Source organism: Mercenaria mercenaria, chromosome 5 (genome assembly GCF_021730395.1).
Source record: "Mercenaria mercenaria strain notata chromosome 5, MADL_Memer_1, whole genome shotgun sequence".
Taxonomy (NCBI): Eukaryota; Metazoa; Mollusca; class Bivalvia; order Venerida; family Veneridae; genus Mercenaria; species Mercenaria mercenaria.
This window is the reverse complement of record NC_069365.1, coordinates 9007323-9071353: the sequence shown is the minus strand read 5'-3', so window position 1 is coordinate 9071353 and position 64031 is coordinate 9007323. Positions and strand designations below refer to the sequence as shown.

The following is a 64031-nucleotide window of genomic DNA, read 5'->3' as shown; positions in this document are numbered from 1 at the left end:
CAATAATCCTAGGAAGTTTCAACATTCTGGGTCAAGTGGTCCTCAAGTTATTGATCGGAAATAGTTTTCCATGTTAGGCCCCAGGGACCTTGATCTGTGTTCCAGTGATGCCACAGCTATGAAGTTTGAAGGTTCTTGGTCAAATGATTCTCAAGTTATTGATCGGAAACCGTTTTCCATGTTCAGGTCCCTGGGACCTTGACTTTTGATCAAGTTATACAAAAATCAATAGGGGTCATCTACTTTACATGCCCAATCATCCTATGAAGCTTCAACGTTCTGGGTCAAGTGGTTCTCAAGTTACTGATCAAAAACGGTTTTCATTATTCAGGCCCCTGTGACCTTGACCTTCGAGCTAGTAATATAAAAATATTAGCGGTCATCTACTCTGTAAGCGCTATCACCATATGAAGTTTAAAGGTTTTAGGTCAAAAGGTTTTTCAGTTACTGATCGAAAATGAAGTATGTCAGACGGATGGACCCTGTGACCTTGACCTTTGATTTAGTGACCCCAAAAACTATAGAGGCCATCTACTATGTAAGTCCTATCACCTTATGAAGTTTGAAGGTTCTAGGTCAAATGGTTCTCAAATAACTCATCGAAAATGGATTTCCATGTTCTTGACCCTGTGACCTTGACCTTTAATAGAGTGATAGTTTATAGCTTATACAGAATTTATTTTAGGTCGATTGTGAAAGAAGTTCTACAACTCAATCCTGATGGAATCCATCGCCACGAGGGTATGAGAGAAGAGGCCAGTTTCCCTTTTAATGCTGAGCGCCAAGCAAGGGTGCTACTGGTACCATTTTTCACGTCTTTGGTATGACGCGGCCGGGGATCGAACCCACGACCTCCCGCACTAGAAGCGGACGCTCTACCACTAGGCAATCGAGGCGGTTGAATAGAGTGATATCAAAATCAATAGAAGTCATCAACTCTGCATTTCCAGTCATCCTATGAAGTTTCAATATTCTGGTCAATTGGTTCTCAAGTTATTGATCGGAAATGGTTTTCCATGTTCAGCCTCCAATGGCCTTGACTTTTAAAAGTGTGACCCTAAAACCAGTAGGAGTCATTTACTCTGCATGTCCAATCATCCTGTGAAGTTTCAACATTCTGGGTGAAGTGGTTCTTAAGTTAATGATCGGAAATGTTTTTCATATTCAAGCCCCTGTGACCTTGACCTTTCATGGAGTGACCCCAAAAACAATAGGGATCGTCTTCTCCGTAAGCCCTGTCACCCTCTAAAGTTTGAAGGTTTTAGGTCAAATGGTTCTCTAGTTACTGGTCGGAAATAAAGTGTGATGGACGAACGGACAGGGCAAAAACAATATGCTTTCCCATGAGGGAGTGGAAAGACATAATTATACAGTATCTTATCATTCTACCTTCTCTTGCTGAAAGATTCCAGCCAAGATCCTAAGTACTTTCTTACTTACATGATAGAAGAAGATACACTGATTGTAATTTTGAGACACTGGATTAAAGTGTGTACTTTCAATGCAGTTTTGATACTGTATTATTTAACAGTTATCACGCGATTATCACGACATTACAATTATATGATATTATGAAAATAAAAGTGTTTAACAGAACGTATCACTGTAATTCTGCTGAAGCTGGTAAAAGAGAGAGGGGTTCGGGACGTTGCACTTTTCAATACCTTTCATGAATAGAATAAAATCTGGAAAGTAGATCCCTCGGAAGCACCGAGAACAAGGCAAACAGTGAAAGTTGCAGACTCGGTTTGATTGAGTCTGTTCATGAGCAGTAATGGAAAATGCAACACTGCCCACGCCCCCTAGCACCGGCTTAAGCAGTATTCAATCTTCAAATCTGAATGAGTTGAAATCAATGATCCCGAAGGACCAGAAAATATAACAACACTGAGATGAAGTCGGGGCGACTTTTTACGGCCGCCACACAGCACTTAACACCCGCTGTTGTGAAGTAAATAAAATCTGGAAAGTAGATCCCTCGGAAGCACCGAGGTCAAACCGAGTCTGTAAATATTTGCATTGTTGCATTTTGAGCTTTTTAGCTTCCAAAGGATTTCATTATTGTATATCATAAGATTTTGACACTGATTGTAGGTATAGATCTTGAGGGTAACTGCCAGTGTCATGCGCGTAGCGTGGCATACTCGGTTACTCACCTGAGTATCTTTAAGATCCAAAAATAAAAATAAAAAGGCGAAAAACTCCATAGAAGCAATAAAACACTGATCAGGAGGAGGTATGGAAGTAGGGACAATGTCATAGCATATGAGTATGCTGTTGTCTTGGTCCTTGACTTCGATATAATTTTTTGTGACGGCAGACTGCTGTTGCTCTTTTATCAAAATTTCTAAATTTTGTTGTTTCTTGCTCCGCTTGCACTTGTTATTGTAAATATATTTAAAATTCTAAATACACATATGATTTCAGATGCATATATACTATAGCTGCTATTGATCATAAGAACAATTTGCTTAATAGCAATTGTCCATCACTAGTAAAATTTAGAAGAATAAACAACTGTGTCTGTAACAACTATGAATTCCCAAGCATTCTAACATGGCTCGATTTGATTTCCAGTTAAACAAAGAAGGAAATGTTGTGATTTATCGTCTAATTTACCACGGTTCAGATGCATCAGTATTTAACCACTCTGGCTAACGCCCTCGTGGTTCAATTCCTACGCATCTGAACTCTGAGCCGTGGTAAAATAGACGATAAACCACTCGAAGGCTTTGATTATTTGATGATTAGTTCCTAAATCGCTACGCTCAAACAAAAATAAATTATCTATCCCATAGTCAAAGAGTCAATGGGAGCAAAAAGAACAAAGTCATAAATTAACATTTAGGCTTTGTTATCCGCATTGCCATAGTATAACACTCAACATCAGTCATATAAACTGTCAATTCATTAATTTCTACGTTATGAATATACTTTCCGGGTCATTATGCTGCGAAGCACCTACCCAACTCTACTTCACTCCGTCGTAGGAATGGGGAGTATAGAGAAACCAAGTTTTATTGCCGAAAAAATACATCAATAAAAATTATTTAACGCATGAAATAGTTATACATCCTACACTTCAATACCTTTGAAATACGGTAATACCTCGATTTCTTTAAACCTAGGATACACATATGAAATAAACACTTTTAACCAACATTTACGGTAAATTCTCTTTTAAATATTGCAGTTAAAGAAAAATGTTGTAAGCATTATATTGATTTCTAGACCAAGGTTATTTTAGCCATCTGTTGCATGTTTAAAAGTTGTATGTTTACAAGTTGTATGTTGCATGTTGCTTTAATATAACAATCGTCATTGCCATGAACATTGATTTTCAAAACTTACAATTTCCGTGAAATGTATCTCTACATCCTTGGAAATCAAGTAAATAATGATACAGAGACAAAAGTCTTGTGACAGATGTTTAGGTTGAAATATAAAATCTAAGTTCACGAAACGATAATAAAGGCAATGTGTGAATATTGTGTTCAAAAGTAGGAAGCATAGTTTTGATGAGAAAAGTCACCAGAAGCCACCCTTTCTCTTGATCTTGACGGGGGAGGCTCCCCGGACCCCGCCGGAGGAGGGGATTCCTCTCCCCACACTCCTCCCTTGCGTAACATCTAAACTGATCACGCTGCGCCCCTGAGTGTAGTGCAAGGTTCTCTCGAGTAACAATGTAGACAGTTTCCTGACAGCATGATATTCCCAAGCGCTCCTACAAACAGTGATAAAATCGTTTTATATTTTTTAATTGAATTTTATCACTACTGATTTAAAGTAAATAGCTTTTATATTATTTTTGTAAGAAAGCGTGTAATGAATGAATATGATATGGGTAGATTTAATTAGAAAATCAAACAAAAGCATTTATAGCTTACAAAACCTAATATATAACACTATGTAACGTGTTTGGATATGTATATGTGTCGAACAACACTTCCGGGTTTCCTGTTAATGTAATTCATGTATCTTTGTGTGTGGTTTTGCTCGAGTTGTGCAACATAATGGTAATAACATATGTATACAAAATCGGCATTACCTTTAACTGAATATTGAAGTTGAAATATGGCACACAGATTCTCTGGATATTCGACCACTTCTGGTGGTTTTAGATTGGGTAGTGCAGTTCTACTTGTAGGTGCTACAGCTCATGTTGCAGGAGTTTCGGTAGCAAGAGGGGCTTCCGCTTATATTTCCAGAGATTAATCAACGTTACTAACAGTAGTTGGGTCATTCTTTATGTTGGGCTATGGCAGCGTTGTGTTTGTGAACCAAACAGTGACATGGAAATATGTACATGTTTACCCAGAAGTGGTGATCCAGGTATTTATCTTTATAATATGTGTGAAGATAGCTTGTTTCTGACTGAATTCTAGAAGGTCGTACATCTGATCATAGTACGTAAGAAAAGCAGTGTTGCATATAACATCAATGATTTATTATTCATTAAAATGAAACGTCTCTTTAATATTGAAAATAACTAGGTATTGAAAAATATTTCAATGCATGTATCCTAATTATGATAAGTTTTATAATTGTTGTTGTTGTTGTTGTTGTTGTTAATTTCTACTCTATTTCATATTTAAATCATTTTCCGAAGTATTGCATTTGTGCAGGGGTAATATTTACTCCCTTGATTAATGATAGTATTATTACCGAACAGTAAATAAACCTTTTTCACATAGTGTCACCTTGTCCTCTGGGTATTGCGCATGGCACGTTGTCTAATTACGCGTAACATTTGTGCCAAGTCGAGTTACTATGGGGAATATGGAGTTATGGACTAGACGGGACAACAACTACAACAAATATTGCAACTTGACCTCCAAGTGTTACATTGACCTTTAAGCTAGGAATCTTGGTTTTGTGCACGACATACTGTCTCGGCACAGGGAATATTTCTTTCAAGGATAAATAAATCAAAAGAAAAACCTGGGGAGTAGGGGAGTTGTGGAAAGTACAAGAAATTGTGGACGAACGGAATGACGGTGGTAAAACCGCAATCGTTTTGTCCCCGAAACTGGTTAGGATAAGATACTGATTAAGCATACTGAAACCAAGAAAAAACAAACAAAGCAACACAATTATACATTGACTTGGAACAGTCAGTGGCAAAAAATAAGGAGTTCAGTTCAGAAGCCTAACTCTTGCTCCACTGGCATGTTCATGTTAAATGTATCCTCCACAGGTGAATCCCAACACATGAAATGGTAATAAAAGTCATGATATCTAAAATACAAAAAGAACTCGAATATATCAAAATAAAAATAAACTATAAAGTTAACTGTATATGCATCAACGTTGAAAAGACAAGATTACTTAGTCAGTTTGCAAAATATAGTACAAAACAAAAGGGTTGTGTTAACAGTCGTTTAAAAAAGTGAGTGTCTTCAGATCAAGACATCATTCCATACATAAAATCTTAGTCTACATTTTGTATCCGCAAGGGATATCATCATAAAATAGTCAGAAAAGGCGGCCAGAATAATTTCAGTTGTTTAATATGCAAGTTCTTGTTACATTGAAAATCAATGGCACTGAATAACAGGGTTTGTATTATAACAATAAAGGCGTAAGTAGCTCTCAGTAAATGACTCTAGTACCTATACCTTAACGAACGAAGTGTCACTTTTGATAATCATTTCCTCAAGTTAAATTAAAATGTTAAATTGTTAAATGTTATTAAAGTTATGCATGACTAAACGGTTTTTGCTTGAAAGATATTTTGTTGCAATATCTTTTCATTTACAAATATAAACACACTGATGTTTGGTTGCTTTTAATGAGGTTGTGCTCTTAAAATATTGCCATTTCTCTACCAGTATCCACAAAATACATTTATGTGATTAATTATTGAAAGATGATACACTGTCAAAATGCCATCTTGAATTAAAATACATTATAAATTTAAGTCTTCACTTATGGCTCGGTCAAAAAAAATCGTACAAGTCCACCAACTTTAGAATCCTTATGGTCTCTGTACTATCGTAGCGTCTGATCGTGGTACCTACGGGCCCCGTACGATCTTAAGAGGATTCAGTCATATGATATTCTTACGGACATCGCAGACAAGTCGTGCGGAGCTCGCAAGGAGCCCGGCCTTACCTCGTTCGGTACTCGTTGGTTCGTACATCGCTTGCACGGCAATCGTACGGAGTCCGTAGTTACTGTGTTGTAATACCAAATTGAATTACCAAGGAAGTCGTACGGAGCCCGTACGGCGATCGTAACGCCATGCAGCCCCGTTCGGACATCGCACATTTTCTGCAAGGTATCCTCAATATCGTACGTTGAACGTGCGAGTCCCCTGCGATCGGAAGGCCTCGCGGTTTTTCAAATCCGCACGGACATCGTGCGATGCCCGTACGAAATCTTCAAGGGCTCGTGCGGTTCCTGGATGGGGCTCTTGGGAGCTGCTCCCGAATTCGAAAATCTCTGCGACCTCATAGAGAACTCAAGAGCCCGGTGAACCAATTCTACCGAGTTCCCGAATCCTCTTTGAGCTCAAAAAATACGTACGACGCTCATACGAGTCAACGATATCCGTACGGACGCCGTACGTGTTTGCTGAAAATCAGCTGAAAACATACTTGTACGGAGCTTGTAGCGTTCTACTGACCGGTGAAATCGATTCAGAGAGAAAGCATATACAACAATTACGTTAAAACCTTAATTGTGCTTTATGAAGTGACAGATATCGAATTACTTACGAGAGAGAGGAACGAATGCAAATTGAATTAGAAATGAAAAAGTTTGAACTAGCGAGTAGAAGAACTGAACCGTCTTCAAGTTCTTCTCACGTTGATGTCACCAAACACATTTGGTTAGTTCCACTTCTTCAAGAAAAAGAATTTGATAATTAGTTCAAACATTTTGAAAAAGGTAGTGGAAAATCTTCAATGACCCCAGGGAAATTGGAGACTAGTACAAAGTGTTCTCATCGGAAAAGCACTTGAACTTTATACACAGCTGTCTGTAGAACACAGCTCAAATTATGATGTTGCAAAGAATTAATCTTTAAAGGTTATGTGCATATGCCTGAGGCGCCCCCATGTGGTTCTGGGACGATCTGTGTATGAAAAGAATTGGAACCACTGCCTTATCCTTGCATGATCGTAAGAGGCGACTAATAGGGTCTTAACACTTGATTTTGCAGTAACTGTGATTCCAGCAGGTATGCAAATTTTGATTCCATACCTCATGTTTTTATTTCGATGTAAATGAGATGTGGAACCAAAATTTGTAGTCCTGTTTTGCGCCATATAACCTATACTGTGTTGGTGCGCCGTAAAACCCAAATAAATAAATAAATTATGCCTGAGGCATACAGGCAAAGATACTGAAAATGTAGGAAGGGTTCAGACAAGAAACATGTTGAACTTGCCCGAGCAGTTATTTGATAGGTGGTGTACAACAAAGAAGACAGGAAACCTATGGTTGTCTTCAGTGACAAATCCCCTCAAATGAAAAATAAAAATCAGAGATTGTTGAGATGGAGTGTTTTACTCAAAGTGTGTAACTTGCATATTCAGCATATCAAGGGCAAAGATAACGTTACACCAGATTCCCTAACCAGGAACTGAATTATATTTAGTATAAGTATATTAATTGTACACATGATATATTAAAGTATTCAATTTCTTTTTCATATATATATATATTTCATTGGTATTGTGTAGTAAAATTGAAATTTCAAACTTTGGGGGATATAACTATGACTTAGCATACATTGTCCTTATCTTAAGCTTTTCGTAAAGATTTGACCTTATCCCCAAATCTCTATTGCTGATCTATAGACGGCCAAAAGCACAAGCTAAAGAACAGCGATTTCTAAATGCAGTCATTAATATTGTCTTCTATAGCATGTACTTTTATCAAACTGATGCATGAAAATTAATTCAACTACCATTCGGGTATCTAAAGTAGCTAAAGTTAAATACTTAGCGTCATTTCTCTGATTAAACGCCAAACGGAAAATAGATATCTACATTTGTTTCACAGTAATAGACATCTTTTATTATGCAAAACATTTTTTTTCTTTAATTAAAAAAAAATGCATACAATTAAATGTATGCAAACAGCGAGTATTTCTATATGTAGTGCAAATTTGAAAAAATAAAGGAACACCATGATGATGTCTTTTATGTCAGAACACGTTTCTCATTTGTTTTTGTTACCTTATTATTATTATAATCATTATTATCATTATCATTATTATTTCTACTCAGTCTTTGTAAATTTAGTTCTTACAGTCCGTAGGTATTGACCTGACACACATGAGTATTGTGTATGTTTGGGTAAATAAAATTTCAGTGTCCGAACTTAAATAGCGATATCAATACCAGATATACATTTCTTAATCAACACCTTCATGTCACATTTGCAGACATAGCTATGCAGACAAATAGTTTAGATGCCAGTCACAAGATTGTGATCTGACGATATCATGTTTTTGTTATTTCATCAGTAAACCTGGCATACAGGACAAATGTTTCATTTATCATGATTATAAAGAAATACACTAGTATTCAATATTTTTCAACGTTCATCTACAAAATGTTGACTTAAATCTTTTAAACATTATAGATCTAAAAATAACATTTCCAAATATTCATTCATTCAAAGGACAGTTCAAGCGACTTGTGTCAGTATGCGATAACACTGAAATGATGAAATAAATACTTGAAATAAGGAACGTAAAATAAATTTCAAAAACTAATGAAAGAATAAAAGCGAGACTCAAAACACTGAAATTGAAAGAAAAGGAATTACTGAACTGATTTCGAACCTATGATGTATGATGTATGGAAGTCGGAGATCTTACCACTACCCCAGTTGTCATAAGATTTTTATATAGGTTATATAGTTAATGTAGATATTTTTAGGATACAAATCTAGCGTACAATAACAAAAATGCTTGAAAATATTTGGGAAGGTTAATGAGTCCAAATGCTGAAAGATGTGCATGCACTAATGGCACATTGAAAGGAAAATGCAGCATTATAAGGTCTAAGCTTCAGAGTTACAATGATAATAAAGACAATTTGTTTACCTGTGCTGCGGTTGATACAGGTTTTGTACCAGTCTGGTTAACTGTTGCTGTAGCAATGGTTGTAGGATTCACGGACAATAAGTGATGTTAATATTATTATTCGATTTCTTCAGTATGGTTCAAAGTCATACAGGTGATGGAAACACTCGGATTGATAGGACTGATTTTTTCTTGGATTATTTCCTTGGTTCTTGTGTGTTACAGGCAAACAAAGACGATAACAATGGCCAACGCAGTCCTCATTTTCTCTTCAGGTAGTATGAAATATTCATTTTCTCATTTTTAAAATACGGGTTCAAGTGTCGGTGAAATACGCCTAAATTTGTCTCGTTACGTGAAATACTCCACCTCGCAGACCGATTCATTTGTGTGCTTATTATTTTCTCTATGACACAACAAAACGTTTACCATTAATTCGAATATGATAGTAGTAAGTTGCAAGTTTACTAAATAAGACATTTATGTAAACACAAAAATATGAAGTGCTCACTTGAAAAGAAGATAATAGGAACAGAAAAGAAAACGGATGGGAAAAAGCAAATATGTTGTGCAAAATATCCTCACGAGGACTCGAACTCATACAAAACGATTTGTTTTTCTTCTGGTATGTGCATTCTAATCGGCTGAGCAATATATTTTAGACATATTGGGTAGTCATAGAGAAAAAAATGATTGATATTTTAATTAAAAGTACATATAACATATGTTCAAACTTTATAACATTTCAGTTGCTGAAAACTTCAATATTTATGTTATAATAAGAAAGTTTATTAACTTATACATATTTTGAAGAGGCCTTTTAAATATCTGTGCAGATTTTTTAGATTATATGTGTATTGAAAACACATCAATATTTGATGTAAAGAAAATATTTACAATAGTAAACCATTTGTCTAAATATTAACTTTGTATTCTTTTCATGATGCTGCTATAAAACAAAACAAAATCTATTATTAAAGAAAAGATAGAATTCAAATTACTAAATAGTAAGTTCTATTTCAGGTGTTAGCATCCTGATTGGATTGGTAATATTTATGTCATATGGCGTTGAGAACAACAAAAATTCCAAAGATGTGTTCAGTATAGCCGCAAGAGCTGACACGATTAGTACTTCCTTTTTCCTGTGTGCTCTTGCCGCTTCGATTTGCTTCGGTGTTCTGTCTCTCTTTATGGTACGTTTAAGAGCCAACCAGCAAATGATTCCCGAATCAAAGGAAAGTCAAGTTAGAATTCCTTGTACTTGTCGAACACAGAATATTTGCAACGCAGGAAGCCAGCCATCAATTTGTTATAAATCCTCACATATGCATGAGCAGCATGGAAATCCACCGGCATATGAGCAATACGAAGCGCCACCGGCATATACATATGACAAATACGAAGCGCAGCCAGCATACACATTCGAACAACACAACACATCGCCGGTATACACATATGAACTAAATGAAGCGCCGACATATTCTCCACAAGATACGGACGGAACACCATGCAAAATTTAAATGATAATAAATCGAAAATCGCTTGCCACATTTATATGTAAAGCCGGAGAAAACACAATGGCAACATATACATTATGATATATTACTTCATTCTTCTATAAATTTAACCAGTTGAAAGCTTTTCTTTCTGTCACGGTACGATACGACAGAAACCAGTATTTGATTTAGAATGTATTTACGGTCATTTTAATTATCTATAACAATATCCGAAACATACAATCCAAAACGTTATATGGACTAGATTGGACTAGATTAGAGTCCTATATATTTTGGATGAGACATATATTCCTTAATATAAAGGGTCGTTCGAGATTACTAACCTTGCATAATGCATTTCGTATGTTGACACCGTTAAGGTATTTAAAAAAACTGCGATAACTTTCTTATTTCTCAACGAAACATAGAAGTATGGGCACTCAGTTTCTTATTTAGAATATTTTCTATCCGATGATCATGGTTTCGCTTAAAACTTTGATGACAATTTTTTTTCTGTTTTTGACGCGGTTAGTAAAGCATGAAAATACACTCATTTATATGGTTGCTGAAAAGCATTTGGAAATGTTTTCAATCGTCATTTAAAAATGATTGAATATTTCAATTTTTTGTAATTTCATTATTTATTTTGGCATGAAATAAAGAGGTTATTTAACAGTGTTGAGTACAATACTAAATTCAATTGGACTCGTACACAGCAGTTATAACACATATGTGGACTCGGCGAATATGAGTAATTACTGCTGTGTACTCGTCAAACAGATTGTACTCAGAACTGGTAAATTACCTCATAATATTTCGTAAAGCATAATACTAACCATAAATAATTTTTGTCATGTTAGTCCATAAACGATGTAGACAAAACACTAATCATGCACAGACATTTGTATTGAATCAAGGACTTTAAATAAATGCATGAACTATGTATTGAGACTCTGGTCCGTTCATCGACATCATTGATTGAACATTTCTAAAATGCAACTGATATGATATTTCCAATACATTCTTGGATTTTCTATCAATAGAGTACAACAAACTGTTACATAGTATATTTACATCCTCCACGAAACGGTTCCAGGGGCGTACCTGGGCATACGCCTATACGCCTCTGCGTACAATTCAATTTCGGCACCTTGAAAACAACGAAAATGCTTAAAATGCTAAAAATGTAATAAAATAACAAGCCTAAGGAGGTTAGATGGCTATTTAAAGTTCTTTATTTGAACAATATAATCTGAATGGGATTTTCAAATTCGTTTTCTAAGTGTTAAACCGATTGTGCTTTTTTAATAATCGGAATATAGAAAAACATAACAAAGTTAGTGTAGATTTCATGGAAGCATAGAGCAGAGAAAATACAGCAAGAGACACAGATCCAAAAAATAGAACCACGCACGCACGCACGCACAAGTACACACACTGACAGCGAGGACAAAACGAACGGATAAATGAACACATTGGGCACTGCCCAGGAAGAGCCAGTTGCAAGACATTCGAACGATACATCTACTTATATCTTTCTTCTTTATAAATCATATACTGCTTACAAAGAAGCAAATTTACAGATGAAATGGTCTTACTGACAGCGTTTTTTTCTCTGTATATCATACTTTAATTTTGCAGTTCTCATGATCATCAATTTTCATGAGTGGAATCAATATTATTGTAACCAATAGCGCAAAAGGTTTTGAACAAACCTCAAATAGTGAGTGCGGACATAACAACTGGTGTCGATAACATTTTATTAATTGTTTCAAATATCGTATATTTTTAATTGAACTTGTTAAGGGTTTCACAACCATGTCGTATGATGTGTATATTAGGCATCACTTGTTTTAAGCTTTCTGTAGAAGAAATTACGCATTAATAAGTCTCACAAGAATATACATGTATACTAATTGGATGTCTTAGATTTAGAGCACCACTTCAGAGGAATCATTTTGCCATAAACACCATACTATGTCAGAACAGAGATCTATTGTGCATATCATGTGAGGAAGCCATCGAGCTGGCTTACTGGGGGTCGGTGGTTTTACTTGGGTGGCCGCTCGATGTACTCAATTTGGGCATGTCGGAAAATTTCATTTGCACAAAACCGGAAACCCGTCTCACTCTGCTATTCGAGTTTCAAATGACATGTGTTTTATTGGTAAATCAAAAGCAGCAGGAGAACAAAAATGATCGGCCGATGTAAGAGAAAAAAGTTACGCTAAATATAACATTCTTCGAGATATATTAAATATCTTTTAATAGTTGCAATTGAATTTATCAATCTACATCCAAATCTGGATATCGAAATACCATTTAACAATATACAAGATACAAGATACAAGAATCTTTATTTTGAGTCGGATGTTTTAACAATATAACATTAGCATTAGTAATAAGCTATTTGCCGACTATTTAACAAAGACATAAGAAGCAAATAAATATAACAAACAGCCTGTAACTAAAAGATTAAGTTATGATTATAAAATACATATACATATATATTTAAAACATTACATATGGTTTAAAAAAACAAACAATGACAAGCAAAGTAAGGGTCCAAAGTAAGATAATATATTATTAAAATTAATCATTTTAGACACTATTTTCCATATACATATCTACACGTACACCCATACACATACATACGCATGCACATATATACATTTCATAACATACATATACATATTTATTTACGAGCATACATACATGTATGCACTTGCCCACACATATAATAAACATACACATATAATCTAAAAGCACATGAAATATAGCACATTTAAGCACATTTAAAAATTTAAAAAATCTGTGGGAGAGCTGCTGATCCTGACCAATGGCCTAAAAACTGCTATAAAACTACATGTAAATAAGAAACTGAAATTGCAAAACCAGCACAAAAGTGCGACAGGAAAGAAAAATATTCTTAAGAAATCAAATATCCCCTCAAATTAGATTTGTGAAGAACTGATCAGCAACTATCTCACAGAGAGTCAAGATACAGTATAGTCCAGCGGCATGCAAACTAGCTGACAAAAGCTGGAGCTAAAGACTGAATCATTGTGAAACAAGGTTAAAAATACATAGTCTATTGGCATGCTGACTAACTAACCAAAACTGGAACTGAAAATTGAAAAGATATAAAAAATAAATAGCAACAAGAGGACTAAAAAGCGAGCAAAAAGGAAGCATGCAATAGGGCATCAAGATGAAATGTAACTGAGGATGGGAAATACAGGGGTAAATAACTAGTGACACATTGAACATTTGCAGCTCGGGCCGACCCATGTCCGGATCAGCCTAACAAACTCCTTGTAGTTATCTGCTTGGCGTATGTTGTTTGGCAGACTGTTCCAGACCTGGGTCGCCTCAAACCGGAAAGATCTCTTACCGTAGGTAGTTTCTTACGTTTGGAATTTCGACTGTGTTGCTGTACCTACAAGAGTATTTAGAGTTTTTGAAAGTGACTAAATCATGTAGATATGGTGGTGAGAGGTTGTACAAACATTTAAAAGTTTCAATGGCTAAAGTTCTTAATCTGCCAAGGTGTAGTGTTGGCATATTCACTCTATTGAGGAGTACACTGTATGATGAGTCAAAATCATTATAGACGATCCTTAAGGCTCTATGCTGTAATTTTTCTAATTTATCTGTATTTGTTTTACTGCAGAAGTGCCAGATAACTGGACAATAGTTGAAAGTAGATCTTACATAAGATCTTATATAAGTAATTTGTATTCAAAGTTTAGGAATTTACTTAGTCTTAGTATAACATTTAATTGATTTGCGGCTTTTTGACACATTTTTTTTATCTGCTGATCAAAATTTAGGCTATAATCTAAATCAATACCTAGAAGTTTTACAGATTCTTCACATGTAATGTTGTTGCTTTCAATGGTAATAGTTGATAGTTTAGAATTTGTGTTTTTACCTATAGCTATGGCTTGGAATTATTCTGGATTTGCTTGCATTTGGTTAAATTCAAACCATTTTATTAATGGTTCACTGTCTTGTTCTAAAGTAGTTTTTAAAATTTCTAGGTTCGGATGGTTGAAAGAAAGGGTATTGTCATCGGCGTAATTATAAAGGTTTGATTTTTCCACAAAATAAAATATACCATTAATAAAAATGTTGAAGATTAGCGGTCCGAGTATCGAACCTTGGGGAACACCTTTAATGGTCTCGAGCCATGAACTGTGGGTTGGACCAATTTTTACTCTTTGTTTTCTGTTTTTAAGATGTCTATTTATTAGACTGCATGCATCTTTTGATAAGCCATATGCTTCCAGTTTTGCTATGATAAGGTCATGTGGGAGACAGTCGAAGGCCTTGAATAGATCCATCAGTACTGCTGCTACGTACTCGTTTCTATCCAGTGCCTCCTTCCAGTCTTCCACAAGTCGTAATAGAGTTGTCTGACAACCATATTTTCTTCGGAAGGCGCTAAGGAAGTCATGAAATATTTGTTCAAAATGTGCACTTAGTTGTTCATTAATAATTTTCTCAAAGATTTTGGACATAGTAGGAAGTATACTTACAGGACTGTAGTTTTTAAGAGTAAATGGGTCGTCTTTTTTGAAAATTGGTGCAACCTGGGCTGCCTTAAGACTATTTGGAAAATCATTTGTTTTTATCATGGTGTTAACTATATTACTGATGGGTTTTGAATTTGCATTAGCTGAGCATTTGAGTATTTTAGGTGGTATTGCATCATATCCTGTAGCCTTTTTTGGGTCGACAGATTTTAAGTGTTTTTCGATATTCTCAGGTTTTACTTCACCGAAATTAAAGTTGGACGGGTTTGGGATGTTATTGTGAATTTCCTGAATACTTCTATGGTTGTCATCTATTTTAAGGTTTGAATTTATACCAGTATTTTTTGCAATATTTACATAAAAATCATTGAATAATTCACATACTTTTGATTGATCTAATATAAGTGTGTCATTTTCTTTTATGATAATGTCATTACTGTTTTTATTATGGATTTCTTTGACAGGAAAGGTTTGACTGTAGGCCAGAAGTCCTTAGACTTTGGTCCACCGCCACACCTTTCCTCAAAGTATACTTTTATTGAGTCTCGCTTCATAGATGTTTTGCGGTTTCTTAATTTTCTGTAATTTTCCCAGTCTGTTGTACTTTTGGTTTTTAAATATCTATTGTGTGCTTGGCGTGTCTTGTAAATAATCTTTCTGTATTGTGAGTTCATGTATGTTGGTGGATCTTTTTTAGGGTATTTTGTTTTAATGGGTGCGTGTTCATTGAGGATGTCTACAAACATGGTGTTATGTGCCCAATATATATCATCTACGTCATCAAAAATGTGTGCTATGTGAAATGGAGTTTGAAGTAGGTCATTTTTAAATGCAGTTTCGTCAAAGTTTTTGTAACTACGGAAGATTACTTTTTGTTTAGGAACTGTTTTTACTTGTTCCTTGAGGCTAGTGAAAACCATACTATGGCAGTCACTTATACTTGAATTTATTATAGTAGTATTACAAAGTAAAGTTGGCGAGTTTGTTATAATAAGGTCTATAATTGACGGGTTTTCAGTATTGGAATAACAAGTTGGTGTTTTTATCATATTTTTTAAGTTAAAAGTGTCTAAAAGATTTTCTACTGGTTTGCCTTTATCTGATTTCATATCATAATTCATGTCTCCAATCGTGATAATATGATCAAAATTTATAAATAATTTATCCAGCATATTTGTCATTTCTGTATCAAAAATTACATTTGATTGTGATGGTGGTCTATAAACAAATAGAACCCCCCATTTTCTTTTTTGGAGATTAAATTCAAAGCATAAGCACTCCAAACCTTTACTTTCCATATCTGGTCTATGTTTTATAGGTAGATCTGCTCTTACAAAGACCATGAGCCCTCCACCTTTAGAGTTTCTGTCTCTTGTATGCAGTTTATATCCTGGCACTGAAAAGAGAGTATCACTAAAAGTAGTGTCAAGTTTGGTTTCAGCTATACAGAACATATCAACAAGTTTTTGGTCAAATAATGGTCTTATTTCTTGAAATTTATACCTAACACTGTTTATATTTAAGTGGCACAGCACAGGCCTATTTCTGTTAATATTTCTGAGGTTTTTTACCTCCTGAAAAATGTCATATGCAGTAGATTCGTTCGAAACAGTTGATGAGTTTATCGAATCACTTGAATTGTGGGCGCTGCCATTTTGTGACGTCGAGGGGAGATCACTCCAATCCTCCTCTTCATCAGTCGATGGGCAGTAACTGTCATTTATTGTATTTGTATAGTTTGTACAAGTTGTCTCCCTTTCCACGTTTGGGAGTGTCGGTATCTGGATCTCTGTGGTACCGGCATCGTAATGTTTTGTATAATATGCGCAGTTTGAATTTGCGTTTGCCAATATTAGATGTTGTTTACGTTTACTGGAAAAAAGTTACGCTTCGCGTGAAAAAACTTGAAATATTTGCAATGTAGGTTAGATACATTTATCAAAATCCTGCGGATGCAGAAGTCATGCATAAACATTGACAAAGATTTCAAAAACGATAACAACAAAAAATAATTGCACACGGTTCGAATATGCGATTTGTTCACATGTGTAGCAGTTGGGATTAGGTAGGAGTTTAGATAGCGCTAGACACATTGTTAATTAGGTCCCTTTGGCGATACACAATATGCCTGCACGGGTCTTGAAGTTGCACAATAAGATATATCATCGAATGACACAGTGTTTCAGTGACGCAAATATTTTGAAACATAACTAGATATCTACTGTTCCTGTTGATTTAAAGCTGTTGTGTCCTGGAGAGTTTTGTATAGAGCAATTCACATAAATATGATTTTTCAGCATTCTAGCATAATTCATTTTGTTATTTATTGTTGTATCGAAGTAATTCAAGAAACAATCTGCAAATTAGATATTAAACATTTTAAAATCTTAGATAAATTATTAATGAATACTAGTACGGGTCAAGTATCGTGCCAGGGCGACCGAGCTATTGAAACACCAACCTAAAGTTACATAGTACTCTATACGAAAAATGGTTATATTCCTCAAAATATCCGGGGCTGTTCCAGTTGCAATTATAAACACTTTAACGATCCTTGCCAGTAAGCATCAGCGGAATAATAAACTATGAATTTAAATGATAATCTTTGTAATATGTAGCACTGTTGCACCCCAAAATGGTAGCAACGCATTTTGGTAGTCACTACCAAATTCGGTCGAGTTTTGGTAGGCACTACCAAAATGCATTACACTAAACGCAGTTTGGCAGTTTAAACAAATGTAGTACCAAAATGCGTTGGTTATGTACACATCCAACGTAAAACGGTATTAATAATAATCTCATGATTTACAAAAAGAATATTTTGTGACGAATGGACAATTCGCCATTTATGTTTATGTTGGATGTTTTTAAAAAAAAAATCTAGATGGAGGACCCATGTGTCACCCTCACATTTATACTTCGTTTAATTCAACAGATTTCAACATTTTCGTGCTTTGAAAAATCTCGATGGACTATCCCTCCGACAACACTAACACCTTGTATTGCACAGGAAGAGTCGTTTCAGGCCCCTTTCACACGCTCAGGAATCTACATTTTGGTTGTTTTTATACGAACACTATAACTTTTTCAACATTTCAAAGAGGAAAGCCCCAAAAAGCTAATTCGCCGGTAGACGGAGACCCCTCCCTCACCTACCCCACACTCGAAGCATCTCTACTTGGTCTGAATCTAATCTTCTCATATCTGGCGTACAGTTTAAAATAATCCAGGTACGCCCCTGGGTTCCATTAACCCTTTGAATGTCATAATATCCATATAGAATTCTTGAGACTAGAAATACAACCTTAATGTTTTTCGGTTGATGACATGCACTTCTGATAAGTTTTTGTTGTTTTCATCTCATTATGCTGGTTGCTTTTACTAGATTTATTAACACAATAATAACTGGCACATATGAATGCATTCAGCCAAACCGTTTTAAATGTACTGGCATACATGTAGGCAAAAGAATTTACAAAATGGCATTTATAGCACGTACGACATAAAAAGGATTGAACACTCGTGTTAAACTGTATATAACCGTATATAAATGAAGTACACAATGTAAAAATAAAAGGAACCAGTTTAAAGCGATTTTTTAAAACGAGCACTACAAACAGCGGTCAAAAATCTTAGGTCACAATAACCAAATTTTGTATTGCGTATTTCGTATGTTGTTATTTACCCCTATTTTTTATATGATCTTGAAATAGTTGCTTTGATCCAGTTGTGATGTTATATATACTCAGCACATAATTATTAATACCACTTCCCTCGCATAATATCACAGGCATTGCAAGACTTAATGTGCAGAACCAGTATTGGGACATGTCCGTTTCACATAATATGCCAGACATTGCAAGACTTCTGTGGATGTCTCTAAATTGCTTTTTGTACTTTTAACATGTGTAAATGTTGAGTTCTGCTCAACCCGGGGCTAGAGGGCGTGGACGGTAGCATGTATTTCCACTACCGTCCATGAACAGGCTCAATCAAACCGAGCCTGCAACATTTTCGTTTTTGTCGTGTTGGGCGACCTGCGAAGTTTCCACTTTTCTCTATTTTATTATCACAGCAGCGTTGTTTGTGCCGTGTGGCGGCCGTAAAAAGTCTCCCCGTACATTCAATCAGAGCTGTTATATTTCGATCTTCTCAGATCGTTCAGCACGACTTTTATGTCGTGTTATTGGTACTGTTTAGTTTCTCAACATGACCATTTCGTCCTGGGTGGTTCCAATACTCCCGCTTTCATAGCCTTGGGTATTGTATAATCACCCCTTGGATATGGTGCCTGCTTTTTAATTTTGTCTTTTGACAGTTCCTGTGATACGCAGGCTCCATAACCTCAGATCCCCTTTCTAAACTCCAGTTTGTTTAGTTCTGCCCATTGTTTTCTCGTTTGGGACAAACACTTTACTTTATCTGGGACCAAACGCCGCTCTTTATGGAATTACACGCATGAACACGTGTATCATTGAAGGTTCCATGTTCACCGCCGTTTGAATACATCTGTGGATGTCTCTAAATTGCTTTTTGTCCTTTTAACATGTGTAAATATTCAGTTCTGCTCAACCCGGGGCTAGAGGGCGTGGACGGTAGCATGCTTTTCCACTACCGTCCATGAACAGGCTCAATCAAACCGAGCCTGCAAAATTTTCGTTTTTGTCGCGTTGAGCGACCTGCGAAGTTTCCACTTTTCTCTATTTTAATGTGCAGACCCAATAATGGGACATGTCCGAATTATATAATATGCTAGACATTGTACTGCGTAATGTGCAAAGCCAGTATTTGGACATGTCCGAATTATATAATATGTTAGACATGGCAAGGCGTAACGTACAGAGCCAGTTATTGGGACATACCCGATTCACATAATATGCCAGGCATAGCAAGACGAAATGTGCAAAGCCAGTATTGGGATATGTCCGAATGATATAATATGCCATATATGGCAAGGCGTAATCTGCAGAGCCAGTATTGGGGCATGTCCGAATCACATGGCATGACGTAATGTGCAAATTCAGTAATTGGACATGCCCGATTCAGATCATCTGCTAGGCATTGCAAGACATAATGTGCAGAGCCAGTAATGGCACGTGGCCGATGCAGATCATCTGCTTTGCATGGCAAGACAAAATGCAAGAAGTTGAAATGAAGAAGTGCAAGATCTTAGCGTCCTTGCATCAGCATCTCTATCCGGCTTCGATCTCAACATAAATGCTACAGCTGTACTATTTTATTTATTAATTTTAACATCGATATTCTTCTTTAACAAAAGTTAAAATAATTTCACTGGGTTATGAATTCGATTATAAAAGTTCCAGAATGCAGCAGATTTGTAAAGATTAAATTTACCATCTTTTATAATTCATTTCATTTTTGCTAGAGTCGCGTAAATGGTAAGTTATGTGGATACATCTTTATGCTTGCGGTGAGACGGGATTTTACCATTTTATTACCACTCGCAAACAGACTCGATCAATCTGAGCTGGAACAACTGATACGTATTAGACCTTCCTGATCTGCGTCTAGGTTGTGATGATCTTTTGATAGATGTCGTGTGGTGGCTGTAAAAAGTCTTCACGCACTTTGATTCCGTGTTGTGATAACTTCTGGTCCTTTGGCACCATGGTGTCTATTCAAAATTTGTACGGTTGAGTTCAGCTTGACCTGTCATTAATAGACTTAATCAAATTAAATCTGCTATAAATTTGCTTGGTCTGTGCTATGCCACCACAGATCTCCAATGTAAGGGTAGATTTCCCGGAAGCACAGAGCACCCTAAACACAGCCATAGAGCCATGCATCGCAAAGTAGGCCCACAACAAAAAGAAACTTAACGGAAAAAATATTGTAGACGGGTTGTTTCAAACATCCAACAACAAGTACATTATAAATATATGCAAAATACATTAACTGGGGCTGGGGTGGTAAGGGATAGATAAAAGGGTCGGATGTTAGAGGAAGGTGGAGCAAGGACGAACATTCAACAGGGAAAGCCACGTTCCTCAAACGCAATATTCCTACAAGGTCGCAGATACGCACGTACAAAACATACGCACACACAACTAACATATACATATAAACAGAAAAGTAAGAGAAAAAACAACACTGTAGGGAACCGCCCATAACAAACACGCACAAATACACATACACACATTCATAAGCAGGAGAACAGACTTTACCTACTTAATTAAAATCTTTCGTAGTTTTGTCGAACTATTTTCGCGGATGTCGTGGTAACATTAATCAAACAAATACATGGCATTGCCATTTAAGTGATCTGCATTATCAATAATTCTTAAATTCATATCCCAACGAAATAACCGTTTTGCCTAAATGCACACAATTCCATGCCTGTGTTGGCTAAATGCACACAATCAATTCCATGCCTGTGTTTGGCTGAATGCACACAATTCCATGCCTGTGTTGGCTAAATGCACACAATGCCATGCCTGTGTTGGCTAAATGCACACAATCAATTCCATGCCTGTGTTTGGCTGAATGCACACAATTCCATGCCTGTGTTGGCCAAATGCACACAATTCCATGCCTGTGTCGGCTAAATGCACACAATCAATGCCATGCCTATGTTGGCTAAATGCACACAATCAATGCCATGCCTGTGTTGGCTAAATGCACACAATTCCATGCCTGTGTTGGCTAAATGCACACGATTCCATGTCTGTAAATGTAAATGGTTTGTATATAGTAGATATTTTGCACTTAAACGCTATGACAAATTTGGATATCTTAAAATCTCAGTGAGTTTTTCTGCATTTTCACGAAATGGGTATACCGACTTAGAAAATAAAATCTGAATTTCTAATTATTTAATTAAAATGCTTTCTTATTTTTTTCTTGTAAATTAAAACGTTAAATTGTCATGTTTAAAGACGGTGATGGAACATCTAGCATTTCTAATATTGTAATGACTATAATTGATCATCATCTCAATGTGAATGTAGGACAGCCCTGTTCCCCGGGCAAATCACCTACCGCTCAATCTGACTCAGGCGGACAAACTTCATTTTCACTCTGTTGAATAGAATCTCTAAAATTAAGGAAAAAAATAGAAGAAAATAAACAATATCCTTTTTATATATGATAAGTAAAAGTTTTAAACGGAAAGACATAAAAAAAACTAAGGAGTAATTTTTATTACCTAAGCCAAATGGAACGGAGGGCTTGTTAAGGGGACCTTTATCCGAATCAAGTGCTCAGCTCAATGTTCATACGCGTTCATTAAGTTGTTAAATATGAGGCAGCCCATGTGCAAATAAATATTTTAAAAAGCTAATGTTTACAATGTGGGTTTGATTTTAATCTGTATTCAATCTTTTATCATACAGTATTTTACAGTTATCATTCACACATTACTTGCTGAAAGATATCAGTCAAGCCCAGTTCATTCAAGTTTCAAAAACCAATTAAAAGCTCTTTACTACGTGTTTGGATACGTATATAAGTGTTGAACAAAACTTCCGGGTATCGTATTAAAGAAATTCAAATATCTAAGCGAATGGTTTTGCTTGAGTTGTGCAAAATAAAATCAATTGCATATGTATTTAAAATCGGCGTCAACTTTAACTGTACGTTGAATTCTCATATTGAAGTTGAAATATGGCAAGCAGATTCTCTGGATATTTGACTTCTTCTGTTGGTTTAAGATTGGGTAGTGCAGTTCTACTTGTCGGAGTTACAGCTCATCTTGTAGGATATTCGGTAGCACAATGGGCTTCCACTTATGTTTCCGGAGGATTAATCCACGGTACTAGCAGTAGTTGGGTCAACCTTTATGTTGGGTTATGGCAGCGTTGTGTTTGTGCACCAAACAGCGATACGGAAACGTGTACATGTGTACCCAGAAGTGGTGATCCAGGTATTTATCTTTATGTTTCTGGCTGACTTCTAGAAAGCCGTACATCTGATCACAGTACGTAGGAAAAACAGTGTTGCATATAAAATCAATGATTTATTATCCATTAGAATGAAACATCTCTATTATACTAAAACAACTAGGTATCGAAAAACATTTTAATGCATGTAATAAAAGGTTTGCCACCTCCCCCTTCAATTAAAATTGCCATCATCAATATTATTACGTTATCATAGTTTATCATTATTATTATTATTATTATTATTATTATCATTATCATTGTTGTTGTTGTTGTTGTTGTTATATTGATCTCATGTATGAAGCATTTTCGGGAGTGTTGCATTTGTGCAACTCTTGATTGACGATAGTATTATGGACCGTACAGGAAATAAACCATATTGACTTAGTGTTAACCTGACCTCTGGGTATTGCGCATTGCACGTTGTCTTATCATGCATAATATTTGTGCCAGCTAATGACAAGTTGGGTTACTATGGGGAACATTTGTGCCAAGCAATATTAAAATCCCTTGATGAACAACTGAGTTATATACTGGACAGGAAAACAACTACTGCAACTTGACCTCCAAGTGTTACTTAGACTTTTAAGCTAGGAATCTTGCTGTCTCAGTATAGGGAATATTTATTTCAAGGATAAATAACAACCTTTGGTGGATGTAAGCGTTATGGACAGGACAATACATTGCGGACGGACGGATTGACGGTAGTAAAAACCGCAATTCTATTGTCCCCGAAACTGGTTTTCAAAAAGTAAGAGGTTGGTTAAGCATACTGAAACCAAGAACAAAACAAACAAACAAGCAAAGGACACAATTCGGCATCGACTTGAAACAGTCAGTGGCAAAAATAGGGAGTTCAATTCAGAAAAACCTAGCCCTTATCCCTAACATGTTCATATTGAATGTATCCGCCACAGGTAAATCCCAACACATACAATGATGACTAGGGGCATAATATTTAAAATACAAAAAGAACTCGTATATGTGATGATAAAAAACAATACAGCGAACTGTATACAGATGCACGTTAAAAAGGACAAGATTACTCGGTCAGTTTGCAAAATGTAGTACAAAGAGAAGGAATGTGTTAATAGTCGTTTAAAATAAGTCAGTGTCTTCAGACTATGAGAGCGTTCCATAATTAAAATCTTAGTCTAAGGCGTATCAACATAAAATAATCACAAAAAGCTGACACAGAAAATGATTTCAATTGTTTTAAATGCAAGTTTGTGTTAGATTGAAAACCAATGACACCTAAAAGAAAAAAGTATTGAACAGGGTTTGTTTTATAACAATAAAGGCGCAAGTAGCTTTCAGTAAGTGATTCTACTACCTATACCTTAACAAACGAAGTGTCACTTTTGATAATCATTTCGTTGAGTTAAATTACAATGTTAAATTGTTAAATGTTATTAAAGTTTATGCATGACTAAACGGTTTTTGCTTCAAAGATATTTTTTGCAATTGCAATATCTGTCATTTACAAAATACACTGGTGTTTGGTTTCGTTTTAATGAGGTTGCGCTCTTAGATTTTTGCCATTGCTCTTTGGAAGTATCGGGTAAAATACTTTGCATTTAAGTGATTAACTACTGAAACCTGATCCATTGTCAAAGTGCCAACTTGAATATTATAATGTAAAATAGAAAAAGTGGAAACTCCACAGGTCGCTCAACACAACAAAAACGAAAATGTTGCAGGCTCGGTTTGATTGAGCCTGTTCATGGACGGTAGTGGAAATGCATGCTACCGTCCACGCCCTCTAGCCCCGGGTTGAGCAGAACTCAACATGTACACATGCTACAAGTACAAAAAAACAATTTAGAGACATCCGCAGATGTGTTCATACGGCGGTGCACATGGAACCTTCAATGCTACACTAGTGTGTAATTGCATGAAAAGCGGCATATGGTCCCCAGTTAAAATAATGGGTTTGCCCTAAACGAGAATACAATGAGCAGAACTAAACAAACTGGAATTTAGAAAGGGGATATGAGGTTATGGAGCCTGCATATCACGGGAACTGCCAAAAGACAAAATTAAAAAGCAGGCACCATATCCAAGGGGTGATTAAACAATACCCAAAGCTATGAAAGCGGGAGTACTGGAACCACCCAGGCCGAAATATTCATGCTGAGTAACTAAACAGTACCAGTAACACGACATAAAAGTCGTGCTGAACGATCTGAGAAGATCGAAATATAACAGCCCTGATTGAATGTACGGGGAGACTTTTTACGGCCACCACACGGTACAAACAACGCTGCTGTGATAATAAAATAGAAAAAGTGGAAACTCCACAGGTCGCTCAACACAACAAAATCTTAACTTACTGATATGTCAAATCTGTTCATAGAGAAAACAAACACAACAATTACGTTAAAACTTTCACTTTGTGCTTTTTACCTCGTAGTACACAGATATCGAATTACCTGCTAACAGTCTAAATTATTACATGACTCCTTATATAAATTGCTAGTCTATAGTTTGTGATATATGGATGGTCTTATTTTCAATTCTAAATTTTATTGGGCTAAAGTCAATATTCGAGGAGAAAGCCATTTAATAAGTGTGTACTACTTTCTCTCGATTAGAATGACTTGCCAGTCAGTAGTCAACACTTTTGCCCAAGGTCCAAAGCATCGAAGGCAAATAGTTTTGAATACTGACCGGCAAGTCATTCAATATATATTCCATCACGTGACATCAGAAATATTTGAGTCTATTACAAAGTGTTCTCATTGGCAATGCCCGTGGAATTTATACACAGCTGTCTGTAGAACAAAGCTCAAATTATGATGTTTTAAAAGAATTAATCGAAAAAGGTCATGGGCTTGTTCATGAGGCATACAGGCAAATATTCCGAAAATGTAGGAAGGATTCAGACAAGAAACATGTTGAATTTGCCTGAGTTAAAGAGCAGTTATTTGATAGGTGTTGCACATCAAAGAAGATAAGAACTGTAGATATTATAAGCTAACGTTAACGTAGGAATTTTAAAGGTGTATTGTCATCAAGGTTTAAACCTTCTTGGATGTAAAGCAGGTTGAAAATTTATCACAAGCTGCAAGATTGACTGATGACTATACTTTAAGTCATAAAGATTTTTCAACAAACCAAATGTTTTCCACAAGAAGTCCCTTTTATCATAAAATATTACTAGATTCTCAACTAGTAATAATTCTAATACATGAAATTTTGAAAATTCAAAATTTAAAAGTAATTAACCTATAGAAAACCCATTGTCTGCTTTAAGTTTAAGAGCCATTTATATTTAATTGTTCTGTATTACCTATTGGTGGTTCTAGCCAGTCCACTCCTATTTAAATCTTATGGAAGGGATACCGGAGCTTTTCAATTTTTTATTCGTGCAGATGCCCAGCCTTTTTCTGAGAGAAGACTTCTAGTCTGCAATTTTCACTGTTTCCAGATTTTATTTACTTCACACCGGCGGTTGTTAAGTGCTGTGTGGCGGCCGTAAAAAGTCGCCCCGACTTTTTCTCAGTGTTGTTATATTTTCTGGTTCTTCGGGATCATTGATTTTAACTCATTTATATTTGAATACTGCTTAAGCCGATGCTAGGGGCTGTAGGCAGTGTTGCATTTTCCATTACTGCTCATGAACAGACTCAATCAAACCAAGTCTGCAATTTTTACTATTTACAGTTGTCCTTTTACTGTTTGATTATTATTATTGTTATTATTATTATTATTATTATTATACCAGATTTATATAGCGCCCTTTTCATAATCAATTTCACGTTCAAAGGCGCTTTACATAGTTCAAATGCAGCCACACAAGGCGCATAATTCATCCTCTACTAGTACAGACACAGAGCGATCTGACCAGAGGGACAGAGTGAGACAAAGCCCACACGACAGAGAGATCGGAAATCAGATACAGGCTTGTCCGGCTAACTTAGCCTAGCTCATTGCGAATAGACAGCCTGGTTCTTTAACGTGCCCAGTGTATAGCATTGATACACGCAAGGATTGCCTGGGTTCCTGACCAGTACACCTCTAGTTAGGTGGGAAATACTGAAAAGCGTTTCTGAAAATTCCCGAGTAGCTGCCGGGGATCGAACCCCCGACCTCAGGATTGGAAGGCCAGTGTGCAAACCACTGAGCTATCCGTCCACCTAATACCCTAGTTGGAGATAAGGTAGTGCTAAATATATTTTTAACTAACACACCTTGTTCAGATTAAATACCAGATCTTATTGAGCAAAAAATCCTGACCTTTACCTGTCATGTGCAGTTACCCATTCTATAGCATTGAAAACCATTGAACGTGTTTTTGTATCAGACATAGATTTGTCTGATACCAATATCTGTGAAACATATAATTTTGAGACAGAAAAGTCTGTTTCTTTAAAATTTTCCAACTCAGACACATTATTTGATCATTCTTTTTTCAATGACTAATGTCATAAGTCGCATTCAAGATCACAGCTTATTCATAGACAACAAAATGGTCCTAAAATTTCATTACTGTTAGTGAAAAAGAAACTTCACAGGTCCCTTTTTTTTTAAATGGAATTCTTGTGAGAAAAATGGCGGCGGCCAGCAGATGTTGGTGCTATGATGAAATGACAGTTAATTACTAGATTGTGGTGCCAAAATTTTATCGCCAGAAAATTCTAGCCCTGACTCATGAACGCCCATGTCAAGTCTTCGTGGTGTAAATAAAACAAACTACAAAATCGTAAATAATTTTATTGGCCGATTTTAAATCTGGTAAGTACCAATTTTGTAGGTATTGTCATACATGTTAAATGGTAGGCAAAACTAATCAGAAAATACCCAAGACATCTTCAGCCAACCGTTGTTTGTTGGACCTTTCGGTAGTATGATAGCTTAATATTTTGGCCCGTCGCCTAAATTTAAGTCAGAGAACCAGTATCTTTTGACAATTATGTGTGCTTCAACAAGATTTCCTGAAGCTATTAAGAAACGTTATGGTCAGATCTATTGTTAAGGCCTTAATTAATGTTTTCACATTTGTTTGTCTCCCAAAATCTGTGCAGTCTGACCAAGGTTCTAATTTCATGTCTAACACATGCAGACAAAACGCTCAGCTGCCAATCACGGGGTTGTGATTTCGATTCCTCTATCTGACAATATCATGTTTTTTGTTATTTCATCAGTAAACCTGACATACAGAGCAATTGTTACATTTATCGTGATTTATAAAGAAATACACTGGTATTCAACATTCTTCAACGTCCATTTCCGTAAATCGTTCTTCAATCTTTGAAACGTTATAGATCTAAAAAGAACATTTCCAAATGTTTGCAAGTAAATTCACTGGGCAAGTTTTCATTCATTTAAAGGACAGTCCAAGCGACTGGTGTCAGTACGCGATGACATTGAAATGATAAAATGACCTTTTATTGAAATTTAAAAAAAAAGAATGTCTGAACTGATTTCGAAGCCATAATGCTTCGAAGTGGGAGAGCTTACAGCTACGCCAGTTCTCATTAGTTCTTAGCTCGACTATTCGAAGAATAGTCTAGCTATTCTACTCACCCTGGCGTCGGCGTCGGCGTCACACCTTGGTTAAGGTTTTGCATACAAGTACATACAGCTATCATTTAAAGGCATATAGCTTTGAAACTTATTTTTTCTTTTTCTAGGTCAATTACCAATCTCACTAGGTCAAGTCCCATAACTCTGACATGTATTTTGAGCAAATTATGCCCCCTTTTGGACTTAGAAAATTCTGGTTAAAGTTTTACATGCAAGTTACTATCTCCAAAACTAATGCAGATATTGAATTGAAACTTCACATGTGTCTTCGGGGTTATAAAACTAATTGATAGCAGCAAGTTCCATAACTCTGACCTTCATTTTGGCCAAATTTTGCCCCCATTGAACTTAGAATTTTGCGTGCAAGTACATACAGCTATTACTAAAAGGCATATAGATTTGAAATTTTATTTTTCTTGATCAATTACCAAACTCACTAGGTCAAGTCCCATAACTCTGACAGGTATTTTGAGCAAATTATGCCCCCTTTTGGACTTAAAGTTTTACATGCAAGTTACTATCTCCAGAACTAATGCAGATATTGAATTGAAACTTCACATGTGCCTTCGGGGTTATAAAACTAGGTGATAGCAGCAAGTCCCATAACTCTGACCTTCATTTTGATCAAATTATGTCCCCTTTTGAACTTAAAACTCTTTTGATGTTTAACCTTCTTGGGTAATATTTTCCTGCTCCTGGGACAATATTTCGAATAGTCGAGATTGGCTGTCTTACGGACAGCTCTTGTTTATATAGGTTCTTTAGTTAAATTAGATAATTTCAGAATACAAATCTGGCGTACTATAACGAAAACGCCTAAAAATATTTGGGAAGGTTGATGAGTGCAATATCAACACTTACACACTTATGGACAATAATTGTTATTCGATTTTTTCAGCATGGTTCAAAGTCATACAGGTGATGGAAACACTCGGATTGATAGGACTGATTTTTTCTGGGATTATTTCCTTGGTTCTTGTGTGTTACAGGCAAACAAAGACGATAACAATGACCAACACAATCCTCATTTTCTGTTCAGGTAGTATGCAATATTCATTTTCTCATATTCAAATGTCGGTGAAATACGCCTAAATTTGTCTTGTAACGTGATATACTCCACAGAGAAAATGGCACATGAGAAAAGTTTAGCATTAAATCAAATATGATAGAAGTAAGTTGCATGTAATAAACATATAAATAAAGGAAGTGAATAATGAAAGTATACCAAGTAAAGACATGTATATAAACACAAAATTTATGAAGGGCTAAATACGAAAGAATAGTGACATAAAGGGGAAACGGATAGGAAAAGGCAAATATGATGTGCAAAATACCCTAACGAGGACTCGAACTCATACAAAACGATTTGATTTGCTACTGGTATGTGCATTGTAACCAACTGAGCTATTATCTTAAGACATATTGGGCAGATAAAAAGAAAAATGATTAATATTTTAATGAAAAATGCACGTAACTTATTTTTAAGCTTTATAAAATTTCAATCGCTGAGAAAACATCAATATTTATGTTAATGTCTTTTAAATATCTATTTGTTTAGAATTATATGTTTAATATTCCCTATAAAGAAAATATGTGCCAAAGTAAACTTTTTGTCTGTATAAACTATGTATTCTTTTTATAATGCTACTTTAAAACAAAAAATATGTTCTTGAAGAAAAGATATAGTAAAATAAAGTAAAGTACTAAATAATAACTTTTATTTCAGGTGTTTGCATCCTTATCGGATTGGTAATATTTGTATCATATGGCGTTGAGAACAACAAAGATTTCAAAGACATGTTTAGTATAGTCGCAACAGCTGACGTTAAAGACAATACGCTTAGTGCTTCTTTTTTCCTGTGTGCTCTGGCTGCTTTTATTTGTTTCGGTGTTCTACCACTCTTTATGGTAGGTTTAAGAACACTCGTACCACCAGCCAACCGGCAAACGATCCCCGAATCAAACGAAAGTCAAGTTACAAGCCCTCGTCCTTGTCAAACACAGAAGATTTGCAACGCAGGTCAGTCACCAATTTGTCACCAATCCGAACATATGCATGGGCAATATGGAAAGCCACCAGCATATGAGCAATACGAAGCGCCACCGGCTTACACATATGAAAACCTCGAAGCGCCACCGGCATACACATACGAACAACACGAAACGTCGACGGAACACATATATGGACAAAATGAAGCTCCGACACATTCTCCATAAGAGATGGACGGAACACCTGTATGATTTAAATAATCCGGTGTTTACCCTCCTAAACGTGAATATAAGTCAAAATTAGCTTGTCACATTTATACATAGAGACAAAGAAACCAATGGCAACATAAACGTTATGATATATTACTTCATACCTATATAATTTAACCAGTTGAAAGCTTTTCTTTCTGTCACGTTACGATACGACAAAAACCAATAATGTAGTTTGATTTAAAATGTATTCACGGTCCTTTTAAGTATATATTGCAATATCCAAAGCATACACTCCAAAACCGCCATATTGTTTTCATATTGAGTCCAATACATCCATGTTTTCGTACTGGATGTGACAAGTCTTCCAATTCCTTTATGCAAATGGTCGTTCTTGATTATTTCCCTTGCATAATTCCTTTTGTCTGTTCACACCGGAGAAAATATTTCATAAAAATGCAATAACTTGCTTATTTGTGAACGGAACATACACATCTACGACCATTTCTAACCCGACACCTATATAATGCCATGTAGTGTGATTATTTGTGAACGCATTTTGTTCAAATTTTGAATATAAATAATTCAACACATAAGACTTACTTCCTCGTACTTTAATCCCAAATGATAAACATATATGCCTAATTCACATCTGACCTGGATGCCGTGAGATAAATTAGTGTACGATTTTCTTTGCGGATTTTAGGGCATCGTAGGTGGTTACGGTCTACGGCATATGTGTTAACATTATTTACGAGCATTGCGCCGTTTTTCGTACAGGCTCGCTGGAAAAAAATCGGGAGAAATCCGTACGGATGCTGCGCGTATATTATACTGAACTCGTGCAATTTCAGTGCAGTTGCCGTGCAGTCTCCACAAGCTTCCAATGGAAATCATACGACGCCCGTGCAGCTTCCATGCAGAGGCTGCGCGGAGGGGATACGGTGACGGTGCAGGCACCGTGACGTTTATGCTAGTCCGCAGTGATTTAAGAGGAGTGTTGTATACAAATTCATGTTTCTGCTCTGAGTTTACCGCTCTTAGTCTTAGTGGTACTATCATTTCGCTGAAGAGACGAATAATGAAAACATGCTGGAGATGGCCAGTATTATAACCATCTGAAAAATGTTTTGCCCATATCAAGGCCGCCGCACGGCAATGGTGCGGCCGTTGTAGGGTTTCCGCGCGATGATTGCTCTATATCCGTGCGATTTCACGGGTACTGCACGGGCAGCGAGCGGCAATCTTGCGGCAGCTGTGCGAGGGCCGTGCGAAGGTCCCACGAGTCTACAATCTCCATACGATTTCTTTTTTTTTTCACCATGTCCAAATAAATGGAGTACTTAACGGCGTAAATGACGAATCTATTGATAAAATCTGGCTTGATGAGCCCAATTTTCGACCGGGCCAAGCCAGGTCAGGTCAGAGATTAGAACATGCTTTATTTAAGTATATGATCCCCGGATTCATATGTCTCCAGTTATTCAGAAGTACAAGTACTATGACATTGAAACTTGACTTGGTTATTATTTTAATGTATTATCTAAGAATAAAAAAGAACCCGGAACGGGAATACAGAAAAGGGGAAAAATGTTACATACGCAAGATCAAATATATATCATCAAAAATATCAATGTACTAAAAAATTATAAATCATGAAATATATATATATAACATTTGGTTTACTACACTGCAAAGAAAAAGAAGCATGCAATATTTACTACTTTTATACCTTTTGATCAAATTGTTCTCGAAATACAGCGGCAATATTAATCTTTCATTTTTTTGTGAATTTAACTACTTTTATTCATTTTTGTCAATTTGAAATTAAGTATATTTATATGTCATATTTGATATGCATTGATGAATCATATCTGTTTTGTATTGATTTGTTGTAAAACACATTACAGTAACATTCTTAGACGTTATGCTGGTTAACAAAAGTATCAAAAACAAAACTTATTTTGAACACAAAACATTTGAAAATTATAACTGATCTGGGTTTTACTGAAAATAACATGAACATCTTTTTCGTTAAAGCATGATATTAATTCAATACTAATGTTTTAACACACACATATCACACATTTTACATGATCTAGTATATTTTTTTCTTAAAGTTATATTATTTGTTGTTTAGGTAAATGTATGAAATACAGAGGATTATGATAAGGTTTAAACTAGAATTCTTTTGACCTTAGCTAATAGTCTCTGGGTCATATTTATGTTTGTACATTACAGTTAGTTCCTAATTACTTCCATTTAGGAGATGCTGTCAACCAGATTGAAGACTTTTGAGATTAGCTTCATTCTAATATAGAGGTTTGCTAAAACGGTCACAAGAGCCGATGCGAGTAATCAGAATTTAAAGAAAACATTCAAAAGAAGTAAAAATGATAATTTCTATAAAATCCGTTATTTTGTGTAGAATAGTAAATTCACCTATTTCATAAAAACAGAATTTCAATGTACAGCTTAATGTTGTTTTGTTATTTGAGGATTGTGTACCATTGCTTATCTGCTCCCAACAAGCAACTTCCCAAAATAAATCAACGGTGTAGAATGAATGATTTCTGACTCATTGGCTTCTGTCAAACCAAACTTCCGACCCCTTCATTCTGTTCTGTGCTCTACTTACTAGTAGTGCAAGATTGAAAATTAGATAGGACTTTTACTCATATACCCCTGTCTCGTGTGTAAAGGGTATACCCCTGTCAACTGTATGAAAGGTTTCTATCACATCTTAGAGCTAGTTTTAAAGATATCCTATTATAATCTTTCACTGAAGTAATTTACTTCTAGATACTACATTTAAGTGTAGAATATCTTCCTCAAAGAAATTCAACTTGGCTAATTATATAAACTAACTGTATTTGCAGAGCTACATTCACATTTAGATGTCATTTAATGCAGTCACTTGTTATAAACCTTCCAGGTTTTAGCTCGACTTTATTTGAAAAATAACAGTCGTAAAATGAATCATCAAGGATCTAAGATTATTTAGAGACATATTGTCATTTACAAATTCCTTTTTACTTATGGTCATTTTAACAAAATTAGTTTTAAACACATTTTAGTTGATACATTTTAACCAAAAAAGTTATTGCGTCGCTCAGAAACAAGCTGACGCCTAGTATTAGGGTTGTTTATAGAAGAAAACATGCCAGGTATGAGAATTGTCCTCCCCAGATACCCAGTAAAATGAACGAACTACTGGATCAAAATAGATCTCGATGTCTGTCACAGATGCACAGAGAAAGAAAACAGGCAGTTCTTCGAATTAAAAATGAAAAAAGTCTCAAATAAACTGAACAGATGCAACAAAAAGGGTGAAACATCTCTTCATATAGCATGCAAACATGCTGGTGTGAATGCATTTACTCATCGTATACTTGGAGGGATAGAACATGTAAATGTAGAAAATTCCTGGCGACAAACTCCTTTGCACTATGTCGCCGCTGCTAGGCCTTTTGGAATTATTACACTACTTCTTCGTCTGCCAGGAATTGATGTGAACTGAAAGTATGTCAGTGGATACACAGCACTGCATACGTTTGTGATTTCTAGCAAGAAACTTTACGACAACTGGAAAGAGGGGATGAAATTTCTTCTTCAAGCAAATATTAACATACACAATTAAACTAAATATAAACAGACTATTCTTCATTTAGCACCCCTTCAAGACGACAATAAAGAATTTCTCGGTTACATGCTGAGCAAATATCAAGATATTTATTCTAAAGCAGTAAACAAAGCTGGAGAAAGATCAATAAGCCTGTCTTACAAAAGTTATTTATTCAACAAGAAGGGTCTGGTCGACATCTTTGTGTCATGGTTGAAAATGGAGAACTAATTTTCGACCATTTCAAAAAAAAAATGATGATGGACGCGTATGGCGTGTCTTTTCATTGTATCGGGAATCTTGGTAACACCGCACTGCATCGACATGTTGGTAAAGGTGGACTATTGTTAGAACAAACTCATTTGGATTTGAAGATTGAATACTGCTTAAGCCGATGCTAGAGGGCTTGGGCAGTGTTGCATTTTCCATTACTACTCATGAACATACTTAATCAAACCGAGTCTGCACTTTTCACTGTTTGCCTTGTTCTCGGTGCTTCCGAGGGATCTACTTTCCAGATTTTATGAAAACAGAGATTTGAGCATATATATGCAAATGTTGAACCAGTACGAATGTGTAGTACGATTCGCCGAAACTTTTATATTTTCGTAGACAAACGTAATAAATATTAATTCATAAAACAGTTACCTAATGTTCTATTACTCCTACCGTCTGATATAAAATATGATTACTCAGAATAATCAACCAACCAGGTAGGTGTCTGAATCAACAACAGTTTAAAAATTAGTACGCCACTGATATATGTGGCCAATTTTCACAGCCTCTTTGATTTGAAAAATATTTCTTAAAATCCCTAACATTATAAATAAAAGAGGAAAAACTAAGGCTAACCTTATTATATCATTGGCTTTATTTTCAACACACCTCTAAAATGAGATGGAGTCAGTGTTTACAGGCCGTGTAGATCAAGTATACAATCTGACTTGGTTTCATTCCTTTTTTAAGATGACTGTTTTGCATCTGAGCTGAATTTATATAGAAAATATTCTGTGTAGATTCCATGCAAAAGATATTGTATCTACAGTGTTTTTGATTTTTTTTATAATTGACCTTTTTACCTGATTTTTGACTACAGTGACAACTTTAAAATGTTTGATATGGGCCGGTGGCCATTGTCAAATAAAAAATTGTCATTGTCATTGTCATAAAAGGTCGTTTTTTGCCAATAATCCACTATTCAACTTCACGTCGGTTTACGCATGTGCATCTCCGTTTATAAGCTTCACGAAAATTAGTTTTTAATCTTCAGTTTATTTTTTAAATTTAGTTTTTAGTCTTTACCTGTAGTATGTTTTTTAAAGCTGCCCTACATGCATTTGGTTTAGAAAACAATTACATTATGAGATGGGTATCTAGAGAGTTTTTCCACTTTAAGCAGTACCTATGTTGTTGTTGTTTTTCAATTCAGTTTTTTTTTAAATTTGGGAACGATTAAGACAGAAATGCTTTTAGCTGTTTATCTAAAATACAATCATAAAACATTAAAATTAAACGCAAGGAAAGCAGTAGCGCGTAAATGATCAGTATTTGAGTGTACGCATTTATAAACCTACTGTAGTGTAAATATATTAAAAAAACCACACACATTTTTTGACTGTTCCGCAGTTGACTTTACGTTTCATTACATTTCAAGATGAGTTTTCATTAATGTTCATTTAGAAGTGATTTCAGTACACGATAATATGGATGTTATGGATATCTGTTAGTTTACAATCTTAATCTGAAGAAAAAAAAATTTAAGGTCAATATAAATGTGTAAATTAGATTATTCTGGATATGTATAGAGTAATTCGTAAAAATTGCGCATCAGCGTGTTCCCTCTTGTTTACACGAAGTAACAACTACTCTTCCAGAGCACCTCCGAGACATGTTGCTGCGTCACAAATTTGTAAGGAACTGTCTGAGAACGGATCTACTAGCAGTTCATCTAGACCATCGGTTTTATATGCGGACAAACAACAACTGGTAATAAAGCTCATTCCTTACTTATTAATGATGTAAACATTAACTGTATACTTCTTCGAGTGTTTTTAAAATCGCTTTGACAACAAATTACAATTTCCTCTCTCTACTTTGTTCTTAAAAAAAACGTGCATCGCTTTTTAAAGGCGTATACGAAAATGACTTCTTTATCTGTACCTTAAACTTGAATTCGTTTACAAATTTCCCCAAATCTGACATTTAAATTCTTTGCTTCATGAAACAGGAATATATATATATATCAAATAAATAAAATGACTTCACATGCCTTTCCAACTGTATTTAATTATAAAAAAAAAAAACTAGTTTCGCCTATCGGCTCATCAGTATACATACAATGTAACGTGACGTTACTATGGTGTTTAGTATATATGTGCACATCTTGAACCAGTACGAATGTGTAGTACAATTCGGGCTCGTATATAAAGCAGCATTGAAACTAATCTTATTGGGTTAGTGGACTTGCTGTGGCATGTGCGTATTTGTTTGTACTGCTAGGCGCTTTGCCGTAATTGGTCTGGTATATTGTGGTGGTGATTTAGTTCGTATAAATTCTCTCTACTATATAATAATTTATAATGCGAACTTGTATCCTAGCGGATCTCACGTATGGTAAAGTCAACTGTTGAATCAATTATATCCCCTAATGCAAACTCTCTCTATGTATTCAATGTATCCTCGAGATCCAGTTAACTTTCCGAGACAGAAAATATAGCTTCTCTGGTCCCAATCAGTTAAAAAGACAAAAATGTCACTACTGATTTGTGAGACATGAAAACAGAGATTTGAGTATATATATGCACATGTTGAACCAGTTCGAATGTGTAGTACAATTCTGGCTCGTATATAAAGCAGCATCGATACTAATCTTATTAGGTTAGTAAACTAGCTGTGGCATGTGCGTGTTCGTTTGTACTGCTAGGCGCTTTTCCGTAATTGCGGTCGTGATTTACTTCGTATAAATTCTCTCTACTATATATATATGTATATCTTTAGATATTTTCGAGGATTAACGACATCACAGACAAAATACACTTCCGCCATGCTGTAGCAGAAGACATAGACAACCTTGTTGCAATGACAAATGAAGAAGGCTGGTGGTATACTGCCTTTCACTACAAAGTTCTTCTCAAACTCGACCCTTTCGCCATAACTGTTGCAGCAGACGAAGCCGATACCCCTGTTGGTACGTGCAATGAGTAATACTGATCTTTTTTTCCCTTTTTTAGCTGTAGGGAAAATTAAGCCTAACTACAGGTTGATTTTGTATAAAATTTGAACAGTTAAGCCAGTTTGAATTTTAAAAAGTTCGCTTAACATGGAGGCAGTCTTGTTAATCTAAATGGTGTCATTAACAAACTTGAAATCTTTGAATGTTTTTATATTGTTTGTTATAACAACATTTCAATATGGTCTCCACACAGTGGTGCTGAGCAAATTGCGTATAAGTCTTGACCAGATATTTTTCTATATTTATTGATCGTTTGTTGTTTGTTTTTTTTCTTTTTCTTTTCCTTTTTTGGTTTTTTTTTTTGGGTTGTTGTTTTATTTTACCTTTTTAATTCAGTGACAATTGGCAAAGCTGCTTCTTAGTTGATATTGCTTATCCGCAAATGTTCCAAATTTTTGTCCTGAAAATCTTCAAACAGTGTAAAATGATTTCTTTTAAAATAAACGTGTCCGTGAGTTGCAATTATATGGTTGAATGACTTTCTATTACACAGTGGCCCCAGCCTGAGTGACCCCTGTTCATTGGAATGAAAGTGTGAAAGTCATACCTTCCCAATCCCCGACCCCCAAAGAACCCACTTCAACTCTCAACTGTATTTCTGAAAAAAACATCTCTTTACCCACTGCAAAACCTTTGGCTTCAATTTTTAGTAATTAAGTTTGGCTAACTGTATTATTGTCTATGCAAATCTCTGACAAATATGATACAATATTTCAAATATCCAGTCCTTAGACAAAGAACGTTTACCAAATTTATACTTATGCTAAAATAACTCTATCTTGCTCTAACAACTAGGATGTGAAAATCAAATTTTAAAAATAACTCACATGAAAATCTTACAGTGAGCACAGACAAGTGTAAATGACCAGTTCTTAAAGTTTCGAACAAATTCGTTACCTGGCCAAAACTTGATTTACCACCGTATAAAATGATCACCTCTTTATTATTTCAGCATTTATAAGTGTAAACAACGTATTACCGGATTTAGTGTATAACTGACCCTTCAGTCACACAGTCACACATACGGCGCGGATAGCTACGTCTAGCTATGGACAGAAACAAGGTAATCCGCATCGATCCGTACCTGAGCCGTACCTCAGAGTAGTCATTCGTATTAAGGTGTCGGCCCGGTACAATTTCTCCTTCTTTGCTGTATAGTAAAACAAGCACTTTTGGACATGGATTGTGAATTTCACAACAAAATTGCAGCATTGACAGCTCTGTATTTCTGAAGAGTAATACTATCTCAGTCAATATATCACAGAAAAAAACACCACCATCAACGATGAACTTTTTTGCTACACATCAAAGTATCTAGTCCATGTTTAAATTTCCCACTGACATCTGTCATGGCCACCAGTCTGGTGTAGTTTTTTAATCCTTCCGCACAGAAATGTAATCCTGAAAAACACACATAAAACAACTGTTAAAGACATCAGAAATGACAAAAAATGTACACAGTATCAATAAATACATTTGGAATATAACATGTCAAAGTAGGAATAGCGTTAAATTTGAGACTTCAAAATTTCAAAGAACTACTTTCTAGGATACAACGACCCGGAAGTACTTCTATACCGGGGTGACACCTAAATCTTACCAAATTTTTAATTTAGCCAGATTTTCCCCATAAAATCTTGTAACTTAGGGCTTTGCAAGAAAAGTTACACAAGACACTGTCATCGCAAAGAAAATTTTGTACCGCAGAAACATTTCAAACATTAGACCTACTTTGCGGAGAAATTGGCTCGGAAACCAGAATTTTGAAGAAAAAAGGCACATTACAAAATTTGCCTTCCTTCTGAAAATTTCAATCAGATTTTCATAAAATCAACTGTGATATCACTAGTTAATGCTTATAGTATGTTTTATGTAGCTTTAAGCTTATTTATTTGAAAAATGATGTATCAAAATGAGTATTTACTTTAAAAATATGCAATTTTTAGTAAAAAATGCATAATTTACCCACTACGATTGCAGAAAAATGAAACTTTTAATGATTGAAAGACCAGAACCCACAAGCAAAGACCAATATGTGATTATATTTATGACAATTACTGGAAGTAAAACAGATCAATACATCACAGCCTATCTCAAAATGAATTATTTCTTCGACTAAGCCGGGCAATGCCTGAAACGTCAAATGCAAAGCCGATCCACGCCTTCTTGGAAGCAGGCAAGTGCGGAAGGTCAAGAACTCCAACTGGAGCCAGACAAGAGCTCAGGGTACCCCTGAAACTGTCAAGCAGTTACTGACAAGGCTACAGTTCTAACTAAAGACATTAGGACCAGAGGGAAATGCACCGGTGGAACATGTAAATCGCTTACCGAAAACTAGCCGTCATTCTGCGGTGTTACACTGGGAATCACAGCTTCTGCCCGCTCGACTTAATAGGTTGGTCTGGTTTATGGGTAGCTGCTGACTGGTTGTACGATTCTAAATTCCTACTGACATATGGAATTCATCGCCTGCAAATGACAAAAGAAAGATTGTGAACCGGTGTCGGCCTTTCTTGAGAAACAACTGAGTGTGTGTGTATAGTTCTAAGTGTGATCAGGAACACCTATAGAAAAAAGTGACATAATATTCACAGATTGGTACCATCTATCGTTTCTTTATCATTCTGTTATCAACTGGTTCAGGAACTTTACAGGAAGTCTGTCATTAAAACACTGCAACTGAATAATTTTCTACATATATGTTAGCTGAAATAGTGAAAAGAATATTAAAATAAGTATTACCAGACAACCTCTTTCAGCACAGACAACAAAGTATCTGAAATGCACATTTAAAAGAATTGAAACACATAAATGCTATGAAAAAAAACAACATACAGAAAAACATGAATAAAAGTCCCAACAGGAAAAGTCCTATCTAAAGAATGAAGTAGAATGAATCGAGCAAAACTGAAATACAAATACCGTCAAGTTGTGTTTCCAGTCGGTACCAGGACAAATACATATTAAGGAAACTGCACGAGGCTGACCCAGGAAATCAGCCCCGTTAAATATTTTCTTAGTAACACAGACCTGCGTTGTAAACCTGAAAAGCAAATCAGAATAGAAGCATCCCATTCAAGGCAGAATGTATCTACGACGGCCTGAAAGCTCGGAATATGTTCTAAACTGAAAAAAAAAACAAATGAATAAATAAAATAATACACAAACAACAACAACAACAACTATTTTTAAATAATCACACTGAAGCAACCTTCATGTAATTCCCTGTGTAATACAACCAATGTCCTGTCAGTGTAAAGAAAACTTGTTATACATTAATAATGCCGACAAATGCACTCGGCACACCGGTAAGCAATGTCCTTCAATGCCAAAATGCCGGTAGCACATATTGGATTTGACTGAAATGAGAAAAATAATTATTTCGTGTAATATTATGCGTCTCATACGCAAGGGAATGAACATTCGCGCAATTTCTTTATATCATATATGAGACGCCTGCTGACTGGCTTTAACATCAGTGTAATAACACCGTGACCGGTTCGAGATCCAGGCCGACAAGCAATCAGTCTCTCCGACTCCTCGGTTACGAAACCGACTATAGCCTCATTTATAAACCCATCCGGTCCAAAATGTACAGCTTCCACACTTACGACACTGTTCATCCACGGTCTACTGCGGTACCTCAACGCACGGACATATCCGTATGTGTGACTCTAGCTTTATATACGTAGTGCGGTATAGTCAACAAAGCTAGGTTAAAAGGTGGTTAATCCGATCTGGCTCAAGTAATGGATTTATCTTTGCCACCTTATCTATGTTCACTACTTGCTTGAAACCTGTTAGATTTTCATTTTTAAATTTCATTTCCCTATCCAGCTTCCCCAGAAAAAAATGGAGTTGTTTTAGAATAAGTATATATTTGATAACAAAAATAATCCTAGGGAATGATATAGATATATATTATCTAATGTATTACATTTGTCAAAGATTTGTTTTGCAATTACATATTTAGCTGAAATTAATTAGAACCCCAAATCTTTCACAATATTATTCCCTACCTTTGCCTCTGCCGGTTGCGGTTATAATGACATATTGGAAATAACTGATTTCCGAACGACACAAAATTGTAAAATTTGCCTTTTGATTCAGATTGTTAAAATAGCCCATTATCTACCAAATGGAAACGTAAAAATAGAAATTACCTTGAATTCAAAAGCAATACTTCCATTTTTAAATATTTTCAAATTAAAGTTTATGAAAATAAAATATACGTTACTAATAGGGATCTAAGTCAATAAAATTGGTCTTGTTGTTCCATGAATGCATCTCTTATACAAATAGAATATACAAGTAGTAAAATTTATCATAAAACGTTGCTGAAATGTGATTGACCGTCTCTAAATGTGACCACTTTTATTTTTCAGGCTTTATAGGAGTATGCAACGTATTACCGGGGATAGCGTATAACGGACCATTTATAGTGCGAAAAGATTTCCGTGGCGTAGGTATCGGAAATATCTTGAACAAACTTATGAAAGAACTAATTGCCGAAAGAAACGGCTGTATGGATCTCGACCATGATTTCGTTGAGCACTACGTACAAAAAGGATTTATTCATAAATCATACAAATTCAAATTGTACAAACTCACAGTAAGTGATTATTGCAGGAATGTAAATGAAAAAGCCAGTAAATGTAACATTGTCCCAATAACAAACAAGTTACTGCCCTTTGTTTTAGAATATGACAGAGGTATATATAGAGGGTTAGACAGAGAAAGGATTCTCCGAGCTTGTTTATTTGGTGACAGTGTACATACTGTCGCTGCATTGTGTGATGAAACTATTAAAGGCTATGGAAGTTTGATCAAATCCACAACAAACACATATAGTATCAGTACACTTTTCGGTGACAGTGAAAATGTTGTAGAAGATATACTTGGAAACATGTTAGAGCTCGTTCCTAACGGCGCTTCTCTAATTGCATTACTTGTGGAAGATAAACAATTATCTAAACGTTTTTCACGATTCGAAACATATTTTATAATGCAAAGAATTTTTAACAAGTTCAATATAGAAACTGATTTAGACCGCATGTATTATGTCAATGATTATATGCTTTAGGTATCGCAACTTCTTTCGTAATTAGTATAAATATTTTTGTGAAGCTTGTATGCGGGAAAGTAAAATATCGATATTTTATAGGCATTTCCTTTCAACTTCAAAATTACTTGCTTGTTATAATCAGGTATTTGGTGTCCTAGTAAAATAGCAAAAATAAGTAAAAATCCACAGGTCGCCCAACACGATATCAAAGAAAACGTTGCAAGCTCTTTTGGATTGAGCGTGTTCATGGATGGTAGTTGGAATGCAAGCTATACCTTCATGCCACGGATTGAGCAGAACGTTTAGCCGTGTTACAACTTACAAGTACTCAATACTAATTTAGAGACTTCCACAGATTTGTTCATACGGCGGTGTACATGGAACCTTGAATTATACAGATTGCGGTTTTATGAATGGCGTACGGCCGCCAGTTAAAATAATGGGTTTGCCCTAGACGAGAAAACAGTTGGCACTACTGAAAAAAAATTAAAAGAGGGGACCTGATTTTATGGAGCCTGTATATCACGGAAACTGCAAAGACAAAAAATAGAAAGCGAGCACCATATCTATCGATTGATTATAAGAATATCCAAAGCTGGAGTTTTGGAACAACTGAAGCCTAAATGTTCACGCTGAAGAACAACCAACACAAAAAAAATGTCTTGCTAAACAATCTGTAGAGACAGGAATATAGCAGCTCTAACTGAAAGTACTGAGAGACATTTTACGGCTACCAAAAGCAAACCAAACCCCTGTTTAATAATAATTGTTAAATATTGTAATGAAGTCATTTCGTCCGAATACTATGACACTTTTACTTCCTCTGGAAACCACTTCCATACCCAATGCTTTTGGAAACTTTCGGTCTCTTACATTAATACCTTTATAGTAATTTATATTTAAATCCTTAAATGCACCCGTCATCCTTTTATTATTCCATGCATAGTAAAAACATCCAAATTATCTTAAAATCCGTCACTTTCTGGGTTCTGCTTACCTCGGTTACGGAATCATACGAAACTGTTCCGAAGTTAATCTAGTTAAGATGGGTACATTGTGACGTCATATGGATATAACAAGTGACCCCCCCCCCCACCCTCCACCACCACCACCACCACCACTCCCACCCCTGAGTACCTATTCGACGATGACTGGAGATGTCACGTTCTGATATTAAAGGTCATGTGACCTTTTCTTATAAATAGCCCAGATTTTCTAGGATCTTGGTCAAAGGTATTGTCCACTTAGAGACGCTACCTCTATAGACAATCACACAGAAAGTCTCCATCTGGAGAGGTTGTATCCAAATATTTTACATAAACACTAGTCCACTATAAATAATGCATATTAAAGTCCTAAATCTCTACACTAAACATATAAACATGTAAAATAAATCAAAGAATTAGACAGTCCCTATAACAAGAGTAGTTTCCGGATATAATTATTTATGTAAACATAGACCCTTGAATGTATGTATGGCTAGTATTGACTACCATGACTGATGTTTGCTATGATGCTTTTGATGTGAATAAATGTGATGTTTGACAATAATACTGCCTTGCCTCCTACTTTGCTCTATCCTGACTACAATATCTCCTACAGCTACCTACATTGCGTGATAATGAGAAACGGTACAACTAAAAAGAGCTATGTTGCTCAATCTAAGTGTATACAATTTGTTCCCGGGAACAGGCTGGCTCTCCCCACCGGCGTAACAATATAGCCACATAACCAAATTATTCCTTTTGTATAGTGGACGCAACTTGACCCCGATGGTTGACCTTTGTATTATAAAACATAATGAGGCACAACCTATTTTTGAAAAGGGGTGTACGTAAAACACGAGCTGCACGATAAAAAAAGGAAATATTAATTTTTGTAAATAGAAATTAGTGTGTTTGAAATTTTTAACTGATCAAATGTAAGTATATATACTTTGATACACTGCACTGTAAACAAACTAATTCCATATAACTGTACACGACTACCCTAAGCACCCTTGATTTCTATAATGAAATAATCGATATGAATAATCAGCCTAAGGTCAACCATCGTGGTCAAGTTGCGACTACTATAAGACGAAAACAATATACATGTATCTCTTCAGTTTAGATTTTTGTTTCAACATTGAAAATAAACCGGAGAACTTGAGTACAAACAACTAACAGAAGACAAACAGAAAGCAATGATATAACAAATAACAGACAATAACTTCACTTACCTAAATGAAACTGTCACATCGCCAATCAAACATAAGAGACATTCTACTCCTTGTCCTAGTGCCAAGAAGACAACAAAGAAAGATCTAAGCCATACACCGTCAAAATATAAAGAAAGATTTTGTAATTCGAGAGAATAAGAAATGGTTGACGATGTTTTATTTGATGAAATTTCAGGGGAAACATCGGCAGAGCGTTCTTACTTTTTTTCACTATGTTTATAAACCTTAAACCAAAATACCTGGGCCTTTACATAACTTCTCTCTGATTTTCATCTCGTGTAATGTAAAACAATTGTACCACTTTACCGTCTTAGCAAAAGAAGCAGAGCGATGTTATGTAAGGGATATTTGTCCTTTTTTTACTTAGTTGCCTGTACTCCTATTTCTCCGTTTATTTTTTAATGTTGAAACAAAAAATCTTTTTTTCTTGACATTTTGAAATCCTATGAAAAGAAAAGAAAAGGAAGGAAAAGGATATTGTAGAAGAGATAAATCAGCCTACTTGTAAAAAGTCTTAAAACATATAACGCAGCTGCTCAATGGCATTTTGTTATGGTATATGCTACGTATAAGTTATTGTATTGTACATTAGCCAAGTTGGTATATTATATGATGTAAAAGTCGCATGCGGTCAGCATTTAATCAAACAACCGATATTGTCAGTTGATAATTTGTACATATTTAGGGAAAAGGAAGTTAAAGAAATCTTTCATGCGTTCATATAAACAATCATAATTGAAGTGTATTTGGTACGAAAGAACATGGTGTTATTTCTTGGCAGTAGATTATGGTTCTAAACATTAAGCTTACTTTTCGCGTATATATTCAACAAACTGGAAGTGCAAATCAAAAGAATGTTATTACTAAACATTCGATTTCTATTGTTGTCTAATGTCAAAGTGATTTCATGGACATACCCTGTTCAAAAACCCGGGAAAAGTGCAGTTAACTTAAGTTAGAAGTCTGAAACTGAAACTGTTTTATTTTATTAAACGCCTATTTTTACGTAAACCATATTCAATGGTGTTTTACAAATACATAAAAAATACGACACAAATTAAGACATTTTAAATGACATATGACATAAATGAGCATAAATATCATTGTGAATAAAGTATTTAGTAAGCATTATTCAAAAGATCAGGCATCAGATAAGATTAATAAAATATTAGAATATTAAGATACAGTAAGATAGCTGTTTGTTATTAAGTAAGAATAAGTGGGTTATTGCGCCATGTCCAGAAGTTATTACAAACAACTGTATTTTTGTATTCGTTATAAAATAGTTCATATTCAAATGTATTTACATAATACATTCATCCAGTTCACGTTAGTTCAGTCTCTTAAAAATCACAGTCACAGTCTCTAAAGGAGTGCAAAGTAATTTCCAAAATAATGAGTTTTCAACTTCTTTTAGAAAACATCTATTGTGTCTGAGTTCCCTATTTCGAGAGGCAATTCATTCCAGAGTTTAGGTCCAACAGTACCAAAACTTCTGTCGCTGAACTTTTTGCGCTTGTTGAAAGGAAAAACGAAACACCCAGTAACGGAATTTGAAGAACGCAATTTCCTTGTCTGTGTTTGTTTTATGTGAAGTTCAGAAAGATATTCTGGAGAGTTTCCAACTGAACAATTATACATGTAGGTGAGCATTTTGAATGTGATTCTGGCTTTGATTGGTAGCCAATGAAGATCATACTGCGCTTACTTGGAACTGTCATATTTTCTTCGATTTAGGAGAAGTTTTGCACACATGTTCTGAATTCGTTCTATTTTGTTTACTTCGCTTTGAGCAATACCATACAGAATGACATTACAATAATTTAAATGGGATATCACCAATGACAGCACAAGGGTTTCGGTAGCTTCTGTAGTAAGATATTTCCGGATACATTTTATTCTGAAGTAGTTGAGCATTGCTGTTCTACACTTTCGTTTTACATGCTCTTTTAGATTCAAGTTTTCATCCAGGTATGCACCTAGATATAGAATAAAGCTCACTGATTTCACTTCATCACCTACAATGCATATTTTGTCAGTTGAACACTTAGAGAGCTGTTGCCTACTACTAAACATGATGAACTCGGTTTTGGAAGTGTTCATTTTGAATTTATTTTCATTCATCCAGTTGTTGATTGTTTTAGCACATTGTTCAAGTTCTTGTATTGCCTGAGATTCTACTGTTGGAGATGATGGTTTAAAGCGTTTATTAGCAGTGTGGTCATCCACAAAGCCGTAAACTGAAATCGACGGCGGAATAACATCAAACAGTGTCCCCGCATATGTCAAATATAGCAAAGGTCCTAAGCAGCTCCCTTGTGGAACGCTACAATTTAATTGGCGTGGAAATGACATGGCTGAATTGACACTTACACGGCAACTTCTGGGGCGCAGACAGGAATCAACCAAGCTCAGTGCTGTTCCACGAACGCCATACTGCTTTGTTTAACACATCAACAAGAATGTCATGATCTACAGTATCAAAGGCGGCACTGAGATGGCAATCAGCGCCGTAACTTCTTTCTTCTCCATAGCATCCAGTAAATCATTTACTAGACCACGGTGCCTATCCATATCGGCGGACTCTTAGCGAAATCTGTTATATCGGCGATTTCTTTGCGTCGGTACCGGCTTTTCTTTGCTATAAACAATGTCCAGATCGGATTAGGAGGCGAAAAATCGAGCTTTCGTCAATGATAATATGTATACTGCTCAAAAATAAATAGAACACGGAACATTAGAATGTCTTTACTATGTATTGTAGCGTTTCTTTTTTTAATTATCAGCCATTTTGCTCGCAAGCTCGATGAAATTAATTGATGGTGTACTGACATGGAACACTTACCCGACCTTTTCTACAGTCTTTAACGAGTTTTTGCTTTGATATCATACGTATCAAGCGTACTACTTGTATTTATTTTTCAATATTCTGTAAAAAAATACTGGTGTGCAGATCTGACATTTTATAACTGTCAACCATCACACCTTTTTTCAAAACGTCAAAAATCAAGCTGACAGAGAAGATTAAAATTTCGGATGTTCAAACCCTTACACACTGTTACACGCATGCGTCGTTTCACAAAATATGCTAAATATATGTTTGTGTGTTGCTACGAATAGCCGATCTACACCAAGAAAAGCTACTTTGTAAAGTTGTTTCTCCCCTTAACCTTTACCCTTTCCTTGTGCGTTAGAGAAGGCCGGCTGCCTAAACCCAGCCCGTACCCAGGACACGCCTAAAGGTGCTTGTGCTAAATATCAGCAAATAAACTAAAATACAGTACGTTGTACTAAATTTTGACATCGCCTATATGTATCATAAACAAGTGATAAACTTACTTTATCGACATAATTCCACAGTTAACGCCGGTTAATTTTTCCAATATCCTTTTTGACACTGTTTGACATATCCACCGTGTACAATAAAGTTCACATTGTTTGTAAAACATATTTAAACGTAATTAAAATTCACATCTTCATAAATATTAGCACAAAATTTCGTGCTTCTGTTAAATTTAGATCATGTAGATTGTGTATCATGTAAAAACATATTGTAAAAGTTGTATATACCGTGTTTTTTCACTCCATGCTCGAATAATACTTGTTACTATAAAATTGCCATTGAATGACATTCCTATCTGTACTATACTTTACTATCACGATATTCGCGTGCATTCATTTTAACTCTCCCAACCTTCACAATTTTCTAGAACATGTATATGCTATTTATACAACACACGACAAGAGGTCAGTAGGCTATTCTTATACGAATTAAGGACTATGCTATTTCGACAATGCAAAATTCGTATGTAAAACTGAGATTGTCGTAACAACGCGAGAAATGCACGGGGATCAAAAAGAAACTAATAATTATAAGAAAATGTATCTCCGAATAAATTATAAAGTATCAATGACACTCAAAAACATGTCCCAACAGTACACTAGAAGAAAATGCATAGAAATTTTCGGGGTAAGTATTTGGTACCGTAAGTCTCTCATATATATACAATATATATATTCTTCAATCAAGGATATGTCAGTGTAAATGAGCTGAGCGTTAGCTTTCTAAGAAAACGCCGTTAAACTATGTTACACGAATCACACGTGCACCGCTCTTTTACAAAACTGTGTCCGCCATGTTTTCTTCAGTGAACGAAATAAAAGGGTATTTTACCTTAGATTTCCTTATTGTAGAGTACGATTGACTTTCTAATCTAAATAAACATCACTTTTTATAACATCCCACTGTCCGATCTTTCTGATCACTTAACGATCACTCACAATTACAAAATAAAACCAACGTGTCATCAAAATTTCACTTTACACGGCTTCATGGACATCACGACCAACTAACATTAAATTTGTATCATGCGCCAACCAAACAAATGATGAAAGATCGGTACTTTTTCAAAGACATGTTTTATTTCCTGTAATTTTCTGATATTCTAACCTTCAAACAACCGAATTGTATGCACAGAAATAACGAAACATTTATGCATATAGCTTTTAGTATAAATTTTGGATCTATCTTTTTCCAGCCCAACACAGACATTATATGTCACAAACCCGGTCTGTCCTCGAATCAGTGTCAAAGGTTACTAGAACATAAATACAATAAATAAACAACCGCTTACTATTTCTTGTAAGTCCTGTAAGATGAAACGGCTCGTGTTTATACATTCATATATATTCCGTATCGGGAACATTGACAATCACAAGTCGATCCTTACCACGAACATGAAAACAGTTACTTTTATGCCTTTATTTACATTTCAAAAGTAACTATTCACATATACGTTCAAGAACGTAAATTTCGTGCTTTCCGACCCACATGGTGTGTAAACTTCTGTATTTAAAAGTATGGTGTATTCGGCAAACCATTTGTAACTTCCGACGTGGTAAAAGTCATTGTCAGTTATGATTAGAAATTTAATTGAATATTTATGTTTTATACTTGCAAAAGAAAACTTGATGGTCATGGTCGCTGGCTTCGAATTCCTCGCCCATCACCGACGTGGGATCAAAAACCACTTGAGGTGTGAAACTTTTCACGTAAGGAAGCCATCCAACTGAGGTTAGTGTCTCGATCTAGGTACTAGTCTGAGCCTCAAAAAATGTCTGGAGGGACCCCTGGAGCCTTTCACCACCAACAAAACCTGGGAAAAGTTCATTGTGTCGTTTCGGTGTTACTCACAATCAAACAAAATAAACATTGTTCCCGTTTTTGTTTGTTTGTTTTATATAAATGAATATGCAAAAAGGTTTGTTTGTTTCAGTGTAACGTCAAAATATAATATTACAATTATATATCAACAGTGAACGCCACATGCATTATTTGTTCACGAGGGGTTATGCTTTAATCTTACAGGTAAAACAAACATATTCCTATTGTATAAAGGGTAAAGGTAAATATATATGTATATGTGTGTGTACTCGTGGAATTAAATGTTAAGTGTAAAAAGTATATATTCACAGTTCAAATCATCCATGCTAAATAATACGTACGGTATGTTTGCTTTCTCACTGTCTAACATTTCGAATGATTTATTCGATTTTATCATAGAGTTCTAGTTTATTTTTTCACCTTAAATTAAGCAAACGTGTTCAATATAATTTTAAACAAACTCTGAAGTTTAGTAGGTTGTAGCATTCTCTAGGTCAATGGTATTTTTTATTACCTTCTGTAGTCAGTCATTATCTATTGTAAAAAAAACTCTTTTTAACCAAAGTGGAAAAATTCAGGTACTTGAAATGCAGCTTTCTAAAGTTAGAATTCTCGATGTCATTTGTCAGACATACCTTGTAAATAAATAATATTATTACAAAATTAATACTGCTATTTCTTTTGTTGCACTTTGCGGACTTATGATAAGTTATTTATGTGCATCTGTTCACACGAAGCACTGACCCTGAGGACTATGTATGGGAAAATATAAGAGTGAACTAAGTGTTGACTGAAAAGGGCAATATTTATTTTGCCGAACAATACCTTAACAAATATATATTTTCACATATCTGGGCGAAAAATACCGCTTAACAAATATATATTTTCACATATCTGGGCGAAAAACACCGCCATTGCAAAACAATACATTAAAAAATATATATTTTTTCACATGTCTGGGCAGAAAATACCGCCGAAAAATACCTTAACAAATTTATATTTTCACATATCTGGGCGAAACATACCGTCCTTAACAAATAGATATGTTCTCATATCTGAATGGAGTTACAGTCCAGTACCATAACAAATATATATATTCACATATTAGGGCGGATATAACCGCCGAAAGCATATCAAGAAATGTAGATGAATTTGCATATTAAGAGAAATCTTTAAAAATTAGAAAATTGTCACTTGAAAGAGGAGGCGGAATGGCATGTGGTGGTAAGATAAAACCAGAAATTAGCCAAAATAAAATTAAAGAAAGAAGCGTGCTATTCACTCTTGAATGAAGATGCCGTTTCACGATTGGTTCAACGGTATAAAAGGAATTCATTGATTGGCTTTTACCGTAGTATATAAATTAACATATTTCAGAATAGGACCGATTTGCTCCAAATGTACAACAATGACATAAATAATTTTATCTACCTATAAAATTCATATATATATGAGCAGTACAATTCCTGTAAATGAGCACTACGTAAGCGCTCAGGCCCCTCTCGCACACCATACCTATAGTTCGGACTTCTTTAATGTGTAAAGGCATGTGCTCAAAAATGACAAATTTTGCCAACACCTGGTAAATTGTAATGTGTTTTTTAGAAAAGTAATAAACGGAAATAGAAAAATAGCTCTCAGCTCATTTACACGGATAGTTTAGCTTTATTATGTATGTTATAGTTTTTCGCAGTTATGCACGATGACATAGAATACTTACCCCGAAAATTGTGACACGAACATACTGATAACTTTTCCCACTTTACTTTTTAAATTAAAGTAAGAGTTCAGCACTTCATGGTTTTGATGTATTGTCACATTGGAATAACGTTTGTTTTACAGTAACTTCGAAATTAATCAGAAATAATATCATGTACCCCACCCACCTAATTCATAATTTCAAAATAGCATAGGCCTTAATAAACCGGATTACTTTTACGGAATATTGTAGGTAAGCTTGAGAATTCATTTAGTATTTTTACTTTTAGATTTTTTAAAAACTTTATATAATTATGTTTTGAAGACTACTCACTTTTTTTCAAAACGGAAACATACATTTGTTGGTTTGTTTATTAAAAATATTAAGACGTTGATATTAAAAGTCTATTGTTCAGATCCATGATAGAATGTATCTATCAATTTTTCTATTTCACGTACTCAAAATATAATGTGTGTTTTGACTCTTACGAAGTGTATGCTCTGTTCTGCTGGTACATGTAAAGCGAAAGTCCGATCTAATGTAATTTTAGGGTTTGTAAAATTTATAAGTTGTAATAATTGAAGTCATTCTTTGTGTATCTTACTAACTCAGGTAAAACAGAATGAAAATGTTGTATACACCCTGTACCTATCGTGCTTGAATAACAGATATTACTATAAAACTGCCATTGAATGACATCCCTGTCTTTACTATACTTTACTGTCACGATATTCACGTGCAATCATGTCAACTCTCCCAACCTTCAAGTTCAAGTTCAAATACATGTATATGCTATTTATACAAAAGACAGGTGGTTAATAGTCTATTTTTAAACGTTTATCTCTATATCAGATTATTGTGATTGAATATCGTAAATGAGTTTCAGAATTCAATTGGTATTTTCACCTCAAGACTTTTTAAGGATGTATATATGTGATGAAGACCACCTACTTTCTCCAAAACGCAAACATAAGTTTGTTGTTGTCTTTTTTTTTTACTATTATTATTCATAACGATTAGACATTGGCACAAAAAATCCATTGTACCCATAACCTAGAATGTTCCTATTATTTTTCTATTTTAACGTATTACACTATTCAGATATAATATGTGTTTTGACTCGCTATGCTCTGCTCTGTTCATATATGTACAGCGAAAGTCCTATTCAATGTAATATTACGGTATGTAAAGCTTATAATCTTTAATTGAGGTCGTTTTCTTGGGTATTTTCATGTGAACTCAAGTAAAACGCACTATAAGGTTGCATACTCTCTGTATCAAATAGTCATCTTTGAGAATACTCTAACGTATTCTAATTCATGCTTGAATAACACTTATTACTATTAGACATTTACGAATTAAGTCTACGTGGACTGTGAACACCTAAGACGATCGATTTTTCAAGGGGACCGTCTCAACATGATAATTTTAATTTATGTGTGGTAGGAAAACATTCCAATAATGATGGTAAGGTATGGCTTATTATGTTACCGCACAGGATGAGATTTGGATTTGTCTGTCCGTCTGTCTGTTCGCCAGAGATGTGTTTTGTTATGCATATCGCAAAAAGTATTTGATCTAGCGTCATAACACTTTCCCGAAAGGTTCTTCAATATTTTAAGTTGCGCATCTGCGACAAAGTTGAAAAGATGAGCTTATCTGTTCGCAATGTATCCGTATTCCATCGTCGTCGTCGTCCGAAATGAAAATAAATCTTAAAGCCCTGCTCCCGCCCTACCTTTTAACCTTGAATTGTCACTGAAAAAGCATGAAAACCCTGACTATGAACAGTGACACTTGTTAAAATAGAGTCTATTTTATATAAAATTCTATATGAAATACCTGTGGTTTTGCGTGCTGAAGTGTGGCACGTGGCCGTTAACTGTTACCTATTGTAATCATGGGTTGCATACACAACAAATAACTTGAATAGCCGGGGAGCAGGGCTTTAACTGGGTTAGCTGGGATCAAAATGTAGGTCAGCAGGTAAAACATTCTGAAAACTGTAGAAAACGTAATATCTTGCGTCTCCATTCCTTTGTTGTTATTATACGCCCGAAGGAACGTATTTTGGTGTTCGTCTGACCGTCTGTCTGTCTGTCTGTCTGTGTGTCCGTCTTAGGGGTCAAAGGTCTATAACTTTGTTTCGAGTGCGATGTGTAACTCTTAAACTGCTTGAAGGATTAAAAAAAACTTGGCACAAATGTTTACCACATTGAGACGACGTGCAGAGCACATAACTCGCTTCAAGGTAAAGGTCACACTTAGAAGTTAAAGGTCACATGACTTTGTTTTGTGTTCATTTTGCTTTGCATTGCGGTGCTCTTGTTTTTATTTGGCAGATTCTTTTTTGTGTTCACTTACAATATTTTTTATTGAATTACTTCCCTTTTATGTTACTAGAAATAGGTTATTTTATAACTTTTTTATTATTAGCCGTAGGTAAAAACCGAAACCACTTTTCTTTGGTACAACATGGATGGTACCTGCAAAGTTAAGGTGTATTTTGACACATCTGTACCTGTTAATAATTTTAGTGGACTAAGAGTTTTTCGGGGAATTTCTTCCCTCTGTTGTCATTTTCCTTAGGACTTCAATAGTAAAGTTCTTTAAATTTTGCTCCCGTCCTCTGATATTTGACTTTATCAAAACCTTTGGGGGCCTCCGTGGCCGAGTGATTAAGGTTGCTGACTTCAATCACTTGCCCCTCATCGATGTGGTTTCGAGCCTCACTCGGGGCGTTGAGTTCTTCATGTGAGGAAGCCATCCAGCTGGCTTACGGAAGGTCGGTGGTTCTACCCAGGTGCCCGCTCGTGATGAAATAATGCACGGAGGGGCACCTGGGGTCTTCCTCCACCATTAAAGCTGGGAAGTCGCAATATGACCTATCATGTGTCGGTGCGACGTTATATAAAAAAAATATCAAAAACTTTTACCAAAAATTCTAAGTTAAAAAGGGACATAACTCTGTCAAAATTCAAATCACAGTTATGAGGATTGTTTTTCCTGGTGTAGACTTCGAAAGTAAATAACTATTTTAAATTTAAAGTCAATAGCTTTGATAGTAACAGAGACATTTGACTTTATCAAAAACTTTAACCAAAAATTCTAATTTAAAAGGGGGCATTATTCTGTCAAAATTCAAATCAGAGTTATAGGGATTGTTTCTCCCGGTGTAGACTTTGATAATAAATAAGTATTTTAAGTTTCAAGTCAATAGCTTTGATAGTAACGGAGATTTGACTTTATCAAAAACTATAACCAAAAATGCTAAATTAGAAAGGGGCATTATTCTGTAAAAATTCTGTCAGAGTTATGGGGATTGTTCTTCCTTGTGTAGACTTTGATAGTAAATAAGTATTTTAAGTTTCAAGTCAATAGCTTTGACAGTAACAGAGATAGTTGACTTTATCAACAATTTTAACCAACGGAGACGCCGACGCCGACGCCGGAGCGAATGCAATAGCTCTACTTTTTCTTCGAAAAGTCGAGCTAAAAACAGGCACATCCAAATTTTATATCACCCACCGCATAGTGTTGATATGATAACTCAAACCCTATTGCCGTGATAAACTCTTTTTCATATCGCGCATAATATAATTAAACTATATGTCGAGACGGTCCCCTTGAAAAATCTATCGCCTTAGGTGTCCACAGTCGACGTAGACTTAATCCGTAAATGTCTATTACTACGAAATTGCCAATGAATGGCATTCCTCTCTGTACTATACTTTACTCTCACGATATCCACGTGCAGTCTTTCTAAATCTCCCAACCTTCACCTATATGCTATTTATATACCCGACAAGCGGTCAGTGTGCTATTTTTAAAGGAGTGAATTATTGGTTTTTCCCATATCAGATTATAGTGATCTTGAATATGTGTTAAAGACTATACACTTGTTTGCTTGTAATGTTCATACTGTTTAGTTAGTGTCATTAAAGTCTATTATTCTTATCCATAATATAGAATGTTCTATTAGTTTTACTGTTCACATTTTATTATACTGTACTAGTAGGCCTATGTTTTGTCTCTTACGAAGTGTATGGTAAAGTTATATCTAATGTAATTTTACGGCATGTATTATTTACAAAATTTAATTGTAGACGTTCTTGTCACTGTACTATCGGACATTTTTGTATCGACGGATATACTGTTCGATTGGATCATGCATAAGATGTATATAATTATCTATGAAAAATTATATTTGTATGAAATATGCATGTGTTTTAAAGACAAAAGCAAACGTAGTTACTCCATGATACAAAGTTTTAGTATGAAAGAAGTGATATTCTATGGTAATGTATACCAGATACAATTTTACTTGCTATGGTTATAAAAAGAATTTAAGAAATGATTATAATACTCATAATATAAATATTACTATATAAATATTGTTTGCACCTTCTACTTGAAAGAAGCGACATTTAACTTCAGTATAGCATAATTAAAATTAATAAAATATTCACTTTTTGGACAGTGATTACATGTTGTAAGTAAAGATGTACATGTAGCTCGCATTGTTTACAACGATAATCATAATAACGAAAGTAGTTACGATCCTAAATAACTTCCCACAAATTAATATTTCCTCAGGAAACTCTCATCTTTTTATGCTTCTTTTTTTTTCCTTTTGCTATGTTTTTTGTTCTTTCCATTTTTTGTTTGAGAATATGCTGCTGTACTATTTTTGTGTCGGCTTGTGTGGTCATGTTTTGTGCTCTGGTCCTCGCTGGCTTCGGTGTGGGGGCTCGCGGGGGGATTACATTTGCGCACTTGTTCTATTTATTCTTGCTAAGCTTGAACTTCACATTTTTTCTCGTAATATAACTCGTGCGCGAATCGAGGCGACGACTCAAGATAGTATCAATCTTAAACCGTATCATAGCTGTGGCTTATTTATAAACAACGTTTTGCGATTTGACATTACATTAACATTCACAGAATTGTTTATATATAGGTTTCTGCAGTTTGATATGGTTTTGATAAAAATAGAATCGATTCTATATCAATCATTGGTTGCAATTTGGATTGCTACTTTAATACGTTTGTCAGGAGAAGTTCATCCAAATCCGGGACCAAACACCCCAGATAACTCTTTCTCTAGTTCATCTTCATCTGTAAACCTTCTCAAAAATGGCCCTAGTATAATGCATTTGAACATTCAAAGTCTTCGTCCGAAAATAGATCTTCTCGAGATCGAAGCACAATCCTATGATATATTGATTTTCTCAGAAACTTGGCTTACATCAGATATCGACAGTAATGACCTTAAAATTCCAAACTTCGGTCTCCCGTTCAGAAAAGATCGAGTTGATAGAATTGGCGGTGGTGTTGCAATCTACGTGATACCTTACATGGTAATATACGAAATGACCTCATGATCAACGGATTAGAGGCTATCTGAATTGAAACAAATATAAATGATAAAAAACTACTAGTAGGCGGTTTTTATCGACCACCGAATGCCAATAACGAATACTGGTCACTCATAGAAGAGAGTTTTGACAGGGCATATAACACCAAACTTGAAAATATAATAACAGCAGGCGATTTTAATATAAACGTAGCTGGCTCTCATTCACATAAAATCGACAATTTAGTTGCGTCTTATAATTTTGAACAATTGATTACAGAACCTACCCATTATACGGAAAATTCGTACTCTGTTATAGACTTAATTATTGTAAAAAATAGCAACAGCGTACTAGCTAGTTTTGTAAATGACCCATTTATTCCTGACCTTACCAGATATCATTGTCCCGTTGTTCTAGTCTTAAAACTAAACAAAATGAAAAATGACAGTTTTAAGAGAAATATTTGGAAATATGACCAAGGGGATTTCAATAATTACAGATCTATTTTAGGAAGTGTTCACTGGGATTCTATTCTTTCAAATGATAATATGGAACATATAGCACTAAGCATAAACGAAACCATTATAGACGCCGCAAAGAAATCAATTCCGAATAAAGAAGTAACTATCCGCCCAAACGACGTTCCTTGGTTTAAGAGTAATATCCGTAAACTAATTAGAAAGCGAAACAGATCTCACAAAAAAGCTAAAGAAAATAATACTGAATATTATTGGGCAAAATTTCGAAAAATTAGAAATGAGGTAACGAAACAAATAAAAAAAGCAAAAGCGGACTATAAACTAAATCTTATAAACAGGATTAATGATAATTCATTAACTGTCAAGGAGTGGTTTAAAATTGCAAAAAATATAACTAAAAACCAGAAAAACACTGATACTATCCCAACATTAATAACCCGAGATCTGACTGCCTCAACAAATACAGAAAAGGCGGATATTTTAAACAACTATTTCTGTAGTCAGTCAAATATAGATGATACTAATAAAATTCTGCCGAATATTGAACAACCCTTAAACACTCTTTTATCTACTTTGCAGATTTCGAGGCAAGATGTTATCGACGCCATTAATCAAATGGACTCATCCAAAGCGTCTGGCCCTGACCAGATAAGCCCAAAACTGTTAAAAGAGGCATCCGTGGAACTTTCAAGTCCTCTTTCGCAATATTTCAACATTCTTTTAGCGAAATCTTTCTTCCCAGATGAATGGAAAAAGGCAAATGTTACGCAAATTTTTAAAAAATCAGATCCCTCTAATCCTGGAAATTATCGACCTATATCTCTATTAAGTTGTGTGGGTAAATTAATGGAACGTTGTGTACATAAGCATGTTTATAATCATTTGATAAATCAAAATCTACTTAGCCCATTTCAGTCCGGATTCATTCGTGGAGATTCTACAACAAATCAGTTAGTTTATATCTATAATGATATTTGCAAGGCTCTTGATGATGGCAAGGAGATACGAGTAGTTTTCTGCGATATTTCAAAAGCATTTGACCGTGTTTGGCACTGTGGATTAATACATAAATTATCGTCTTTTGGAATAAGGGATTCCCTTTTACAGTGGTTTACATCATATTTAGAAAACAGAAAACAACGCGTAGTCTTAAAAAACTCAAATTCAAAATGGAGGAACGTAATGGCCGGGGTGCCACAGGGCTCGATCCTCGGGCCTCTTCTTTTTCTCATTTATATAAACGACATTGTGAAAGATATTAAATCAAACATTCGATTATTCGCCGATGACACAAGCTTATATCTAGTAGTTGACGATCCAAAAGACGCCGCATCTCAACTCAACTCTGACCTCGGTAAAATACATCATTGGGCAAAAACTTGGCTAGTTGATTTTTATCCTAATAAAACGGAAACTCTTCTCATTTCTAGAAAGTATAATAAACCTCACCATCCGAACTTATTCATGAACAATATTCTTATAAAAACAGTAGAAGAACATAAACACTTAGGAGTCATATTTTCAAGTGATGGTAAATGGCGCCCTCATATTTCATCCGTTATTACTCGTGCATGGCAGAGAATAGGAATACAAAGGTCGATGAAATTTATTATCAACAGACAATCGCTCGAACGCCTTTATATATCTTTTATAAGACCACTTCTCGAGTACAGTGATGTCCTTTGGGACAACTGTACTGAAGAACTTAAACGCGAACTAGAAGCGATACAAACTGAAGCAGCGAGAATTATTACCGGCGCGACGAAGCTCTGCAGTATTAACAACCAGTATACCGACTTAAAGTGGGAAACACTATCTAACAGAAGAAAGAAACATAAACTTATACTATTCTACAAAATGAAAAATGACATTTCCCCAAGCTACTTATATGACCTTATCCCTCCTTCTACACAGAATAGATATCAATTAAGAAATAACACGAATATTCCCTTATTAAATTGTCGTACACAATTATATAAAGATTCTTTTATTCCATCCGTGATTCGTGAATGGAACGCGTTGTCCGAAGAAATCAAAGCAAGTCCTTCGTTAGAAATATTTAAGAGACGCTTAAACAGCAACGTAACCAAACCCCCGCCGCATTACCTTTCAGGAAGTAGGATTGGTCAAGTACTACATACTCGTCTCCGTCTAGGCTGCAGTTCCCTAAATTATGACCTTTTTCGTAAATCAATTTCAAATAATCCTTATTGTATATGCGGTGAACCAGAAACAACAAATCACTACCTTTTATCATGCCCGATTTATATACCACAAAGACAATTGCTCCTAAATGAATTACCTTGTGCACCCACTATTGATAACTTACTGTTTGGTAACGAACACTTAACAACGACTCAAAATATATCGGTCTTTACTAAAGTGCAACAATACATCGTTGCCTCGAAGCGGTTCTCCACGTGACCGGCATACCGGTGCGTGCGGGTGGCCATTGGCGCGGACTGGCCGCATGCAGCACATTCTTAGTACCAAGCAGCATTTCTCAACTATTTTCACAATGTTCATACTTTACTAACTAAAAAGATATAAAAAGAGTTTAAACTAACAAATAAATAGACAAACACCATATTCTTTTACACTCTATCCTTGCGACATGTTTTACTGTCGAGGAAATGAATTAATATAAGTTTTCGCTGAAAACTTGTTTTCAGATCCTTTACATCATTTTGATTGTAAATGTTACCGTATATATTTATGTACATGATATATCTAATAAATACTGTTTAAACTAACCTTTACCCTGCTAATTTTTTTAAAATGGACTGGTCCATCATTCAATTTGGGCAGTGTCATTTATTATTTGAAGGGGTGTTTGCTGAAAATTTACTGACTGAATAGCGAACAGTGCAGACCATGATCAGCCGGCACGGATGTGCAGGCTGGTCTTGGTCTGCACTGGTCGCAAAGGCAACATCATTTGCCAGCAGCAGGCTAAAAGTTAAATTACTTTCACCAGTGTCCATGTTGTCGGTTTCCGTTGTTCTACAAGTGTAAAATTAAAGCTGCTTTTTTTGTTTAATTATTTCTTTATCTTTATTGTGTGTTTTCTTTTTCAGATATCACAGACTGCAGATATTTAAATATGGTTAGTTGTTTTTATTGTTAATAGGGTCGATATCAATATTTTCTTACTTGTACGAACTTCACAAATTTATATTGATAGTCTAAACGGTTCACAATATCTACATTTCTTTCGACAAAATAGGCTGTTGTGTGTAATAGGAATAGCAAATGTAAATATAAAAACATATTTTGTATGGCAGACCCAGGATTCGAACTCTTTCCGTACGGCAACGTCGCATGGGAATGTCAAAAAGCAAATTCATGCTATACATTATATTGTTTAAAAGCAAGGGAACGATTCAAATAAAGGATTCAGAACACAAGTAAGATGATATGCAGTTCAAAGATGTAAATGCTAAAGTCACTTTTCAAACGGGTCTGTCGGACCCCGCGCGGCATATGAGGTCGGGTGAGCACCAGTGTTTTCAGTCATGATAAAAACTGTCCATTTATTGTGCCAAGGTGGGTACCGACGGGGTTCGGGTGGCTTGATTTTAAAATAACGAGAGTTCTCCTCGTGTATTTCGTACAAGTAAGAAAATATTGATATCGACCATATTAACAGTAAAACAACTTACCATTTTCAAAATCCTGCACAATCTGTGTTATCTGAAAAAAAATACACACACACACACACACACACACACACACACACACAGGAAAGATAAAAAAGCAGCTTTACTTTTACACCCGTAGAACATTTGAAACCGACAAAGGTGAAAGAATTTTTAGAGGAAAACAACTCAGTAGATTTTTTGGTGTCGGCTGTTCATAGCACTACACAAACAGAATTTTTGTGAAACGAAGCGTGCCTGTAAGGGGTTTGAACATCCGAAATTTAAATGTGATTTGTGACTTTTCAGACGTCTTTATGATTCCTGGTTCCAAAAAAAAACCTCTTACATCTAAATATAAAAATTGTCACTTCAAGCAAAGAGCTATATATGCTTTGCTTCAAGGTAAATCTTTTAAGTATTTCAATATAGTAATATTGTGGGTCGATAGTAAACACATTTTCAGCTTGGTTTTTGACGTTTTGAAATAAAGCCTGATGTTGACAGTTATAAAATGTCAGATCTACACACCAAATGTATTAAGCTATAACGCGTCCAAATAGACATTAGCATAGAGCCTGCCTGTGCGTAATGCAGAGAGCCTGCCTGTGCTTCAAAAACTGGTGTGCAGTGAGACAGCCGGTGCCACGATAAAACCGAAAGTAAAGGGTTTTGAAGAATCCTGTTTACATTTCGACCTCATTTTCAGTATTTTTTGGAAGATTATTGAAAAATGAGTACAATGATGCGCTTGATACGTATGATATCAAAGCAAAAACTCGTCAAAGACTGTGGAAAATGTCGGGCTAGTTTTCCATGTCGGTACACCACCTAATAATTTCATCGAGTTTGCGAGAAAAATGGCTGATAATTAAAAAGTAAACACTACAATACAAAGTAAGGACATTCTAATGTTCCGTACTCTACTTTTTTTTGAGCGGCATACCTATAATCATGGATGACAGCTCGATTTTTCGACTCATTTATTGACCTGGACATTGTTTATAGCAAAGAAAAGCCGGTACCGACGCAAAGAAACCGCCGATGTAGCAAATTTCGCTAACAGTCCGCTGATATTGATAGGCACCGTGTAGACGTAACAATGCTGATTCGCAAGAATAGTTTTTCCTGCAAGCAGATTGGTTTTTTTTTTGCTAGAAGATTGTGTTTGTTTACATGATCATTGAGCCTGAACAGAGCTGCTTTTTCAATTAATTTTGACAGAAACGATAGGTTACCGATAGGTTACTAACAGGCCTGTAGTTTGCAAATTCAAGTTCCAGTCCCATTTTCTTCAGCAAAGGTCTTGCAATTGCCTGTTTCCATTTTGTTGGAAAGATGCCGTCGCGCAACGACAAATTAACCAATTTGGTAATAACAGGCAACAGCTCATCTAAGTACGATTTTAGCACTTTTGTTGGTAGAATATCAAGTTCACATGATTTCTTCTGTAGTTGGTTTATAAATTTTCTAACTTCTTCCTCGCTCAGATCTTTAAAACTGTCAAAACAAGGAATATCTTTTTCGCATGGTTGAAAATTATCGAAATGTTTCAACGATTTTCGATTTTTTTCGATTTTATTCATAAAATGATCTGCAATCACGAACATTAAAGAAACAAGATACGTTGCAATTGTATCCACCGCCACTGCGTTGGAATCACTTTTTGGTTGATTATCTCACATGCCTGCAAAAACAAATTCACTGATTACTAAGAAATAGTTTTTGCTTGACAGTGTCATACAATTTGATGCAAACGTGCTCTGGGGTCGCTTTGTACAATATTTTACCATTTATGATGTAAATTCTACAAAAACGGCAGTCCCTCGTCAAACTGTACAGAAGTGTATACATTAATAACAAAGAATTGTAGTGAACAAATGTTTGTGGCTGGAAGAATATACATGTAGGCTCCTGTCTCACTGGTTGTTTTCATTCGAACGTGAATAAATATGGAAAAACTCATTAGAAAACTTCCCGTAATGTAGTCAGCCGGCCATATTTATCCACCGCTTCTGCGACGAATCCTCCACCGCTTCTGCGAAAGCTATGACTAGTGTGGTTCTTCAAGCAATGTTAAGAACATGTCACCATATCATCAGAGATGACTATTGGGGAAACACCGCTTCATTACGCTGCATACAGAGGATTAGAGGAGCATGTGAATGTGCTGTTGAAACAGGGTGCTGATTCAAACGCTAAAGACTCACTAGGAGACACTCCATTAGATATTGCACGTCGGCATGGAAACGTTTAAGCGCAGGAAATTGCTAGCTTCGGCAATCGATTTCCAGTATGTGATAAAGATGGTTGTCTTTATAAGACACAGGATGTAACGATGAACTTGTCATCCTTATATTAGGGTCAGCTTTTAGACAAATTACTGACACAATTTCCTAAAGAACGTTTGCAGAAAGTGCTCTTGAATCAAAGAGAAAAAGTGGAAACTCCACAGGTTGCTCAACGAGACAAAAACGAAACTGTTGCAGGCTCGGTTTGATTGCGCCTGCTCCACAAAGCCAGAAAGACAGTCGACAATAATTCCGATGTATCAAAGACAGTCTCAGCAAAGAATCAGCACATTCAAAGTATTTGTCACATTGTAACTGGGTACGACTTAGTATTACAAACCGGAAGTTCAGCTAAAGGTACAAAAGTATGGACACCCGATGAATTCGATTGTGTCCTTTGTATTGAGAGTCTGTGTGAAAATTGTGACATAGAAACATCTGCGTTTGGAAATCCCGGGTACGCAAAATTACTTATTCAAGATAATCCTGTGAATGATGAGTACTTGTCGTTTTCTGATACTGACCGTTATTTCTTGGCCTTACCATTTCTATAATTTTCGATA

General features: G+C 35.4%; 3 protein-coding genes across 3 annotated transcripts; all 3 read left to right on the top strand.

Moving 5' to 3' along the window:
- The first annotated feature begins 3800 nt into the window (after positions 1-3800).
- On the top strand, positions 3801-11894 carry LOC123556394 (uncharacterized). The gene is made up of 3 exons (XM_045347059.2): positions 3801-4332; positions 9175-9315; positions 10064-11894. The coding sequence occupies exons 1-3, from the start codon at positions 4293-4295 to the stop codon at positions 10558-10560; spliced, it is 678 nt and encodes a 225-aa protein (XP_045202994.2). The 5' UTR covers positions 3801-4292; the 3' UTR covers positions 10561-11894.
- A 10646-nt stretch (positions 11895-22540) lies between these two features.
- LOC123556393 (uncharacterized) lies at positions 22541-31296 on the top strand. The gene is made up of 3 exons (XM_045347058.2): positions 22541-22956; positions 29400-29540; positions 30228-31296. The coding sequence occupies exons 1-3, from the start codon at positions 22698-22700 to the stop codon at positions 30716-30718; spliced, it is 891 nt and encodes a 296-aa protein (XP_045202993.2). The 5' UTR covers positions 22541-22697; the 3' UTR covers positions 30719-31296.
- Positions 31297-35778: 4482 nt separating this feature from the next.
- Positions 35779-44170, top strand: LOC123556392 (uncharacterized). Its single transcript, XM_045347057.2, has 3 exons — positions 35779-36308; positions 37320-37509; positions 41940-44170. The coding sequence occupies exons 1-3, from the start codon at positions 36120-36122 to the stop codon at positions 42635-42637; spliced, it is 1077 nt and encodes a 358-aa protein (XP_045202992.2). The 5' UTR covers positions 35779-36119; the 3' UTR covers positions 42638-44170.
- The last annotated feature ends 19861 nt before the right edge of the window (positions 44171-64031 follow it).

Bases quoted from the DNA above. Each gene is read 5' to 3' on its own strand.
- LOC123556394 (XM_045347059.2), top strand. From the start codon at position 4,293: ATGGAAATATGTACATGTTTACCCAGAAGTGGTGATCCAG. The intron at 4,333-9,174 runs GTATTTATCTTT...CGATTTCTTCAG, and splicing joins ACCCAGAAGTGGTGATCCAG to TATGGTTCAAAGTCATACAG. The intron at 9,316-10,063 runs GTAGTATGAAAT...GTTCTATTTCAG, and splicing joins AGTCCTCATTTTCTCTTCAG to GTGTTAGCATCCTGATTGGA.
- LOC123556393 (XM_045347058.2), top strand. From the start codon at position 22,698: ATGGCAAGCAGATTCTCTGGATATTTGACTTCTTCTGTTGGTTTAAGA. The intron at 22,957-29,399 runs GTATTTATCTTT...CGATTTTTTCAG, and splicing joins ACCCAGAAGTGGTGATCCAG to CATGGTTCAAAGTCATACAG. The intron at 29,541-30,227 runs GTAGTATGCAAT...CTTTTATTTCAG, and splicing joins AATCCTCATTTTCTGTTCAG to GTGTTTGCATCCTTATCGGA.
- LOC123556392 (XM_045347057.2), top strand. From the start codon at position 36,120: ATGTATAGAGTAATTCGTAAAAATTGCGCATCAGCGTGTTCCCTCTTG. The intron at 36,309-37,319 runs GTAATAAAGCTC...GTATATCTTTAG, and splicing joins ATGCGGACAAACAACAACTG to ATATTTTCGAGGATTAACGA. The intron at 37,510-41,939 runs GTACGTGCAATG...TTTATTTTTCAG, and splicing joins CGAAGCCGATACCCCTGTTG to GCTTTATAGGAGTATGCAAC.